General features: G+C 44.2%; 3 protein-coding genes across 4 annotated transcripts in view; 1 reads left to right on the top strand and 2 right to left on the bottom strand.

Moving 5' to 3' along the window:
- The window catches only part of LOC132764223 (intelectin-1-like), a 14,609-nt gene extending 5,784 nt beyond the window's left edge, over positions 1-8,825 (top strand). For both annotated transcript variants that reach the window (XM_067472380.1, XM_067472381.1), the window contains exons 4-8: positions 1,599-1,846; positions 3,756-3,914; positions 5,572-5,692; positions 5,818-5,921; positions 8,288-8,825. In XM_067472380.1, the coding sequence (XP_067328481.1) occupies positions 1,599-1,846; positions 3,756-3,914; positions 5,572-5,692; positions 5,818-5,921; positions 8,288-8,440 (785 nt within the window). In that variant the 3' untranslated portion in view covers positions 8,441-8,825. The remainder of the gene's footprint in view (positions 1-1,598; positions 1,847-3,755; positions 3,915-5,571; positions 5,693-5,817; positions 5,922-8,287) is intronic.
- Positions 8,826-13,746: 4,921 nt separating this feature from the next.
- On the bottom strand, positions 13,747-24,034 carry LOC132764138 (SLAM family member 8-like). Its single transcript, XM_067472379.1, has 7 exons — positions 23,823-24,034; positions 20,151-20,382; positions 19,075-19,419; positions 18,036-18,335; positions 17,580-17,699; positions 15,720-15,811; positions 13,747-14,534 (listed from the first exon to the last, which is right to left on the bottom strand). The coding sequence occupies exons 2-7, from the start codon at positions 20,212-20,214 to the stop codon at positions 14,388-14,390; spliced, it is 1,068 nt and encodes a 355-aa protein (XP_067328480.1). The 5' UTR covers positions 20,215-20,382; positions 23,823-24,034; the 3' UTR covers positions 13,747-14,387.
- Positions 24,035-27,553: 3,519 nt separating this feature from the next.
- LOC132764465 (hemojuvelin-like) lies at positions 27,554-52,801 on the bottom strand. The gene is made up of 4 exons (XM_060758495.2): positions 52,627-52,801; positions 49,777-49,940; positions 47,074-47,576; positions 27,554-30,139 (listed from the first exon to the last, which is right to left on the bottom strand). The coding sequence occupies exons 2-4, from the start codon at positions 49,868-49,870 to the stop codon at positions 29,522-29,524; spliced, it is 1,215 nt and encodes a 404-aa protein (XP_060614478.2). The 5' UTR covers positions 49,871-49,940; positions 52,627-52,801; the 3' UTR covers positions 27,554-29,521.
- Between the last annotated feature and the right edge of the window lie 18,112 nt (positions 52,802-70,913).

The raw sequence follows: 70,913 nt of genomic DNA, 5'->3' as shown, positions 1-70,913 counted from the left end.
CAAAGTATTGTCGCAAAGTTCAACCAAAGCGGAACACCAATTTCTTTAGCTTGCAAATGCAAGGTTGAACACAAGATGGCACTGACGGAGAGAAAAAGAAGCTGCGCATAGTCAAAACAGTGGCTGTATTATATACAAGTTCCTCCTTGTATATAACATTACTTTCATTGCTACTTCATAACTATAATTTTGCCACTGTTACGAATCATAATGTAAATATGCAGGATGTATTTTCATTCTCTGGACCAAATTTGAATAGTGATTTTGTTGTTTGGGAGTTGTAGTTGCTGGGATTTATAGTTCACCTACAATCAAAGAGCATTCTGAACTCCACCAATCATGGAATAGAACCAGACTTGGCACACAGAACTCCCTTGACTGACAGAAAATACTGGAAGGGTTTGCTGGGCATTGACCTTGAGTTTGGGAGTTGTAGTTCACCTATATCCAGAGAGCACTGTGGACTCAGACAATGATAGATCCGGACCAAACTTTGAATAAATACTCAATATGCCCAAATGTGAACACTGGTGTAATTTGGGGAAAATAGACCTTGACATTTGGGAGTTGTAGTTGCTGGGATGTATAGTTCACCTACAATCAAAGAGAATTCTGAACTCCAGCAATGATGAAATTGAACCAAACTTGGCATATAGAACTCCCGCAACCAACAGAAAACACTAGGAAGGGTTTGGGGGGCATTGACCTTGAGTTTGGGAGTTGTAGTTCATCTACATCCAGAGAGTACTGTGGACTCAAACAATGATGGATCTGGACCAAACTTGGCACGGATACTCAATATACCCAATTGTGAATACTGGTGGAGCTTGGGGAAAATAGATCTTGACATTTGGGAGTTGTAGTTGCTGGGATTTATAGTTCACCTACAATCAAAGAGCACTCTGAACTCCACCAATGATAGAATTGAACCAAACGTGGCACACAGAACTCCCTCCACCAACAGAAAATACTGGAAGGGTTTGGTGGGCATTGACCTTGAGTTTGGGAGTTGTAGTTTATCTACATCCAGAGAGTACTGTGGACTCAAACAATGTTAGATTTGGACCAAACTTTGGCACGAATACTCAAAATACTGAAATGTAATACTGGTAGAGTTTGGGGGAAATAGACCTTGGCATTTGGGAGTTGTTGCTGGGATTTATAGTTCACCTACAATGAAAGCATTCTGAACTCCATCAACTATGAAAGTGAATTAATCTTGGCACACAGATCTCCCATGACCAACAGAAAATACTGGAAGGGTTTGGTGGGCATTGACTTTGAGTTTGGGAGTTGTAGTTCACCTACATCCAGAAAGCACTATGGACTCAAACCATGATGGATCTGGACCAAACTTGGCACGGATACTCAATATACCCAATTGTGAATACTGGTGGAGTTTGGGGAAAATTTGGGAGTTGTAGTTGCTTGCATTTATAGTTCACACACAATCAAGAGCATTCTGAACCCCACCAATGACAGAATTGGGACAAACGTACCACTCAGAAACCAAAATAACCAACAAAAATACTGAAAGTGTTTGATGGGCATTGACCTGTGGGCCAAACTTCTCTATTGACTTTGGCCTCCTCTTATAGATGGGTTGTATTTCCTGGAAACAGAAGAAGGTGAGATCTACCAAACCTTTTGCGACATGACCACCCACGGAGGTGGCTGGACCCTGGTGGCCAGCATCCATGAGAACAACATATATGGGAAATGCACTCTGGGCGACCGCTGGACCAGCCAACAGGGCAACAACGCCAATTACCCAAAAGGGGAAGGGAACTGGGACAAGAACACCACGTTCGGGACTGCGGTGGCTTCTACTAGTGACGACTACAAGGTGGGAAGACAGGAGAATTTTTTTCTTGATATTAAGGTATTACTATACCTTAATCTAACATAGTAAGGTGGTTTTTGAGTTATATTAATTCCACAAACAAACATTACATTTTTATTTACGAGGGTTGAATGAAAAGTAATGCCTCCACCTTCGTAACTCAACAGATGGCAGTACTGGTGTGCAGCAGGTACTGGCTTTTTCAGTAGACTCTCCTCTATAGTTCCATTTTGACGGGAAGCCTTAGCATTGAACAGTTGTGTTGTTAAAGTGAAAAGTAATGCCTCCACCTTTGTAACTCCTCAACAGATGGCAGTACTGGTATGTGACAGGTACTGGCTTGTTTAGTAGACTCTCTTCTACAGTTCCATTTTGGCAGGAAGCCTTAGCATTGAACGGTTGTGTTGTTAAAGTGAAAAGTAATGCCTCCACCTTCGTAACTCCTCGACAGATGGTAGTACTGGTATGCGGCAGGTACTGGCTTGTTCAGTAGACTCTCCTCCTCAGTTCCATTTTGGTAGGAAGCCTTAGCATTGAACGGTTGTGTTGTTAAAGTGAAAAGTAATGCCTCCACCTTCGTAACTCCTCGACAGATGGTAGTACTGGTATGCGGCAGGTACTGGCTTGTTCATTAGACTCTCCTCTACAGTTCCATTTTGGCGGGAAGTCTTGGCATTGAACGGTTGTGTTGTTAAAGTGAAAAGTAATGCCTCCACCTTCGTAACTCCTCAACCGATGGCAGTACTGGTATGTGGCAGGGACTGGCTTGTTCAGTAGACTCCCCTTTACAGTTCCGTTTTGGCGGAAAGCCTTAGCATTGAACGGTTTTGTTGTTAAAGTGAAAAATAATGCCTCCACCTTCGTAACTCCTCAACAGATGGTAGTACTGGTATGTGGCAGGTACTGGCTTGTTCAGTAGACTCTCCTCCTCAGTTCCATTTTGGCGGGAAGCCTTAGCATTGAGCATTGAACGGTTGTGTGTTAGAGTGAAAAGTAATGCCTCCACCTTTGTAGCTCCTCAACAGATGGCAGTACTGGTATGCGGCAGGTACTGGCTTGTTCAGTAGACTCTCCTCTACAGTTCCATTTTGGCGGGAAGCCTTAGCATGGAATGGTTGTGTTGTTAAAGTGAAAAGTAATGCCTCCACCTTCATAACTCCTCAACAGGTGGCAGTAAAAGTATGTGACAGGTACTGGTTTGTTCAGTAGACTCTCCTCTACATTCCATTTTGGCAGGAAGCCTTAGCATTGAACGGTTGTGTTGTTAAATTCCAATGGCCTATATCTGACGGGACAAGGCCTTCCTCTGGTGCCAAAAGAACTGGTTTGAAGGTGCTTGAGACTTCCCAACGTCGTTCAGGTTGATCTGAACATGAAGCATAAGTCTCATGGATAAAAACCTCAGAATTGGTGCTGTGAGGTAACTTAATCAGGGGCTTTTAGAGCTCTTACTCACGTCCATCTGGTAGAAAATCTGATGGTGGAATGAAAAGGGGAAGCACTCCCCTCCTCCAGGAAGAGGTGGAGCCAAACAATTGAGCAGAGAAAGCAATTCAACTAGTGCAAACAACATTGATTGACAGCTATAAATAACCAATCAACCCAACTATACATAGGCAGGGTAAAAAAGAAGGATTAAGCATGATACAACAGTTTAAATCTTGCAACTAACAGTTCTACACATACACTCATGCCGTCACAGTAGCTAAAGAGCACATACTAAGGATTATTTCTGCGCTTGATTTATTAAAATATTCCCTTCCAAACCCAAGTAACGAAGGGGGAGGCATTACTTTTCATTCAACCCTCTCCTAGATTTTTTTTTTTTTTTACGACTGACTCATGTCTTCTTATGCTATAGCCAACAATCTCGTCAGGGGAGAAGTCTCCTTCAATGTCTTTTGCATTCCAGAACCCTGGCTACTACGACCTTGAGGCAAGGGACATGGCCATCTGGCACGTCCCCAACAACAGCCCCATGCGGGAATGGCGGGGGTCCGCTATCTTGAGGTACCACACCGAGACGGGCTTCTTGGCCACGGAAGGAGGCAACCTTCTCCGGCTCTACCAGGTACATCTCCTGTGTTTTTCAAAAATCTCACATTTCATGATTGATGGTAAACATGTGAATAGCCAGAGTTACAAGAAAGCCAAGTTTTAATATAATAATAATAATAATAATAATAATAATAATAACTCCACTAGTTATGTCTGACTCTGATGTCTGCTGTGGACTCATCTTGTTGTGTTCCAAATAATAATAATAATAATAATAATAATAATAATAATAATAATAATAATTATCGGCACACTGGGTGCAGTGCCTCAAGACCTTGGCCTGCACTTAAAAACAATCGCCACTGACAAACTCACCGTCAGCTGCAAAAGGCAACCCTACTTGGATCTGTATGCATTATTTGCCGATAAATTACACAGTCCTAGACACTTGGGAAGTGTCCGATATGTGACTGAATACAAAAGCCAGCATAGTGATCTTGTTTGCTGTGTATGAATCTTGTTGTGTATCTAATAATAATAATAATAATAATAATAATAATAATAATAATAATAATAATAAGGATGATCAGCACACTGGATGCAGCGCCTAAAGACCTTGGCCTGCACTTAAAAACAATTGGTGCTGTGCTGTGTATCGGTGATCAGCACACTGGGTGCTGCGCCTAAAGACCTTGGCCTGCACTTAAAAACAATTGGTGCCGTGTTGTGTATCTAATAATAATAATAATAATAATAATAATAATAATAATGGTGATCAGCACACTGGATGCAGCACCTAAAGACCTTGGCCTGCACTTAAAAACAATCGGTGCTGTGCTGTGTATCTAATAATAATAATAATAATAATAATAATAATAATAATAATAATAATGGTGACCAGCACACTGGGTGCAACACCTAAAGACCTTGGCCTGCACTTAAAAACAATCGGTGCTGTGCTGTGTATCTAATAATAATAATAATAATAATAATAATAATAATAATAATGATCAGCACACTGGATGCAGCGCCTAAAGACCTTGGCCTGCACTTAATAACAATCAGTGCTGTGCTGTGTATCTAATAATAATAATAATAATAATAATAATAATAATAATGGTGATCAGCACACTGGATGCAGCACCTAAAGACCTTGGCCTGCACTTAAAAACAATCGGTGCTGTGCTGTGTATCTAATAATAATAATAATAATAATAATAATAATAATAATAATAATAAGGGTGATCAGCACACTGGATGCAGCGCCTAAAGACCCTGGCCTGCACTTAAAAACAATTGGTGCCGTGTTGTGTATCTAATAATAATAATAATAATAATAATAATGGTGATCAGCACACTGGATGCAGCGCCTAAAGACCCTGGCCTGCACTTAAAAACAATAGGTGCTGTGCTGTGTATCTAATAATAATAATAATAATAATAATAATAATAATAATAATGGTGATCAGCATACTGGGTGCAGCGCCTAAAGGCCTTGGCCTGCACTTAAAAACAATCGATATTTTCTGTGCATATAATAATAATAATAATAATAATAATAATAATAATAATAGATGCTGCGCTACTCCAAGATACCTTGCTTTTATTAAGAAGGCCTGCTGCGGTCTTGCAAATGCAGATCTTTCTCAAGCCTTTGTTCGTCTGCTATTTACAGCTTGCCTGCTTCTCTTTCTGCAAACAATTTCTGCAATTTGCATTTTCTCCCCCAGCAATACCCAGTGACGTACGGCATCGGCAGCTGCCCGGCAAACAATGGCCCAGTTGTGCCTGTTGTCTATGACACTGGAAACGAGAAGCAGACGGCCTTCTACTACTCTCCAAATTCGAGAAGTAAGTCGTTTTCTGCATTTGAGACGTCTGTTTGCCGTAGTACGTGCTTTTCCTCGCTGCGCATCTTGCGTTTTCTTTAGCACACCATTTTTAGAAAGGAGATTTCTTACATCTTGTCTCCCCAGATGAGTTTGTGGCTGGATATATACAGTTCCGGGTGTTTAATAATGAGAAGGCCGCCATGGCTCTTTGCGCAGGAATCAAAGCCACCGGTTGCAATACGGAGATGGTGAGTAGCGTACGATCCCATCCACACTGTCATATACTCCTGTTTGAGTCTGCATTGTATCCTCAGTGTAGACTCACATACCACAGTTTAACAATACTACACTGTTGGGGGATGTTGTTCGTGCAGTGTCGAAGGCTTTACTCACCAGAATCACTGGGTTACTGTGAGTTTTCCCGGCTGTCTGGCCATTTTCCAGAAGCATTCTCTCCTGACGTTTTGCCCACATCTATAGCAGGCATACTCAGAGGTTATGACAGTGTTTCTCAACTTTCCTAATGCCGCGACCCCTTAATACAGTTCCTCATGTTGGGGTGACCCCCAACCGTACCATTATTTTATTAACAATCTAGAGTTTGGGAGTTGTAGTTCACCTACATCCAGAGAGCACTGTGGACTCAAAAAACGATGGATCTGGACCAAAATTGGCACGGGTAATCAATACGTCCAAATGTGAAAACTGATGGAGTTTGGGGAAAATAGACCTGGACATTTGGGAGTTGTAGTTGCTGGGAGTTATAGTTCACCTACAATCAAAGAGCATTCTGAATCTCTTGGAGTTGTAGTTCACCTACATTCAGAGAGTACTGTGGACTCAAACAATGATGGATCTGGACCAAATTTGGCACAAATACTCAATATGCCCAAATGTGGAGTTTGGGGAAAGTAGACCTTGACATTTGGGAGTTGTAGTTGCTGGGATTTATAGTTCACCTACAATCAAAGAGCACTCTGATCCTCCACCAACAATGGAATTGAACCAAACTTAACACACAGAACTCCCATGACCAACAGAAAATGCTAGGTTTGGTGGGCATTGACCTTGAGTTTGGGAGTTGTAGTTCACCTACATTCAGAGAGAACTATGGACTCAAACAATGATGGATCTGGACCAAACTTGGCACAAATATTCAATATGCCCAAATGGGAATACTGGTGGAGTTTGGGGAAAATAGACCTTGGCATTTCGGAGTTGTAGTTGCTGGGATTTATAGTTCACCTACAATCCAAGAGCATTCTAAACTCCACCAGTGATGGAACTGAACCAAACTAGGTTTGGTAGGCATTGACCTTGAGTTTGGGAGTTGTAGTTCACCTACATCCAAAGAGCACTGTAGACTCAAACAGTGATGGATCTGGACCAAACTTGGCACAAATACTCAATATGCCCAAGTGTGAATACTGGTGGAGTTCGGGGAAAATAGACCTGGACATTTGGGAGTTGTAGTTGCTGGGAGTTATAGTTCACCTACAATCAAAGAACAATCTGAATCTCCACCAACGATGGAATAGAACCCAACTTGGCACACAGAACTCCCATGCCAACAGAAAACACTGGAAGGGTTTGGTGGGCATTGACCTTGAGTTTGGGAGTTGTAGTTCACCTATATTCAGAGATCACTGTGGACTCAAACAATGATGGATCTGGACCAAAATTGGCACAGGTACTCAATATGTCCAAATGTGAAAACTGGTGGAGTTTGGGGAAAATAAACCTTGACAATTGGATGTTGTAGTTGCTGGGATTTATAGTTCGCCTATAATCAAAAAGCATTTTGAACACCAGCAGTGATGGAATTGAATCAAATTGGGCACACAGCACTCCCATGACCAACAGAAAACACTGGAAGGGTTTGGTGGGCATTGACCTTGAGTTTGGGAGTTGTAGTTCACCTACATTTGGAGAGCACTGTGGACTCAAACAATGATGGATCTGGACCAAACTTGGTACAGGTACTCAATATGTCCAAATGTGAAAACTGGTGGAGTTTGGGGGAAATAGACCTGGACATTTGGCAGTTGTAGTTGCTGGGAGTTATAGTTTACCTATAATCAAAGAGCAATCTGAATCTCCACCAACGATTGAATAGAACTATACTTGGCACACAGCACTCTCATAACCAAAGAAAATACGGGAAGGGTTTGATGGGCACTGACCTTGAGTTTGGGAGTTGTAGTTTCTCTCACTCCAGAAGCGACTACTAAAATAATGTATAAACATTAAAATAAATATAGTGTATAAATATTAAGACATAAATATTAAAATTAATATAGTGTCCTCAGCGGCACAGCGGGTTAAAACGCCGAGCTGCTGAACTTACTGACCGAAAGATTGCAGGTTTGAAACCGGGGAGTGGCATGAGCTCCCGCTGTTAGCCCCAGCTTCTGCCAACCTAGCAGTTTGAAAACATGCAAATGTGAGTAGCGCTCTATGCAGTCATGCAGGCCACTTGGAGGTGTCTACGGACAACGCTGGCTCTTTGGCTTAGAAATGGAGATGAGCACCAACCTCCAGAGTCGGACACGACTGGACTTGCTGTGTTTCAGTCCGCCATGATGCAAATTTCCAATTTCTCCTCTTTTCCCAGTTTTGTGTCGGTGGCGGAGGGTATTTCCCGGAATCCAGTCCGCGGCAGTGCGGAGACTATACCGCTTTCGAATGGGACGGCTACGGTTCCCATTCAGGCTGGAGCGTCTCCAAAGAGTTGCTGGAGTCTGCGATGCTCATCTTCTACCGATGAGTCTCTCATGGAAGGTGGAGACCCTTCGAAAGCTGTCTATGGAAACAAAGGCTTCCTCTATGTTGAAAAAGAAATGCAGTTTGGCCCCCTGGCTCAATACTTTGGAATCTTGGGAATTGTAGTTTGGAAAGGCACTCTCCAGAGTCCAGAGCTCTTCTCTGCACTCCTGGGCAGAGAAGAGCTCAGGAAACGACAACTCCCAGATCCTCAAAGAACTTGGAAAACTACAACTCCCAGGTTCCCAAAAGACCCTGGGAAACTACAGCTCTCGGGAATCCATAGCCTTGAGCCATGGCCAATTGAAGTAGGGTCAAACTGCATTCATTTCCCTTCCTGTTTGGTTTCTTCGTCTATATAAATAAAAATGTAATGTTCGTTTGTGGAATTAACAGAACTCAAAAACCACTGGACGAATTGACACCAAATTTGGACACTCTACCCATATCATGCCAACGAGTGACCACCACCCCTAAAAACACTCAAAAAGACAGCAGAACACGGACTTTTAAAAAAACCCAAAATATACCATATGTACATGTACACATACATTCATATACATATATACATGCACACATACATACAGACACACACACACATATATACGCAAGCACACATAAATATACACATATACACACCTACACACATACATATACACATACACACATATAAACACACATATATTCATATACACAAGCACACACATATACACAATATACATATACACATACAATCACAGAAATATACATATACACATGCACACATACACACACATATATACGCAGGCACACACAAATATACACACATACACACACATAGATGTACACCTACACGCATATACATATACACATGCATATACACACATATACAGAGATATATGCATATACATATACATATGTATACACACATATATACACAGATATATGCATATACCCACCACACATATATACACAATATACATATATACATATAAACACAAATACACAAATATATTCACACGGATACACACATAAACACACACACACACAATATATATACACACAAACACACATATATATACATATACTCAAATATATACACAGACATAAAAGCATATATATACACACATATACACAGTCTGGGCCACAGCAACGTGTGGCAGGGGACAGCTAGTCTATATAAATAAAAATGTAATGTTCGTTTGTAGGATTAACAGAACTCAAAAACCACTGAATGAATTGACACCAAATTTGGACACAAGACACCTAACAACCCAATGTATGGCCTTCACTAAAAAAAAAATGATTTTGTCATTTGGGAGTTGTAGTTGCTGGGATTTATAGTTCACCTACAATCAAAGAGCATTCTGAACCCCACCAAAGATGGAATTGAACCAAACTTGGCACACAGTTCTCCCATGACCAACAGAAAATACTTGAAGGGTTTGGTGGGCAGTGTCCTTTGGTTTTGGAGTTGTAGTTCACCTACATCCAGAGATCACTGTGGACTCAAACAATGATGGATCTGGACCAAACTCTACACCAATACTCAATATGCCCAAATGTGAACACTGGTGGAGTCTGGGGAAAATAGACCTTAATATTTGGGAGTTGTAGTTGCTGGGATTTATAGTACACCTACAATCAAAGATCATTCTGAACCCCACCGACGATGGAATTGAACCAATCTTGGTACACAGAACTCCCACGACCAACAGAAAATACTGGAAGGATTTGGCAGGCACTGGCTTTCAGTTTGGGAGTTGTAGTTCACCTACATCCAGAGAGCACTGTGGACACAAACAATGATGGATTTGGACCAAACTCTACACAAAAAGGAAGCTGTGCTGGTATTTCCAGACAGACAAACTATTTTCGCTTCCTTTCCTTTTCGGAGTGACTTTGAAGAGTCCATTGGTTCACTTTTCTCATGAGAAGTCTGACCGAATGTATTCAACGGAAATTGTGGTCAAGTGTGAGCTCTGTGAAGACACCCACCAGAACTCTCAAGATGACTCTTTCCCAACAGAACGCTCAAGAAAGAGGCTCTGCCGTGGCTGAACCCAAAGCCTCCAGGACAAATTGCTCAGGGCAAGCTAAAGTGAGAGTTCTCGTGCATTTTGGTGTACTTGCCTTCTAGTCACTGTCTAAGCTGGAAGCCAAAACCAAAGTCACAACAACATCTGTTACAGAATTCCAATATGCCAATGATAACAGTCTGTGCACCTCTCCACAAAAGTCAACATTGACACCGAAATACAACACTTGTCTGAGCTCTGTGAGTGCAGCATTTTTCTGAATAAAGCAGAGAGTGTTTGAGGACCGGAACATCCATAGGAATATCAAGGTACTTGTTTATAAAGCTATTGTCCTCCCAACCCTGCCATACACATGCAAAACATGGACTGTCTACAGACATCAACATTGACACTGAAATCCAACACTGCCTGAGCTCTGCGAGTGCAGCATTTTTCTGAATGAAGCAGAGAGCGTTTGAGGAACGGAACATCCATAGGAATATCAAGGTACTTGTTTATAAAGCCATTCTCCTCCCAACCCTGCTATACGTCTGTGAAACGTGGACTGTCTACAGATGTCAACAATGACACTGAAATACAACACTGCCTGAGCTCTGCGAGTCCAGCATTCTTTCAAATGAGTTAGTGTTTGAGAACCGGGACATCCATAGGGAGACCAATGTATTTGCTTATAAAGCCATTGTTCTCCCAACCATGCTATACACCTGTGAAACATGGACTGTCTACAGACATCATGAAGAAGCATATGAGAAGATTGATCTGTCATCGAACATGGAGAAAACCAAAGTGCTCTTCCAGCCGTCCCCAGCCAATCCCTCTCCAAGGCCAGAAATACAACTTAATGGTGTAACATTAGAAAATGTTGCCCATTTCCGCTCCCTTGGCAGCCATCTCTCCACCAAAGTCAACATTGACACTGAAATACAACACTGCCTGAGCTCTGCGAGTGCAGCATTTTTCCGAATGAAGCAGAGAGTGTTTGAGGACCGGGACATCCGTAGGGAGACCAAGGTGCTTGTTTATAAATCTATTGTCCTCCCAACCCTGCTATATGCCTGTGAAACGTGGACTGTCTACAGATATCAACATTGACACTGAAATACAACACCGCCTGAGCTCTGCGAGTGCAGCATTCTTCCAAATGAGTTAGAGAGTGTTTGAGGACCAGGACATCTGTAGGGATACCAGGGTACTTGTTTATAAAGCCATTGTCCTCCCAACCCTGCTATACGCCTGTGAGACGTGGACTGTCTACAGACGTCACATGCAACTCCTGGATCAATTCCATCAGCGCTGCCTCTGAAAAATCCTGCAAATCTCTTGGGAAGACAAGTGGACAAATGTCAGCATGCTGGAAGAAGTAAAGACCACCAGCATTGAAGTGATGGTCCTCTGCCATCAACTCCACTGGATCGGCCACGTTGTCCTGATGCCCAACCACCGACTCCCAAAGCAGTTGCTCTACTCCGAACTCAAGAACAGAAAATGTAATGTGGGTGGGCAGGAAAAGAGATTTAAAGATGGGCTTAAAGCTGTTCTTAAAAACTGTGGCATAGATACCGAGAATTGGGAAGCTCTAACTGGAAATCAGCTGTGACCAGCAGTGCTGCAGAATTCAAAGAGGCATGAATGGAGGGTAAAAGGGAGAAATGTGCCAAGGGGAAGGCGCATGACTGGGACCCCCTTCCACTTGGAAACCGATGTCTTCACTGCGGGAGAAGATACAGATCACAAATAGGGCTCCACAGCCACCTACAGACCCACCGCTAAGACACTGCACTTGGAGGACCATCATCCTCGAGCTACGAGGGATCACCTAAATAAGTAACCAAGGTCTACCAAGACTCCTAAATCCCTTTCACGTGATTCGCAGGTGCCTGCTGGAAGAGCACTATGGTTTTCTCGATGTTCAATGAATAGCCAAGATTCTGCAAAAGTGTTTAGAGTGGCTTGTAAGTCTTCTGAATGAGCACAGACGACATTGTCATCAGTATATTGGAATTCTATAACAGATGTTGTTGTGACCTTGGTTTTGACTTTCAGTCTGCTGAGGTTAAATAGCTTGCCATCTGTCTGATAGATTTCTTATTCTGAATGAGCACAGACTACGTTATCATCGGCATATTGGAGTTCTATAACAGATGTTGTTGTGACCTTGGTGTTGACTTTCAGCCTCCATCCGCCTCTGCTATATTGCTTACGTATTGAAGACTGAAGCGCAGGTCTGCTTTCCTCTATGGCTTCTTTGAAGAGTTAGCCCACGAAGAATAGTAAGCGAGATCTCCACCAGTTGTCCTCATGAAACCGCTTGTGGTTTTGCTTTGCTGCAAGGCGACCGGGAGGCCTACATCTCCTTCTAACCTTTTGTCCGCACTTCTCCGCTACAGTTCATTGCATATTGCACACCTCTTGGGTTACAATGGTGAGCAGAACCTTTTGCAGTGAGATGGTGGAGTTTGGGGAAAATAGACCTTGACATTTGGGAGTTGTAGTTCCTGGGATTCATAATTCACCTACAATCAAAGAGCGCACTGAACTCCACCAATGATGGAATTGAACCAAACTTGGCACACAGAACTCCCACGACCAACAGAAAATACTGGAAGGGTTTGGTGGGCACTGACCTTGAGTTTAGGAGTTGTAGTTCACCTACATCCAAAGAGTACTGTGAACTCAAACAATGAGGGATATGGACCAAACTTGGCACAAATACTCAATATCCCCAAATGTGTACACTGGTGTAATTTGGGGAAAATAGACCTTGACATTTAGGAGTTGTAGTTGCTGGGATTTATAGTTCACCTACAATCAAAGAGCATTCTGAACTCCACCAATGATGGAATTGAACCAAACTTGACACACAGTTCTCCCATGACCACCAGAAAATACTGGAAAATACTAGCCCGAAAAAACCTACAACAACCCAATACTGGAAGGGTTTGGTGGGCATTGATCTTGAGTTTGGGAGTTGTAGTTCACCTACAACCAAAGAGCGCTGTGGACTTTAACAATGATAGATCTGGACCAAACTTTGAATGAATACTCAATATGCCCAACACTGGTGTAATTTGGGGAGAATAGACCTTGACATTTGGGAGTTGTAGTTACTGGGATTTATAGTTCACCTACAATCATAGAGTATTCTGAACCCCATCAACGATGGAATTGAACCAAACTTGGCACACAGAACTCCCGCGACCAACAGAAAATACTGGAAGGGTTTGGTGGGCATTGATCTTGAGTTTGGGAGTTGTAGTTCACCTACCCCCAAAGACCACTGTGGACTTTTAACAATGATGGATGTGGACCAAACTTGGCACAAATACTCAGTATCCCCAAATGTGTGCACTGGTTGTGTTTGGGGAAAATAAACCTTGAGATTTGGGAGTTGTAGTTGCTGAGAATTATAGTTCACCTACAAACGAGATCTATATGCTGGATTTTGTATTATTATTGTTATTATTATTATTATTATTATTTTACTGACACAAAAGCACAGTATGTCACAGCAAACGAGATCTATATGCTGGATTTCGTATCACAAAATCACAAGTCAAACACTTCCCAAGCATCTAGGACTGAGTAATGTATTTCCGAATGATGCGCGCAGATGCAAGTCAGGTGGCCTTTTGCAGTTGACACATCGTGATTTTGTCGATGTTTATTGTTTCCAAATGCCGGCTGAGATCTTTTGGCACAGCACCCAGTGCGCCAGTGACCACTTGGACCACCTGGACTGGTTGATGCCAAAGCCTTTGCAGTTCGATTTTGAGGTCTTGATAGCGGCTGAGGTTTTCCTGTTGTTTTTCCTCACCCGGTATGGCGACATCCATAATCCAAGCTTTTTTCTTTCCCACAATCGTGATGTCTGGCGTGTTGTGTTCCAAAACTTTGTCAGTCTGGATTCGAAAGTCCCACAGGATTTTTGTGTGTTCATATTCCACAACTTTTGCGGGTTTCTGATCCCACCAATTCTTTGTTGCTTGCAGGAGGTCCTTGTGTCATAAGTTCCAGTGAATCATCTGGGCCACAGAGTTGTGCTTCTGTTTGTAGTCCGTCTGTGCGATTTTCTTGCAACAGCTGAGGAAATTATTATTATTATTATCATCATCATCATTCTGACACAAAAACACAATATGTCACAGCAAACAATATCTATATGCTGGATTTCATATCACAAAATCACAAGTCGGACACTTCCCAAGCATCTAGGACTGTGATATTATTATTATTATTATTATTAGTAGTAGTAGTAGTAGTAGTATTATTACTATTAGAAACACAACAAGATGAGTCCACAGCAGACACTCTGCTGGTTATTGTATTAGATCACACGTCGAACACTTTCCAAGCATGTAGGACTGTGTGGTGTATTATTATTATTATTATTATTAACACAACAATATGAGTCTGCAGTAGACACTCTGCTGGCTGTTGTATTGGATCACACGTCGGACACTTCCCAAGCGTCTAGGACTGTGTGATGTATTATTATTATTATTATTATTATTATTATTATTATTAACACAACAATATGAGTCTGCAGTAGACACTCTGCTGGCTGTTGTATTGGATCACACGTCGGACACTTCCCAAGCGTCTAGGACTGTGTGATGTATTATTATTATTATTATTATTATTATTATTATTATTAACACAACAATATGAGTCTGCAGTAGACACTCTGCTGGCTGTTGTATTGGATCACACGTCGGACACTTCCCAAGCGTCTAGGACTGTGTGATGTATTATTATTATTATTATTATTATTATTATTATTATTATTGCTGTCTTGAAATTTCTACTTTCCCGATTGTAACACAGAAGTTAATAACACTATGTCACAAAATTTGGAAAAAAAATCTGTTCCTGGTGTGAAAGTGTTATTTCCTGTTTCATTGTGCAGGACTTGCTTTGAAAGTAGTTGTTCTACTCCAGAAACTTTGTTTTTGTGGCTGCCACAAACTAGGTTGAATTGGTTGAGAGTCAATGAGAGATTAATTGAATCTCTGGTTTGACCCTATGGTCAACCTTCTCTGATTATTCTGGAGGATCCAGAGATGTCTGGAGAACATTGAGGACTCTTGAGGTCCTTCAATGCAATTTCCTAGAATTCTATGCCCAACTCCATGGGTTCCATAGCCTTTGGCCACAGAAGTTCAAGAGGTATCAAACCGCATCAATTTGACACTGTAGATGCCTTGGAGGAATGACTTGAACATGCCGAACGACCAGATCTCACCCAGTTCTGAGACATCATCTCACCTCGTAAATGTTGATTTCAGGGGAATTCCTCTCGTTTTGGTTCCCATAGGACAGATGTTCAGGAGTGGTCACTCTTGGCCTGGGAGGGTCAGCTGCAGAACGGAACAGGAGGCACATCACCTTCCGTGAAATTCACAAACCCAACCCCAATCCCACCACAACAGGATAGTTGTATACCACCAGTTGTCCCAGTTGGTCAGGGACATCCCCATTTAAGCCTCTCCTGTCCCACTTTTCCAGCTAAGTATAACATATGTTGTTGAAAGTTTTCATGGCCAGAATCACTGGGTTGCTGTGAATTTTTCAGGCTGTCTGGACATGTTCCAGAAGCATTCTCTTCTGACGTTTCGCCCACATCTATGACAGGCATCCTCAGAGGTTGTGAGGTTTCCAGGTCTGAAAATTCATAGCTACCTATTATTATTATTATTATTATTATTATTATTATTATTATTATTGGGTTGCTGTGAATTTTCGGGTCCGTCTGGCCATGTTCCAGAAGCATTCTCTCCTGACGTTTCGCCCACATCTATAGCAGGCATCCTCAGGGGTTGTGATGTTTCCAGCTCTGAAAATTCACAGCAACCGAAGCCATTATTATTATTATTATTAGTATTAGTATTATTATTAGTATTATTATTAGTATTATTATTGGGTTGCTGTGAGTTTTCAGGTCTGTCTGGCCATGTTCAAGAAGCATTCTCTCCTGACGTTTCACCCACATCTATGGCAGGCATCCTCAGAGGTTGTGAGGTCTTTTGGAAACTAGGCAAGTGGGGTTCATATAGATGTGGAATATTATCCAGGATGGAAGAAAGTACACTTGTCTGTGAGGCAAGTGTTAATGTTGTCATTGGCCAGCTTGATTAGCATTGAATAGCCTTGCAGCTTCAAAGCTTGGCTGCTTCCTGCCTGGGGGGAAGGTGTTAGCTGGCAGGCAATCTCTGAGGATGCCTGCCATAAATGCAGGCAAAACGTCAGGAGAGAATGCTTCTGGAACATGGCAATACAGCCCAGAAAATGCACAGCAACCCAGAGACTGAATGGCCATCTGTCGGGAGTGGTTGGATTGTGTCTTCATGCATGTGTAGGGGAGACGAGGATAGTTGATGCATATATCTATGGCTACCTGTATATTTCAATTTTATTTTAAGAGGACTAGATATATGTTGTGTCTGCACTGTCTGTTTTTGGTAAGGTCAGTAAAAATTGTTGTTGTTGTTGTTGTGTCTCCATGCATGGCAGAATGGGCTTGGAGTTGCTCTTGGGATCTCTTCTAACTCTATCATACTATGATTCAGAGGCAGAATGGCCATCTGTCGGGAGGGCTTGGGATTGGACCCAGTAACTTATACCATTCATAGCACAGTAGTGTCAAAATAATATCCAGGGTGGGAGAAAGAATTCTTGTCTGTGAGGGAAGTGTGAATGTTGCCATTGGCCACCTTGATTAGCATTGAATGGCCTTGCAGCTTCAAAGCCTGGCTGCTTCCCACCTGGGGGAATCCTTTGTTGGGAGGTGGGTGGTGGAAAGACCTCCTGTCTGTTTGAGGCAAGTGTGAATGTGGCCATTGGCCACCTTGATTAGCATTGAATGGCCTTGCAGCTTCAAAGCCTGGGTGGTGACTGCCTTGCGGAATACTGGTGGTCCACAGACGAGAGGTTGGGAACGACTGGTGCAGATGGAACCATGTGAGTTCAGCACATACTGAGAAGCTCATGCATGGACTGTATTTCCATGCTCTGGCCATGACACTGAGAAGGAAATCTACACGGCTGACATGAAAATACAAACATAGGACGTTGCTTCCAAGCGGATATTTTTGCCCAGACCTTCTGCTCTAAAGTCCATTTACTTACCTTGTCTGGTGAAACATTTCCTCTTTTTCCGACAATTCCAGATTGTACAAAATCCTACCAGGAATGATAATACGATGAGTCTCACCATCAGCCCCCATTGCTTCCATATTGGTTCGTCACCTGCAAAAAGCAACAAAACATCCAATGTTGGCTGTTGAAAAAACAATGCCTTTCAATGATAAACAAAACAAAACAATTATTTATTCATTCATTCATTTATTTGTTTGTTTACAGTGTTTATATTCTGCCCTTCTTGCACCGAATGGGAATCAGAGGGGATCACAGAACACGTACATGGCAATGCCATTACACATTAGCAAGACAGACAAGTGTACATGGATAGAGGTCTATATATAAGCCTTCTCATCTTCGGCATCTTGGAGGCGAAACTGTGGCAATTTTGCTTTCAATATCTGTGTAATGAAGAATCTGGGATGTGAGACATGAACGACGCACCTTCAAGGGAGCAGATGGAGAGCAAGTCAATGGAGATGTGCTTCTGATCGGCCGGATTGGAGACCAGGCAGGTGAAGTTGGAGTCCGTTGCATTGGACCCCATGGAAACATGGAGACGCCAGCCATCGGAGGAGAGCTGATACCAGCCTGAACTTCCTTCTAAGGTCCTGAGATCATTCCCAATCCTCCAGGAGACGTTGAGTCTGGCCTTTTCAGACAGCCAACACTCCAAGGTCACATTGCACCTAGTTGAAGAGTTGGAGACTGTTTGGTGAAGAATTTGCGGCACCTGAACAGGATCTGTTGAAAGTAGAGAGAAGAATACTCTTTCCAAAGTAGGCAGGCCTTTGTTCCCTTGACAATGTATTGAGAAACACCAGAATCAAAACAGTAACCACCCAGACACAGGAACCCCCCTGGCAGCAAGCAATCAAGGGCCAGGGAACGCCACCCAGACAAAGGATGTCTCCGGGAACAAAGGCCTGGCTGCTTCCAGGCAGATGCCCTCACTATTGACTATGCAATCTTCTCAGTTAGGGAAAGGTTGTCCCCTGACATGAAGTCCAGTCGTGTCCAACTCTGGGGGTTGGTGCTCATCTCAATTTCTAAGCTGAAGAGCCGGTGTTGTCCGTAGACACCTCCAAGGTCATGCAGCCAGCATGACTGCATTAATTATTAATAAATTATTAAAAATAATTATTAGTAATAATAATACTTTATTAATAACCTACCCTCTCTCCCTGAAGGGATTCAGATCTTCCTAATGTTCTCCTTTCCTGTCATTTGAACCCATGGCTCCATTGCGTCCTAGTCTCCAATATTTAAACATGGCTCTCCTGTCTCCTCTCACCCTTCTCTTCTGAAGGCTAAACAGGCCCAGCTCTTTAAGCCGCTCCTCAGAGGGATTCATGATCTCCAGACCTTTTGGTCTCCCCTCTGGACACCTTCCAGCTTGGCAATATCTCTCGTAATAGGTCACATAAAAACCCATCATTTCGGCCCAAGACTTCTCCATGAGGCCGACTTATCTGGTACTTACCATAGACCTTGAGGTGGTACAAATGCTCTTGAGTCTCACCCAAGATAAACGTCACCTGGGCCGTATACAACCCGCTGTCCTTTTTCTCCAGGTTTCGGATCCTCAGGCTGGTCTCATCCGCCAGTTCCAAGCGTGATCCAAACCGGTCATTGGGATTCAGACGCTTCAGTGTCCCATCTTGGAATTCGGCTATGAAAAACCTTATACCATTTTGGGGCTGGAAATCCCATCCGATTCTATATATTATCTTTGATGTAGAAATGTTCCTGATGGGCAGCAAAACAGTTCCATTCAGCATCCCATTGACCTTGCAGATGGGCATCAGTACCGCATCATTTACGACACCTGAAAAAACAATATTGTTGTTGTTGTCATCATCGTCGTCGTCACTATACTGCTTTCCTTTCTTAAACAAAACTCAGGCCCCTTCATATAATCCAGATGGGCAAAGCAGAAAATCCAAATTATCTGCTTTGAACTGGATTATATGAGTCTACACTGCCATAAATCCAGTTCAAATCAAATAATTTGCATTTTATATGGAAGTGTAGGAGGGGCCTCAAAGTGATGGGAAAAGGGAGAAGAAAGATAAGCAAAAATGGTCAAACGGAGCAATAGACGCGTCTGCTTCCTCCAAAAACAGAGTTCCCGTTCTTTTCTGTTTTTTCTTGGAGATCTGAACACATTTTGTTTATTCCAGAATATTTTCAGCCTGTGACTTTGTACAAAAAAAGTCTTTTATACTAGGTTTGTTGACATTGGGAAGAATAGAGGGGAAGGGGAACCTTGATTAGCCAGCTTGATTAGCATTTAATAGCCTTGCAGCTTCAAAGCCTGGCTGCTTCCTGTTTGATTGTTTGTTTTTTGAGTGTTGCTCATTATTTACTCTCCTGATTTTAGAATTTTTAAATAAGGGTAGCCAGATAATAATAATAGTAATAATTAATTAATTAATTAATTAAGCCCCATTGTTGGGAAGTTGGAGACCCATCTGGATCAGTTCTTTGCTCTTCATCCTTCCAAACTGGTGGCTTTGTTTGGAGTCTTTGAAGGACGAAGGCCATCCTTGGACTTACCAAGAAAGGAGCAGATGAAGGTGATGGAGAAGAGGGCAGTCCGTGGAGAGCTCCATGGTGGCATTGGCTTGCCAGTCCCTCCGGCCAAGGGAGAAGAAGACCCTTCTCCTTTTCAAAGAGACCCACTTTGGGGAGTCTTGCCCCCCATTTTTGCAGTCAAGGAGGAGGACTTTGGAGCCATGCTCTGCCTTCTATGGGCCTCTCTGAACAAAGCTGCCAGGAAGTAGGCGGACTGAATAAGGGGAGGACAAACCCAGCCCTAATGTTATTGAGCCATAGTAAACCCTCCTCCCCCCCAAAGATTTATAGTTCACCAAGGGCTCAGAAATAAATATATGACATTCCCCTTTTGGAAAAGACCCTTTGCAGGTTCAAAGCATCAGAAGATGAAGACCAAAGCGGCAACCAGCAACAGCGATCATATCGAACCCTTTAATAAACTATATCTCTTCTCCATGGCTTTCTATGTACCGTATATACTCGAGTATAAGCTGACCCAAATATAAACTGAGGCACCCAATTTTACCAGAAAAAATAGGAAAACGTATTGACGCGAGTCTAAGCCGAGGGTGGGAAATGCAGCTGCTACGGGTCAATTTCAAAATAAAAACAGAGGCTCCGCTCCATATCTTTGAAATAGAGAAATTTAGACCAGCCGCAGATGGTGGCAGATGGGAAATGCTATCATTTTCCCCAACTCATCCAACATTATTATTATTATTACTATTATTATTATTATTATTATTATTATTATCACAAGATGAGTCCACAGCAAAAAATGTCACTCTGCTGGATGTTGTATTGGATCACACGTCGGACACTTCCCAAGTGTCCAGGACTGTGTGATGTATCGGCGAATAATGCGTGCAGATCCCAGTAAAGTGACCTTTTGCAGCTGGCAGATGGTAATTTTGTCAGTGCCTGTGCCGATTGTTTTTAAGTGCAGGCCAAGGTCTTTAGGCACTGCGCCCAGTGTGCCGATCACCACTGGGACCACCTTGCCTGGCTTGTGCAAGAGTCTTTGCAGTTCGATCCTTAAATCCTTTAAATGTTTATATCGTGTCAGCTTTTCCAGTTGTTTCATCATCATCATCATTTGAAATACAATAAGGTTAGTTTGCAGCAAACAAGGTCACTCTGCTGGTAGTTGTATTGGTTCACACGTCAGACCCTTCCCAAGTGCCTAGGACTGTGTGATGTATTAGCGAATAATGCATGCAGATCTGAGTAGGGTGGCCTTTTGTAGCTGAAAGATGGTAATTTTGTCAGTGCCAAACAACGCGCAGTACTCATATGAACACAACTATAACAGCTTGCATTCTCTGATGTATCTCCTTTGGGGTGACACTTTCTGCTGTCAAGAACTCAATGACTACACGTTGGTTAAGTTGCATTGACCTACCCTCTGCGCAGGGTTCCATACTTCGCACTTTCACAACACAACCGTTCAATGCTAAGGCTTCCCACCCAAATGGAACTGTAGAGGAGAGTCTACTGAACAAGCCAGTACCTGCCGCATACCAGTACCGTCATCTGTTGGGGAGTTACGAAGGCGGAGGCATTAGTTTTCATTCAAACACACCATACAAACTATCGACAGACCCACCAAGAAAATCCAACCAATGCTACGTTCAGCAAAGGACAAGAGGGATCCTCTCACTTCTGAAGGAGTCTACTGTGTACCATGCAGCTGTGGACAAGACTACAGAGGGACCACTAAACGCAGCATTGCCCAAACACGGATCAAGGCACTGGCTTGTTCAGTAGACTCTCCTCTACAGTTCCATATTGTAGGCACTGCAGACTACTTCAACCAGAGAAGTCAGCCATAGCAGAGCACCTGATGAACCAACCTAGACACAGGATATTATTTAAGAACACAGAAATGCTGGACCACCCTCACAACCACCGTGTCAGACTACACAGAGAAACCATTGAAATCCATAAGCATGTGGACAATTTCAACAAAAAGGAGGAAACCATGGAAATGAACAAAATCTGGCTACCGGTATTTTAAAAAACTCTAAAATTACAGCAGCAAAACAACAGAGAGGAAACAATCAGGGACAGCTAATCACCTCTCAACAAAAGATTGCCCCAGGCACTGCCAGAGCATCCAATGCTAATCAAGGTGGTCAGTTGAAACATTCACACCACGCTCCAACAGACAAGAGTTCTTTGTCCCACCCTGCTCATTCCACAGATATATAAACCCATTTTCCTAGTTCCAACAGACCTCACAGCCTCTGAGGATGCCTGCTATAGATGCAGGCAAAACGTCAGGAGAGAATGCCTCTAAAATATGGCCATATTGCCTGAAAAAACCCACAATTGTATGCACAGCTTCTTTTTCTCTCCGTCAGTGCCATCTTGTGTTCAGCCTTGCATTTGCAAGCTAAAGAAATTGGTGTTCAGCTTTGGTTGAACTTCGTGACAATACTTTGGCATCTAAACAAACTCATTGAATCAAATAAGTGGGGAGACCCTCTTCCAAAGTCAGCATTTCCCATTTTTATGTATACCTTGAGAAAGCTGGACAAGTGGTCCCCAGTCAAAGTGGTCTCTGGTCATGTGGTCCCTGGTCAAAGTGGTCCCTGATCAAGTGGTTGCTGATCAAGGTGGTTCCTGGTCAACTGGTCCTTGGTCAAAGTGGTCCCTATCCAGTAGTCTCTGTTCAAAGTTGTCCGTGGTCAAATTGGTCCCTAATCAAGTGGTCCCTGGTCAAATTGTTCCCAGATCAAGTTGTCTGTGGACAAGTGGTCTCTGGTAAAGTGGTCCCTGATCAAGTGGTCCTTGGTCAAATTGATCCCTGATCAAGTGGTCTCTGGTAAAGTGACCCCTTATCAAGTGGTCCCCGGACAAAGTAGTCCCCGGTCAAAGTGGTCCTTGATCAAGTGGTCTGTGGTCAAATTGGTCCCTAATCAAGTGGTCCCTGGTCAAATTGTTCCCAGATCAAGTTGTCTGTGGACAAGTGGTCTCTGGTAAAGTGGTCCCTGATCAAGTGGTCCTTAGTCAAATTGGTCCCTGATCAAGTGGTCTCTGGTAAAGTGATCCCTTATCAAGTGGTCCCCGGACAAAGTAGTCCCCAGTCAAAGTGGTCCCTGATCAAGTGGTACCTGGTCAAATTGGTCCCTGATCTAGTGGTCCCTGGACAAGTGGTCTCTGGTCAAAGTGGTCCCTGGACAAATGGTCCCTTGTCAAAATAGTCCCTGGTCAAAGTGGTCTCTGGTAAAGTGGTCCCTGATTAAGTGGTCCCTGGACAAGTGGTCTCTGGTAAAGTGGTCCCTGATCAAATAGTCCCTGGTCAAAAATGTTTGGGAACCACTGGTGTAGATGCACTCATTGTTTACACCACTAAAGCCATCAAATCCTATTTAATCTTGGGAGCTAAGCATGGCCAGCCCTGGTGAGGATTTGGATAGGTGACCAAAGGCAAATCCCAGGTTCATCGGGCTCTATGTCCAAAGAAATGAGTGTCAAAAGCACCTCTGAGTCTTCCTTGCCCAAGGAAACCCTATAAAATTGTTAAGTCAACAGAGAACTTGAAGGCACACACGGAGAGACCGTCCCATCTTTATTCTAATGTGCAACATGTCAAGAAGGAAGGAAGGAAGGAAGGAAGGAAGGAAGGAAGGAAGGAAGGAAGGAAGGAGGAATTTTGCACCTGCTCACCTATTTGGAGGAGCTCAACTTCGTCTCGGTTTCCAAAGTGAAATGCCCACAGCTGCCATGTCAATGGAAAGACGAACCCGATCTCTGGCCTGCGTGGGATCCCTCCTCTTGTTTATTTAGCAACCAAAACCGACCTTGGTGCCGGGATCAAAGGGCAGGTGATGAAATTGGGGAAAATATTCTGTTCCTGGCTTGAAAGTATTATTTCCTGTTTAATGGTGTGGTCCTTACTTTGGACATAGTTGTTATACTCTGGAAACATTGTTTTTGTGGCTGCCACAAACTATGTTGCATTGATTGAGACTCACTGCAAAACTGTAGCAAAACGTGCTGCGGGATGTCCCCCAAAAAGCAAAGTTTGTGCAGTTTAATAAATATTTTCCATATTGTTATGATAGAACCAATTAGGAAATGAAATGTATAACCCAGCAACGAAAATCGTATTCCATAGTGTTACAGAGGGCCGGGCTTAGCACAGCGGGTTAACCGCCAGCTGCAGAAAATCCTACCCGATCAAACAGTTGGCATTTCAAGCTTGGATCGGGGTGAGAACCCGCCGTCAGCCCCAGCTTCTGCTCACCTGGCAGATCAAAAACGGAGGTATTACATAGGGGCCAGGCTTAGCACAGCAGGTTAACCACTAGCTATAGAAAACCCTACCCGATCGAACAGTTGGCATTTCAAGCTTGGATCGGGGTGAGCAGCCACCGTCAGCCTCAGTTTCTGCTCACTTAGCAGATCGGAAACAGAGGTATTACAGAGGGGCCAGGTTTAGCACAGCGGATTAACTGCTAGCTGCAGAAAATCCTACTCAATCAAACAGTTGGCATTTCTAGCATGGATTGTGGTGAGTGCCCGCCGTCAGACCCAGCTTCTGCTCACCTAGCAGATCGAAAACAAAGGTATTACAGAGGGGCCGGGCTTAGCACAGCGGGTTAACTGCTAGCTGCAGAAAATCCTACCCGATCGAAAGGTTGGCATTTCAAGCGTGGATCGGGGTGAGCACCCGCTGTCAGCCCCAGCTTCTGCTCACCTAGCAGATCGAAAACAGGGGGGCCAGGCTTAGCACAGTGGGTTAACCGCTAGCTGCAGAAAATCCTACCCAATCGAATGGTTGGCATTTCAAGCTTGGATTGGGGTGAGCGCCTGCCGACAGCCCCAGCTTCTGCTCACCTAGCAGATCAAAAACAGAGGTATTACATAGGGGCCAGGCTTAGCACAGCGGGTTAACTGCTAGCTGCAGAAAATCCTACCCGATTCAAGCGTTTCAAGCTTGGATTGGGGTAAGCGCCCACTGTCAGCCCCAGCTTCTGCTCAACTAGCAGATCAAAAACAGAGGTATTACAGAGGGGCCAGGCTTAGCACAGCGGGTTAACCGCTAGCTGCAGAAAATCCTACCCAATCAAACGGTTGGCATTTCAAGTTTGGATCGGGGTGAGCGCCCACCGTCAGCCTCAGCTTCTGCTCACCTAGCAGATTGAAAACAGAGGTATTATAGAGGGGCCGGGCTTATCACAGCTGGGTAACCGCCAGCTACAGAAAATCCTGCTGATCGAAAGGTTGGCAGTTTAAGCCTGGATTGGGGTGAGCACCCTCCGTCAGCTCCAGCTTCTGTTCACCTAGCAGATCGAAAACAGAGGTGGGCCAAGCTTAGCACAACGGGTTAAACGCTAGCGGCAGAAAATCCTACCCGATCGAACAGTTGGCATTTCAAGCTTGGATCGGGGTGAGCGCCCGCCGTCAGCTCCAGCTTCTGCTCACCTAGCAGAAATGTGGGTAGATAAATAGGTACTGCTTTAAGGGGGAGGTAATAGAAGGTGCCCATAAGGACATGCCGGTGATTCGTTCGGGAGGATGTCTACTGACAACAAAGCAACAGCACCCTCTTGTGGCCAGACTTGAGCACAGCCTCCAGATACCAGAAATGACAAAAGACGGGAAAGCCTATATACCTTTGTTTATGTATTGTCGGGACCCCTTCCCCTTTCTTCCCAGCCATTGTACATATGTATATATGTGTATGTATGTGTTTGGACTGAAAGAGGAGAGATCACAGATATTTTTAGCTTCACCTGTTGCAAGCCGGCCCGCTTCAGTGAGAAACAGATGACAGGAAACGAGGGCTTCAAAAATAGATGCCGTTTCTCATGCCAAGCGTTTGTGGATTAACAAGGTCAACATCCATCCCCATCAAGGATGCATCTCGAGCAAACTTGCCCAACATAGTACTGGTGGAGTTTCTCAGGGTTAGCCTGGCATGATGGGAGTTGTAGTTCACCCACAAACTTATGCATTTTGTGCAATTAAAAATTGACTTTTCCGAACGTCGGGAACCCAAGCTAGTAATAATAATAACAATAACTGTATCAAACTGGGACAAATGCAAGATACTCCACTTAGGCATTAAAAATGAAATGCAAAGATACAGAATGGGGGGTGATGCGTGGCTTGAGAGCAGTACGCGTGAAAAAGATCTTGGAGTCTTTGCAGACGACAAGTTAAACATGAACCAACAATGTGATGCAGCAGCAAAAAACAACCAACGGGATTTAAGCCTCTATAGTGTCTAGAATCCCGGGAAGTCATGTTCCCCATGCTCTATTCCGCCGTTGTTAGACCACACCTAGAATACTGTCTCCAATTCTGGGCACCACAATTGAAGAGATAACGTGTCCAGAGGAGGGCGACTGAAATGATCAAGGGTCTGGAGAACAAGCCCTATGAGGAGCGGCTTAAAGAGCTGGGCATGTTTAGCCTGAAGACGAGAAGTCTGAGAGGAGACAGGATAGCCATGTATAAATATGTGAGAGTTGACAAGCTGGAATGTATCAGAGGAGGGCGACTCAAATGACCAAGGGTCTGGAGAACAAGCCCTATGAGGAGCGACTTAAAGAGCTTGGCATGTTTCGCCTGAAGAAGAGAAGGCTGAGAGGAGACATGGTAGCCATGTCTAAATACATGAGAGTTGACAAGCTGGAATGTGTCCAGAGGAGGACGACTCAAATGATCAAGGGTCTGGAGAACAAGCCCTATGAGGAGCGGCTTAAAGAGCTGGGCATGTTTAGCCTGAAGAAGAGAAAGCTGAGAGGAGACATGATAGCCATGTCTAAATACGTGAGAGTTGACAAGCTGGAATGTGTCCAGAGGAGGGTGACTCAAATGATCAAGGGTCTGGAGAACAAGCCCTATGAGGAGCGGCTGAAAGAGCTGGGCATGTTTAGCCTGAAGATGAGAAAGCTGAGAGGAGACATGATAGCCATGTATAAATATGTGAGAGGAAGCCACAGGGAGGAGGGAGCAAGCTTGTTTTCTGCTTCCCTGGAGACTAGGATGTGGAGCAATGGCTTCAAACTACAAGAGAGGAGATTCCATCTGAACATGAGGAAGAACTTCCTGACTGTGAGAGCCGTTCAGCAGTGGAACTCTCTGCCTCGGAGTGTGGTGGAGGCTCCTTCTTTGGAAGCTTTTAAACAGAGGCTGGATGGCCCTCTGTCAGGGGTGATTTGAATGCAATATTCCTGCTTCTTGGCAGAATGGGGTTGGACTGGATGGCCCATGAGGTCTCTTCCAACTCTAAGATTCTATGATTCTCCGTCGTGGATGCGTGAGATTGTGGAAGGATAAATCACCCTCATATTTTTGCAATTTTCTCTTATTATTGTTCTGACTTTCAACCTGTTTTCTATTTTGGATCAAAAATACTCAGTAGCTAAGAAATGACATGACACCTCTTTCCGATCTTAAAACTCTTCAGCTTTAATATATTAATTTTTTCTCTTTTGTCATATACATTCTTGAATACTTTTCCCAGTCCTTGATGTGGACGTGGGGAATTCTTCCAATGACTTCCAGACTGGCAATTCCAAGGCCTTTCAGCCTTTCGTAAATTGCCCAATGTTGGCATCCTTTAGAGCAGTGTTTCTCAACCTTCCTAATGCCGCAACCCCTTAATACAGTTCCTCATATTGTGGTGACCCCCAACCATAACATGATTTTCGTTGCTACTCCATAACTATAATTTTGCTCCTGTTATGAATCGTCATGTAAATATCTGATCTTCAGGATGTATTTTCATTCACTGGACCAAATTGGGCACAAATACCTGAAAGGCCCAAATTTGAATACTGGTGGGGTTGGGGGAAGATTGATTTTGTCATTTGGAAGTTGTAGTTGCTGGGATGTATAATTCACCTACAATCAGAGAGTATTCTGAATTCCACCAATGATGGAATTGAACCAATCTTGGCACACAGAACTCCTATAACGAACAGAAAACACTGGAAGGGTTTGGTGGGCATTGACCTTGAGTTTTAGAGTTGTAGCTCACCTACATCCAGAGACTCAAACAATGATGGATCTGGACCAAACTTGGCACAAATACTCAATATGCCCAAATGGGAACACTGGTGGAGTTTGGGGAAAACAGACCTTGACATTTGGGAGTTGTCGTAGCTGGGATTTATAGTTCACCTACAATCAGAGAGCATTCTGAATTCCACTAACGATGGAACTGAACCAAACTTGGCACACAGAACTCCCATGACCAACAGAAACACTGGAAGGGTTTGGTAGGCATTGGCTTTGAGTTTGGGAGTTGTAGTTCACCTACACCCAGAGAACACTGTGGACTCAAACAATGCTGGTTCTGGACCAAACTTGGCACGGATTCTCCATATGCCCAAATGTGAACACTGGTGGAGTTTGGGGAAAATAGACCTTGACATTTGGGAGTTGTCGTTGCTGGGATTTATAGTTCACCTACAATCAGAGAGCATTCTGAATTCCACCAATGATGGAATTGAACCAATCTTGGCACACAGAACTCCCATAACCAACAGAAAACACTGGAAGGGTTTGGTAGGCATTGATCTTGAGTTTGGGAGTTGTAGTTCACCTACACCCAGAAAGCACTGTGGACTCAAACAATGATGAACTTGGCATGAAAACTCAATATGCCCAAATGTGAATACTGGTGGAGTTTGGGGAAAATAGACCTTGACATTTGCGAGTTGTAGTTTCTGGGACTTATAGTTTACCCACAATCAAAGAGCATTCAGAACTTCACCAATGGTGGAATTGACCCAAACTTGGCACACAGAACCCCCATGACCAACAGAAAATACTGTGTTTTCTGATGGTCTGTGGAGACCCCTCCAGGAGTCCGACCCCTAGATTGAGAAACACTGTCCTGGAAAGAAGGGGAAAAGGTTGGAAAACTGTTCCCCATTCCCTTGGACATTCCTCACAATGCCATATATCATTCTGCAGTTTGATGTGTTTCTATTTGGGTTGGAAAAGGCTAGTTGGGCAATTACAAAGGGACCATCAGACAATTGCAACGAAGGATGGGGCACCTTCCAAGAAGCCTTGGATTTTCACAATAGATTAACAACAGTATGCAGTCCTTTGGAAGTCAGTTTCCTTGGATGGCTGCGGAGTACTTTTTCCATCCAAAATGAGTTTAGAAAGACCCTGATGGTGAGAAAAATAGAATTTGTCTGCCTTTTTCAACATCTCCAGATGATCCGAGAAGGTCCCAAACCAGTTGCAATTCTACCAGAAGGTCCTCACTCGAATAAAGTTCACTTTTGGTATCTCAGTCCATGCTTAAAACTCTCCTGCTCATGGCTAACCTCTTCTTCCAAGAGGTTGTGCTCTCTCCACATCGATGTGGCTTTTTGGTGCAACGAATCCCCAATTCATTGAGAAAGCAAAATCACCAATGCAATGAGGACCGAGAAAGATGGGCCCATGGGATGGCCAGCTGAGTCGTTTTGGAAAAGGTGGAGCTTCCTGGCATCCGGGTGGAAGACTTTGGCATCCTCCAATGCGCCGTGTGCCGCCAGGGTGAAGTTGGCATCTCCCGAAGTGACGACGTCGAAGACGCATGACTGGAAGTAGAGGTCCTCCACCGGCAACTTCTCCTTGCACAGCTGGTGGGCCTTCTCGGCAGGGATGGCGGCCTGACCATCGCAACAGCACTCGTTCCGGGAGATGCGCTGGCTAAGGGGGCAGCCCCCGACACACAACTGGAGGTCCTGCTCTTCTGTGAAGGACCGGGCCACCTCCTCGGCCGCTCGGATGGAGAAAGAGAGCTGCCTCCCCGCCTGGCGCACAGCGATGGTGGTGCCGATGTAGGCCGCACGGATCTCCACGTGGCGCCCGGGGATGCGTTCGCGGATGCTCAAGCTGGTCCCACTAGGTCTCTCCCCGCCGTTGACCGAACCGTCCTCGAAAGCCGCCGGAAGATTGTCCACCTCTGCTTTGTAGACCTTCTGATCGATGCACTCCTTCATGTTCTTGAATATGATGGTCAGCTGCAGAGAAAGAAAGGAGAAAACCATCCATGTGAAAGGGATCTAGGCATCTTAGAAGAGCACAAGCAGAACATGAACCAAGGGTGTCATGCAACAGCTAGAAAAGCCAAGATGTTTCTAAATTGTTCAGATCAGCAGTTCTCAAAGTGTCCTCCTGGGAGACCTTGAGGCTCCGCAAAGCTCTGCAATGGCCCCTTGCATTTCTGCTATTATTATTATTATTATTATTATTATTATTATTATTGTCGAAGGCTTTCATGGCCGGAATCACTCAGTTCTTGTGGGTTTTTTCGGGCTATATGGCCATGTTCTAGAGGCATTTCTCCTGACGTTTCGCCTGCATCTATGGCAAGCATCCTCAGAGGTGACCTCACCTCCAGCAGACCTCACCTCTGAGGATGCTTGCCATAGATGCAGGTGAAACGTCAGGAGAAATGCCTCTAGAACATGGCCATATAGCCCAAAAAACCCCACAAGAACTGAGGGATTATTATTATTATTATTTCATAGAATCATAGAATCATAGAATCAAAGAGTTGGAAGAGACCTCATGGGCCATCCAGTCCAACCCCCTGCCAAGAAGCAGGAATATTGCATTCAAATCACCCCTGACAGATGGCCATCCAGCCTCTGTTTAAAAGCTTCCAAAGAAGGAGCCTCCACCACACTCCGGGGCAGAGAGTTCCACTGCTGAACGGCTCTCACAGTCAGGAAGTTCTTCCTCATGTTCAGATGGAATCTCCTCTCTTGTAGTTTGAAGCCATTGTTCCGCGTCCTAGTCTCCAAGGAAGCAGAAAACAAGCTTGCTCCCTCCTCCCTGTGGCTTCCTCTCACATATTTATACATGGCTATCATATCTCCTCTCAGCCTTCTCTTCTTCAGGCTAAACATGCCCAGTTCCCTAAGCCGCTCCTCATAGGGCTTGTTCTCCAGACCCTTGATCATTTTAGTCGCCCTCCTCTGGACACATTCCAGCTTGTCAATATCTCTCTTGAATTGTGGCGCCCAGAATTGGACACAATATTCCAGGTGTGGTCTAACCAAAGCAGAATAGAGGGGTAGCATTACTTCCTTAGATCTAGACACTATGCTCCTCTTGATGCAGGCCAAAATCCCATTGGCTTTTTTTGCCGCCACGTCACATTGTTGGCTCATGTTTAACTTGTTGTCCACGAGGACTCCAAGATCTTTTTCACACGTACTGCTCTCGAGCCAGGCGTCCCCCATTCTGTATCTTTGCATTTCGTTTTTTCTGCCAAAGTGGAGTATCTTGCATTTGTCACTGTTGAACTTCATTTTGTTAGTTTTGGCCCATCTCTCTAATCTGTCAAGATCGTTTTGAATTCTGCTCCTGTCCTCTGGACTGTTGGCTATCCCTCCCACTTTGGTGTCGTCTGCAAACTTGATGATCATGCCTTCTAGCCCTTCATCTAAGTCATTAATAAAGATGTTGAACAGGACCGGGCCCAGGACGGAACCCTGCGGCACTCCACTTGTCACTTCTTTCCAAGATGAAGAGGAAGCATTAGTGAGCACTCTCTGTGTTCGTCCACTTAACCAATTCCAGATCCACCTCACCGTAGTGTTGCCTAGCCCACATTGGACTAGTTTCCTTGCCAGAAGGTCATGGGGGACCTTGTCGAAGGCCTTACTGAAATCCAGGTACGCTACATCCACGGCATTCCCTGCATCTACCCAGCTTGTAGCTCTATCGAAGAAAGAGATCAGATTAGTCTGACATGACTTGTTTTTGATAAATCCATGTTGACTATTAGCGATGACTGCATTTGTTTCTAAGTGTTTGCAGACCACTTCCTTAACAATCTTTTCCAGAATCTTGCCCGGTATCGACGTGAGGCTGACCGGACGGTAGTTGTTTGGGTCATCCTTTTTTCCCTTCTTGAAGATTGGGACCACATTGGCCCTCCTCCAATCTGCTGGAACTTCTCCCGTTCTCCAAGAACTCTCAAAGATGGTTGCCAATGGTTCCGAAATGACTTCCGCTAGTTCCTTCAATACTCTGGGGTGTAGTTGATCTGGCCCTGGGGACTTGAACTCATTAAGAGCGGCCAGGTATTCCTGAACGACTTCTTTCCCAATTTGGGGTTGGATGTCCTCCAAACCCTCATCCACTCCATCTTGCTGAGGTTGAAGACTCTCTTTTTGTGAGAAGACCGAGGCAAAGAAGGCATTAAGTAGTTCTGCCTTTTCCCTATCCCCTGTCAGCATTGCCCCATCTTCTCCTCGAAGAGGTCCTATCGCCTCCTTGTTTTTCCTTTTTCTACTGACATAAGAATAGAAGCCCTTTTTATTGTTTTTAATGTCCCTGGCAAGTCTGAGCTCGTTTTTTGCTTTAGCCTTGCGGACCTTTTCCCTACAGGTGTTGGCTATTTGTTTGAATTCTTCTTTGGTGATTTCTCCCTTTTTCCACTTCTTGTGCATGTCTCTTTTGTGTCTTAGCACAGTTAGAAGTTCTTTGGACATCCATTCTGGCTTCTTTGCACTTGTCCTATTTTTTCTCTTTGTTGGCACAGTTTGCAATTGCGCCTTGAGTATTTCACTCTTGAGAAATTCCCATCCATCCGTAACTCCCTTGTCTTTTAGTATCTGTGTCCACGGAATGCTGCTCAGCGTTTCCTTCATTTTTTGGAAATCAGCTCTCCTAAAGTCCAAAATGCGGGTTTGACTTGTCTTAGTTTCGGCCTTCCTTTGTACCTCAAATTGCAGGAGCACATGGTCACTTGCCCCTAAGGATCCTACCACTTCGACCGCATCGATCAGGTCCTCCGCATTTGTTAAGATGAGATCAAGAGTAGTCAATCCCCTTGTTGCTTCTTCTACCTTCTGGACCATGAAATTGTCTGCAAGGCAAGCGAGGAAGTTGTTGGACCTTGTACTCTTGGCCGAGTTTGTTTTCCAGCAAATATCGGGATAGTTGAAATCGCCCATGACTACTACATCTCTTCTCTGTGCCTGTTTGGTCAACTGTTGGCAGAAGACTTCATCAAGTTCTTCCTCCTGGCTTGGGGGTCTGTAGTAGACGCCTACAACGACATCTTTTTGAGTCCCAGTTCCCTTGATTCTTATCCAGATGATTTCAAGCTGGTTTCCCAGATTGCTGTCTTGAATCTCTTCTGTAGCATAAGAGTTTTTGACATATAAGGCTACTCCGCCTCCTCTCCCCTTTGTTCGGTTTCTGTGAAAGAGGTTATACCCCTCGATATCTACATTCCAGCGATAGGAGTCATCCCACCAGGTTTCAGTGATCCCTATGATATCATATTTGTGGTGTTGTGCTAAAAGTTGGAGTTCGTCTTGTTTATTTCCCATGCTCTGTGCATTAGTGTAAAGACATGTGAGCCCCTGAGATCTTCCCCTGAGCTGTTTAATTGGGATTATTGTGCTTTGGGTACTTGGTCCTTGTTGTGTTTGTGCAGCCCTCCGTTTAGCCTTCTGGCGATTCCCAGATATTGTGGGTAAAGTAGTGTTCGCAAGGCTGTTGTCCCCCTCCCCCGGTGGACCTAGTTTAAAGTGCGTCTAATGAGGTTTGCGAGTCTGTGAGCAAAAAGGTGTTTTCCTACTTGTGTGAGATGCACCCCATCCCTTGCCAGTAGGCCATCCTCCTGGAAAAGCAGGCCATGGTCGAGGAAGCCAAAGCGTTCCTCCTGACACCATTTTCTAAGCCAGTCATTGACCTGTACTATTTTTCTGGCTCTTGTGGGTGCGTGTCTTACAACAGGGAGGAGGGATGAAAAGACCACCTGTACATTACATTCTTTTAGCTTTGCTCCTAGAGCTCGAAAATCATTTGTGATCTTTTGAAACGTATGCCTTGCAGTATCATTGGTTCCTACATGAATCAACATGAGGGGAGGACGGTGATAGGGCTTGAGGAGCCTGGTGAGCCTCTGAGTGATATGGTGTATTTTTGCCCCCGGTAGGCAGCATATTTCTCGAGCCATCCCATCTGGTCTGGAAATGACAGCTTCCGTTCCTCTAAGGAGGGAGTCGCCTACTACCAAGACCTGTTTACTTTTGGGAATGACAGGGCCCCTTTTGTGCATTGTAGTGTGTAGGTCTCCAGAAAAGTGATCCTGTTGGTGTGAATTGTGTAGGTGAAAAGTGTTGTCCTCCTCCTCGACATCCCCGGTGCATTCGTCAAGGACAATCCATTGAGATTCGTCCAAGAGCCTATGGTTCTCCTGTATGTGTTCCTGTTGCACCTGGTCTACGGTTGGGGATGGTACACCTGCACGATTGCTCAAGTGTGAATGTTGTGAAGTGTTGTCCCAGTCAGGGCTATCCCCTGCACACTGATCAAGGATGAGCCACTGATCAGTATCTAAGCCATTCTGGTCTTCCCCAATATGTTGTGTTTCTTGGTCAGGTGATAGTTGTGTGAGAATTTGGAATCTGTTGTGTAACTGCAGCTGAGCGGAAGTATTCTGAGGAGGCTTCCGGGTCCTATGTGTCCTTCTAAGGGTGACATTTCTCCAAGCCTGAGGGTTGTCCACAACTGAGGTGCTGTTCTGTTGAGCCTCCCCGTAATGTTGGTGTGATATGGGCTGCGTGTCTAGGACAGTGTGGTGTGTGGTGTCTAAGAACAGCTCAAGTTCCTGAATGTCCTTAAGGGTGTTAATACGGTCCTCGAGTTGTCGGATCCTGTGTTCCATGCGAGTGATTTGTTTACACTTGGGGCAGATGTAATTGAGTAATTGTAGTGTGAAAAAGCTGAACATGCCACAGCTCGTGCATGAGACGGGAAGTTTTCGTGTTTGTTCCATCTAGAGGTTGCTAATGACCCCCTCTTGGTGTGTGTTTGATGTTGTTGTCTGTATGCAGGGGTGAAAGTATAGGTTACTGAGTGTACGACACTGGTTTATATAGGATAACCAGGAAGCCCCGCCTCTCAAACAAAGCAGTCAATTTTTAAACTCAGGAAGCCCCTCCTTCAAACAAAGGAGTCAGTTTTTAAACACAGGAAGCCCCTCCTTCAAACAAAGGAGTCAGTTTTTAAACACAGGAAGCCCCTCCTCTCAAACAAAGGAGTCAGTTTTTAAACACAGGAAGCCCCTCCTTCAAACAAAGGAGTCAGTTTTTAAACACAGGAAGCCCCTCCTTCAAACAAAGGAGTCAGTTTTTAAACACAGGAAGCCCCTCCTCTCAAACAAAGGAGTCAGTTTTTAAACTCAGGAAGCCCCTCCTTCAAACAAAGGAGTCAGTTTTTAAACACAGGAAGCCCCTCCTCTCAAACAAAGGAGTCAGTTTTTAAACTCAGGAAGCCCCTCCTTCAAACAAAGGAGTCAGTTTTTAAACACAGGAAGCCCCTCCTTCAAACAAAGGAGTCAGTTTTTAAACTCAGGAAGCCCCTCCTTCAAACAAAGGAGTCAGTTTTTAAACTCAGGAAGCCCCTCCTTCAAACAAAGGAGTCAGTTTTTAAACTCAGGAAGCCCCTCCTTCAAACAAAGGAGTCAGTTTTTAAACACAGGAAGCCCCTCCTTCAAACAAAGGAGTCAGTTTTTAAACTCAGGAAGCCCCTCCTTCAAACAAAGGAGTCAGTTTTTAAACTCAGGAAGCCCCTCCTTCAAACAAAGGAGTCAGTTTTTAAACACAGGAAGCCCCTCCTTCAAACAAAGGAGTCAGTTTTTAAACTCAGGAAGCCCCTCCTTCAAACAAAGGAGTCAGTTTTTAAACACAGGAAGCCCCTCCTTCAAACAAAGGAGTCAGTTTTTAAACTCAGGAAGCCCCTCCTTCAAACAAAGGAGTCAGTTTTTAAACTCAGGAAGCCCCTCCTTCAAACAAAGGAGTCAGTTTTTAAACACAGGAAGCCCCTCCTTCAAACAAAGGAGTCAGTTTTTAAACTCAGGAAGCCCCTCCTTCAAACAAAGGAGTCAGTTTTTAAACTCAGGAAGCCCCTCCTTCAAACAAAGGAGTCAGTTTTTAAACACAGGAAGCCCCTCCTTCAAACAAAGGAGTCAGTTTTTAAACTCAGGAAGCCCCTCCTTCAAACAAAGGAGTCAGTTTTTAAACTCAGGAAGCCCCTCCTTCAAACAAAGGAGTCAGTTTTTAAACTCAGGAAGCCCCTCCTTCAAACAAAGGAGTCAGTTTTTAAACACAGGAAGCCCCTCCTTCAAACAAAGGAGTCAGTTTTTAAACACAGGAAGCCCCTCCTTCAAACAAAGGAGTCAGTTTTTAAACACAGGAAGCCCCTCCTTCAAACAAAGGAGTCAGTTTTTAAACACAGGAAGCCCCTCCTTCAAACAAAGGAGTCAGTTTTTAAACACAGGAAGCCCCTCCTCTCAAACAAAGGAGTCAGTTTTTAAACTCAGGAAGCCCCTCCTTCAAACAAAGGAGTCAGTTTTTAAACACAGGAAGCCCCTCCTCTCAAACAAAGGAGTCAGTTTTTAAACACAGGAAGCCCCTCCTTCAAACAAAGGAGTCAGTTTTTAAACACAGGAAGCCCCTCCTCTCAAACAAAGGAGTCAGTTTTTAAACTCAGGAAGCCCCTCCTTCAAACAAAGGAGTCAGTTTTTAAACACAGGAAGCCCCTCCTCTCAAACAAAGGAGTCAGTTTTTAAACTCAGGAAGCCCCTCCTTCAAACAAAGGAGTCAGTTTTTAAACACAGGAAGCCCCTCCTCTCAAACAAAGGAGTCAGTTTTTAAACTCAGGAAGCCCCTCCTTCAAACAAAGGAGTCAGTTTTTAAACACAGGAAGCCCCTCCTCTCAAACAAAGGAGTCAGTTTTTAAACTCAGGAAGCCCCTCCTTCAAACAAAGGAGTCAGTTTTTAAACACAGGAAGCCCCTCCTTCAAACAAAGGAGTCAGTTTTTAAACTCAGGAAGCCCCTCCTTCAAACAAAGGAGTCAGTTTTTAAACTCAGGAAGCCCCTCCTTCAAACAAAGGAGTCAGTTTTTAAACTCAGGAAGCCCCTCCTTCAAACAAAGGAGTCAGTTTTTAAACTCAGGAAGCCCCTCCTTCAAACAAAGGAGTCAGTTTTTAAACACAGGAAGCCCCTCCTTCAAGCAAAGGAGTCAGTTTTTAAACACAGGAAGCCCCTCCTCTCAAACAAAGGAGTCAGTTTTTAAACTCAGGAAGCCCCTCCTTCAAACAAAGGAGTCAGTTTTTAAACACAGGAAGCCCCTCCTCTCAAACAAAGGAGTCAGTTTTTAAACTCAGGAAGCCCCTCCTTCAAACAAAGGAGTCAGTTTTTAAACACAGGAAGCCCCTCCTCTCAAACAAAGGAGTCAGTTTTTAAACTCAGGAAGCCCCTCCTTCAAACAAAGGAGTCAGTTTTTAAACACAGGAAGCCCCTCCTCTCAAACAAAGGAGTCAGTTTTTAAACTCAGGAAGCCCCTCCTTCAAACAAAGGAGTCAGTTTTTAAACACAGGAAGCCCCTCCTTCAAACAAAGGAGTCAGTTTTTAAACTCAGGAAGCCCCTCCTTCAAACAAAGGAGTCAGTTTTTAAACACAGGAAGCCCCTCCTCTCAAACAAAGGAGTCAGTTTTTAAACACAGGAAGCCCCTCTTTCAAACAAAGGAGTCAGTTTTTAAACACAGGAAGCCCCTCCTCTCAAACAAAGGAGTCAGTTTTTAAACACAGGAAGCCCCTCCTTCAAACAAAGGAGTCAGTTTTTAAACACAGGAAGCCCCTCCTCTCAAACAAAGGAGTCAGTTTTTAAACACAGGAAGCCCCTCCTTCAAACAAAGGAGTCAGTTTTTAAACACAGGAAGCCCCTCCTCTCAAACAAAGGAGTCAGTTTTTAAACACAGGAAGCCCCTCCTCTCAAACAAAGGAGTCAGTTTTTAAACTCAGGAAGCCCCTCCTTCAAACAAAGGAGTCAGTTTTTAAACACAGGAAGCCCCTCCTTCAAACAAAGGAGTCAGTTTTTAAACTCAGGAAGCCCCTCCTTCAAACAAAGGAGTCAGTTTTTAAACACAGGAAGCCCCTCCTCTCAAACAAAGGAGTCAGTTTTTAAACACAGGAAGCCCCTCCTTCAAACAAAGGAGTCAGTTTTTAAACTCAGGAAGCCCCTCCTCTCAAACAAAGGAGTCAGTTTTTAAACACAGGAAGCCCCTCCTCTCAAACAAAGGAGTCAGTTTTTAAACACAGGAAGCCCCTCCTTCAAACAAAGGAGTCAGTTTTTAAACTCAGGAAGCCCCTCCTTCAAACAAAGGAGTCAGTTTTTAAACACAGGAAGCCCCTCCTCTCAAACAAAGGAGTCAGTTTTTAAACACAGGAAGCCCCTCCTTCAAACAAAGGAGTCAGTTTTTAAACACAGGAAGCCCCTCCTCTCAAACAAAGGAGTCAGTTTTTAAACACAGGAAGCCCCTCCTTCAAACAAAGGAGTCAGTTTTTAAACACAGGAAGCCCCTCCTCTCAAACAAAGGAGTCAGTTTTTAAACACAGGAAGCCCCTCCTCTCAAACAAAGGAGTCAGTTTTTAAACACAGGAAGCCCCTCCTTCAAACAAAGGAGTCAGTTTTTAAACTCAGGAAGCCCCTCCTCTCAAACAAAGGAGTCAGTTTTTAAACTCAGGAAGCCCCTCCTTCAAACAAAGGAGTCAGTTTTTAAACACAGGAAGCCCCTCCTCTCAAACAAAGGAGTCAGTTTTTAAACACAGGAAGCCCCTCCTTCAAACAAAGGAGTCAGTTTTTAAACACAGGAAGCCCCTCCTTCAAACAAAGGAGTCAGTTTTTAAACTCAGGAAGCCCCTCCTCTCAAACAAAGGAGTCAGTTTTTAAACTCAGGAAGCCCCTCCTTCAAACAAAGGAGTCAGTTTTTAAACTCAGGAAGCCCCTCCTCTCAAACAAAGGAGTCAGTTTTTAAACACAGGAAGCCCCTCCTTCAAACAAAGGAGTCAGTTTTTAAACTCAGGAAGCCCCTCCTCTCAAACAAAGGAGTCAGTTTTTAAACTCAGGAAGCCCCTCCTTCAAACAAAGGAGTCAGTTTTTAAACACAGGAAGCCCCTCCTCTCAAACAAAGGAGTCAGTTTTTAAACACAGGAAGCCCCTCCTTCAAACAAAGGAGTCAGTTTTTAAACACAGGAAGCCCCTCCTCTCAAACAAAGGAGTCAGTTTTTAAACACAGGAAGCCCCTCCTTCAAACAAAGGAGTCAGTTTTTAAACACAGGAAGCCCCTCCTTCAAACAAAGGAGTCAGTTTTTAAACTCAGGAAGCCCCTCCTCTCAAACAAAGGAGTCAGTTTTTAAACTCAGGAAGCCCCTCCTTCAAACAAAGGAGTCAGTTTTTAAACTCAGGAAGCCCCTCCTCTCAAACAAAGGAGTCAGTTTTTAAACACAGGAAGCCCCTCCTTCAAACAAAGGAGTCAGTTTTTAAACTCAGGAAGCCCCTCCTCTCAAACAAAGGAGTCAGTTTTTAAACTCAGGAAGCCCCTCCTTCAAACAAAGGAGTCAGTTTTTAAACACAGGAAGCCCCTCCTTCAAACAAAGGAGTCAGTTTTTAAACACAGGAAGCCCCTCCTCTCAAACAAAGGAGTCAGTTTTTAAACACAGGAAGCCCCTCCTTCAAACAAAGGAGTCAGTTTTTAAACACAGGAAGCCCCTCCTTCAAACAAAGGAGTCAGTTTTTAAACTCAGGAAGCCCCTCCTTCAAACAAAGGAGTCAGTTTTTAAACACAGGAAGCCCCTCCTCTCAAACAAAGGAGTCAGTTTTTAAACACAGGAAGCCCCTCCTCTCAAACAAAGGAGTCAGTTTTTAAACACAGGAAGCCCCTCCTTCAAACAAAGGAGTCAGTTTTTAAACACAGGAAGCCCCTCCTCTCAAACAAAGGAGTCAGTTTTTAAACACAGGAAGCCCCTCCTTCAAACAAAGGAGTCAGTTTTTAAACACAGGAAGCCCCTCCTTCAAACAAAGGAGTCAGTTTTTAAACTCAGGAAGCCCCTCCTCTCAAACAAAGGAGTCAGTTTTTAAACTCAGGAAGCCCCTCCTTCAAACAAAGGAGTCAGTTTTTAAACTCAGGAAGCCCCTCCTTCAAACAAAGGAGTCAGTTTTTAAACTCAGGAAGCCCCTCCTCTCAAACAAAGGAGTCAGTTTTTAAACACAGGAAGCCCCTCCTTCAAACAAAGGAGTCAGTTTTTAAACTCAGGAAGCCCCTCCTCTCAAACAAAGGAGTCAGTTTTTAAACTCAGGAAGCCCCTCCTTCAAACAAAGGAGTCAGTTTTTAAACACAGGAAGCCCCTCCTCTCAAACAAAGGAGTCAGTTTTTAAACACAGGAAGCCCCTCCTTCAAACAAAGGAGTCAGTTTTTAAACACAGGAAGCCCCTCCTTCAAACAAAGGAGTCAGTTTTTAAACTCAGGAAGCCCCTCCTCTCAAACAAAGGAGTCAGTTTTTAAACACAGGAAGCCCCTCCTTCAAACAAAGGAGTCAGTTTTTAAACTCAGGAAGCCCCTCCTCTCAAACAAAGGAGTCAGTTTTTAAACTCAGGAAGCCCCTCCTTCAAACAAAGGAGTCAGTTTTTAAACTCAGGAAGCCCCTCCTTCAAACAAAGGAGTCAGTTTTTAAACTCAGGAAGCCCCTCCTTCAAACAAAGGAGTCAGTTTTTAAACACAGGAAGCCCCTCCTCTCAAACAAAGGAGTCAGTTTTTAAACACAGGAAGCCCCTCCTTCAAACAAAGGAGTCAGTTTTTAAACTCAGGAAGCCCCTCCTCTCAAACAAAGGAGTCAGTTTTTAAACTCAGGAAGCCCCTCCTTCAAACAAAGGAGTCAGTTTTTAAACACAGGAAGCCCCTCCTCTCAAACAAAGGAGTCAGTTTTTAAACACAGGAAGCCCCTCCTTCAAACAAAGGAGTCAGTTTTTAAACACAGGAAGCCCCTCCTTCAAACAAAGGAGTCAGTTTTTAAACTCAGGAAGCCCCTCCTCTCAAACAAAGGAGTCAGTTTTTAAACTCAGGAAGCCCCTCCTTCAAACAAAGGAGTCAGTTTTTAAACACAGGAAGCCCCTCCTCTCAAACAAAGGAGTCAGTTTTTAAACACAGGAAGCCCCTCCTCTCAAACAAAGGAGTCAGTTTTTAAACACAGGAAGCCCCTCCTTCAAACAAAGGAGTCAGTTTTTAAACTCAGGAAGCCCCTCCTTCAAACAAAGGAGTCAGTTTTTAAACACAGGAAGCCCCTCCTTCAAACAAAGGAGTCAGTTTTTAAACACAGGAAGCCCCTCCTCTCAAACAAAGGAGTCAGTTTTTAAACACAGGAAGCCCCTCCTTCAAACAAAGGAGTTAGTTTTTAAACTCAGGAAGCCCCTCCTTCAAACAAAGGAGTCAGTTTTTAAACTCAGGAAGCCCCTCCTTCAAACAAAGGAGTCAGTTTTTAAACACAGGAAGCCCCTCCTCTCAAACAAAGGAGTCAGTTTTTAAACACAGGAAGCCCCTCCTTCAAACAAAGGAGTCAGTTTTTAAACTCAGGAAGCCCCTCCTCTCAAACAAAGGAGTCAGTTTTTAAACTCAGGAAGCCCCTCCTTCAAACAAAGGAGTCAGTTTTTAAACTCAGGAAGCCCCTCCTTCAAACAAAGGAGTCAGTTTTTAAACACAGGAAGCCCCTCCTCTCAAACAAAGGAGTCAGTTTTTAAACACAGGAAGCCCCTCCTTCAAACAAAGGAGTCAGTTTTTAAACTCAGGAAGCCCCTCCTTCAAACAAAGGAGTCAGTTTTTAAACACAGGAAGCCCCTCCTCTCAAACAAAGGAGTCAGTTTTTAAACACAGGAAGCCCCTCCTCTCAAACAAAGGAGTCAGTTTTTAAACACAGGAAGCCCCTCCTCTCAAACAAAGGAGTCAGTTTTTAAACACAGGAAGCCCCTCCTTCAAACAAAGGAGTCAGTTTTTAAACTCAGGAAGCCCCTCCTCTCAAACAAAGGAGTCAGTTTTTAAACTCAGGAAGCCCCTCCTCTCAAACAAAGGAGTCAGTTTTTAAACTCAGGAAGCCCCTCCTTCAAACAAAGGAGTCAGTTTTTAAACACAGGAAGCCCCTCCTCTCAAACAAAGGAGTCAGTTTTTAAACACAGGAAGCCCCTCCTTCAAACAAAGGAGTCAGTTTTTAAACTCAGGAAGCCCCTCCTTCAAACAAAGGAGTCAGTTTTTAAACACAGGAAGCCCCTCCTCTCAAACAAAGGAGTCAGTTTTTAAACACAGGAAGCCCCTCCTCTCAAACAAAGGAGTCAGTTTTTAAACACAGGAAGCCCCTCCTCTCAAACAAAGGAGTCAGTTTTTAAACACAGGAAGCCCCTCCTCTCAAACAAAGGAGTCAGTTTTTAAACACAGGAAGCCCCTCCTCTCAAACAAAGGAGTCAGTTTTTAAACACAGGAAGCCCCTCCTTCAAACAAAGGAGTCAGTTTTTAAACTCAGGAAGCCCCTCCTTCAAACAAAGGAGTCAGTTTTTAAACACAGGAAGCCCCTCCTCTCAAACAAAGGAGTCAGTTTTTAAACACAGGAAGCCCCTCCTTCAAACAAAGGAGTCAGTTTTTAAACTCAGGAAGCCCCTCCTTCAAACAAAGGAGTCAGTTTTTAAACACAGGAAGCCCCTCCTCTCAAACAAAGGAGTCAGTTTTTAAACACAGGAAGCCCCTCCTCTCAAACAAAGGAGTCAGTTTTTAAACACAGGAAGCCCCTCCTCTCAAACAAAGGAGTCAGTTTTTAAACACAGGAAGCCCCTCCTCTCAAACAAAGGAGTCAGTTTTTAAACACAGGAAGCCCCTCCTCTCAAACAAAGGAGTCAGTTTTTAAACACAGGAAGCCCCTCCTCTCAAACAAAGGAGTCAGTTTTTAAACTCAGGAAGCCCCTCCTCTCAAACAAAGGAGTCAGTTTTTAAACACAGGAAGCCCCTCCTCTCAAACAAAGGAGTCAGTTTTTAAACTCAGGAAGCCCCTCCTTCAAACAAAGGAGTCAGTTTTTAAACACAGGAAGCCCCTCCTCTCAAACAAAGGAGTCAGTTTTTAAACACAGGAAGCCCCTCCTTCAAACAAAGGAGTCAGTTTTTAAACTCAGGAAGCCCCTCCTTCAAACAAAGGAGTCAGTTTTTAAACACAGGAAGCCCCTCCTCTCAAACAAAGGAGTCAGTTTTTAAACACAGGAAGCCCCTCCTTCAAACAAAGGAGTCAGTTTTTAAACTCAGGAAGCCCCTCCTTCAAACAAAGGAGTCAGTTTTTAAACACAGGAAGCCCCTCCTCTCAAACAAAGGAGTCAGTTTTTAAACACAGGAAGCCCCTCCTCTCAAACAAAGGAGTCAGTTTTTAAACACAGGAAGCCCCTCCTTCAAACAAAGGAGTCAGTTTTTAAACTCAGGAAGCCCCTCCTTCAAACAAAGGAGTCAGTTTTTAAACACAGGAAGCCCCTCCTCTCAAACAAAGGAGTCAGTTTTTAAACACAGGAAGCCCCTCCTTCAAACAAAGGAGTCAGTTTTTAAACTCAGGAAGCCCCTCCTTCAAACAAAGGAGTCAGTTTTTAAACACAGGAAGCCCCTCCTCTCAAACAAAGGAGTCAGTTTTTAAACACAGGAAGCCCCTCCTCTCAAACAAAGGAGTCAGTTTTTAAACTCAGGAAGCCCCTCCTTCAAACAAAGGAGTCAGTTTTTAAACACAGGAAGCCCCTCCTCTCAAACAAAGGAGTCAGTTTTTAAACTCAGGAAGCCCCTCCTTCAAACAAAGGAGTCAGTTTTTAAACACAGGAAGCCCCTCCTTCAAACAAAGGAGTCAGTTTTTAAACTCAGGAAGCCCCTCCTTCAAACAAAGGAGTCAGTTTTTAAACACAGGAAGCCCCTCCTTCAAACAAAGGAGTCAGTTTTTAAACACAGGAAGCCCCTCCTCTCAAACAAAGGAGTCAGTTTTTAAACACAGGAAGCCCCTCCTCTCAAACAAAGGAGTCAGTTTTTAAACACAGGAAGCCCCTCCTCTCAAACAAAGGAGTCAGTTTTTAAACACAGGAAGCCCCTCCTCTCAAACAAAGGAGTCAGTTTTTAAACTCAGGAAGCCCCTCCTCTCAAACAAAGGAGTCAGTTTTTAAACACAGGAAGCCCCTCCTTCAAACAAAGGAGTCAGTTTTTAAACACAGGAAGCCCCTCCTCTCAAACAAAGGAGTCAGTTTTTAAACACAGGAAGCCCCTCCTCTCAAACAAAGGAGTCAGTTTTTAAACTCAGGAAGCCCCTCCTCTCAAACAAAGGAGTCAGTTTTTAAACACAGGAAGCCCCTCCTTCAAACAAAGGAGTCAGTTTTTAAACTCAGGAAGCCCCTCCTTCAAACAAAGGAGTCAGTTTTTAAACTCAGGAAGCCCCTCCTTCAAACAAATTTGATACACAACAAGATTAGTACACAGCAAACAAGATCACTATGTTGGCTTTTGTATTCAGTACTCGTCGGACACTTCCCCAAGTGTCTATTATTATTATTATTATTATTATTATTATTATTATTATATTGTCAAAGGCTTTCATGGCCGGAATCACTGGGTTGTTTAGGTTTTTTCGGGCTATATGGCCATGTTCTAGAGCAGTGGTTCTCAACCTGGGGTCCCCAGATGTTTTTGGCCTACAACTCCCAGAAATCCCAGCCAGTTTACCAGCTGTTAGGGTTTCTGGGAGTTGAAGGCCAAAAACATCTGGGGACCCCAGGTTGAGAACCACTGTTCTAGAGGCATTCTCTCCTGACGTTTCGCCTGCATCTATGGCAAGCATCCTCAGAGGTAGTGAGGTCTGTTGGAACTAGGACAATTGGGTTTATATATCTGTAGAATGACCAGGGAGGGACAAAGAACTCTTGTCTGCTGGAGCTAGGTGTGAATGTTTCAACTGACCACCTTGATTAGCATTTAATGGCATGGCAGTTTTTTTGGTGTGGCTTGTTAGTGCCTGTTGAGAGGTGATTAGCTGTCTCTGATTGTTTCCTCTCTGTTGTTTTGCTGTTGTAATTTTAGATAGCTTGGTAGCCAGATTTTGTTCACTTTCATGGTTTCCTCCTTTCTGTTGAAATTGTCCACATGCATCTTGTGGATTTCAATGGCTTCTCTGTGTAGTCTGACATGGTGGTTGTTGGTGTGGTCCAGCATTTCTGTGTTCTCAAATAATATGCTGTGTCCAGGTTGGTTCCTCAGGTGCTCTAGAACATGGCCATATAGCCCAAAGAAACCTACAACAACCCATTATTATTATTATTAGTAGTAGTAGTAGTAGTAGTAGTATTTATTTATTTATTTATTTATTTGCTGCATTTATTAACCGCCGCTCTCAGCCCTGAGGCGACTTTTAGTAATAAAAGGCTGGGTGGCCATCTCTTGGGGATCTCTTGGCCATCTAGTCCAACCCCCTTCTGCCATGCAGGAAAAGCACAATTCAAAGCATCTCCAACAGATAGCCACCCAGCCTTTCTAATAACACTGTTCAACGGCGAAAAAGTTGCGGGCCTGAAAATAGTTGTTCTTTTATGATTTTGGGGTGCTGAAAACGAAAATGATATTTTAAATGTATATTGGCTCTAGTTTTTATGATATAAGCAATCATGTGATCACGTATGGTTGAAAAAATGCATTTTGCGACTTACACTATGGAAGATTCTAGAATACTCTAAAAAGTTTGATGACGCAGTATTAGTGTTGTGTGCAAAAGCCAGAAAGCCCTATATAAGGCCAGACTTTTGAACGGTGAGGGTCTATCAGTTGAAGACTGAGACAGTATTGTTAAACATCGTTTGACATTGTTCTTTTGACTGTAGTGATGCCTCCTCGCACGTGTGTAAATAAAGCACTATGGAAAAAAGATATCAAGGCCAATGGACTCCGTCAATGCTGTCAGACTACTGCTGGAGCATTGTAAGAGACAATCCTTTCCTTGAATACAAAAGAAAAGTCAAGAGAAGCAAACAGGATAAAAACTAAAGTCACGATTAAAGCGACATTTAAACTTTCAGACTTTTCAACTGCATTAGGTCTACTAATATAGTTTCTTGCTGCACAAACATAGACTAATTAAGTAAATATTTCTCATGTATAAACTATTGGCAATATAATTTAACTAAAATTTAGTAAATATTCACGGTTTATATACATGCAGTAAGGTTAGGCGCATTATCATAATATTAACGAATTACCTATTGTGGAGAAAATTGAAATAGCTGTTGCATAAAAACCAGAGCCAATTAACACATTTAATTATTATATTTGAATTCAGCATGTTAAATTTATTAAGAAACGGCACATTTCACTTCCGTAACTGAGAAAAACTGAAAATTTGTAGAACAGTGTAATAATGGTAATAATAGGAGCAACCTCCTATTGCTTCTGTTGCTGCAAACTGAGTGCAAAAATCAAAAGGCGTTTGCACTCAATTAACTCAGCAGGGAGGAAGCAATCTTGACACTTCAATCTTGCTCTTCCCAACTGGCTTAGGCAAAAGCAAACAACTGCAGCCTCTCCTAGCTTGAGGCCTCCTGCATGAATAGTTTATCTCATCTTGACCCTACTCAGGCCTCATATGTGTCCCATTTTTCATTAGGGGAATGTTGGAGGATAATAATAATAATTTAATAATAATAATAATAATAATAATAATAATAATAATAATCATAGAACCATAAAATCAAAGAGTTGGAAGAGACCTCATGGGCCATCCAGTCCAACCCCCTGCCAAGAAGCAGGTATATTGCATTCAAATCACCCCTGACAGATGGCCATCCAGCCTCTGTTTAAAAGCTTCCAAAGAAGGAGCCTCCACCACACTCCGGGGCAGAGAGTTCCACTGCTGAACGGCTCTCACAGTCAGGAAGTTCTTCCTCATGTTCAGATGGAATCTCCTTGTAGTTTGAAGCCATTGTTCCGCTTTATTTATACTCCTCCACCATCTCCCCAACGGGGACTCAGGGCAGCTTACATGAGGCCAAGCCCAAACAAGGACTCCAAAACCCATCAGCCCCATGGTGGACACTGAATTTCATATTTACCTTGCCGGTAGCAGTGGCATTGGATCCTTTTGCTACCGGGTAACTGGTGGCTTGAGCAAACAAGTAATTGTTGTCCAGAAGCGGCCATGAGCCCTCTATTCGGCAGGTGTGGAACTCATCCCCGAATGTCCGAACATGGGGGTCCCCAAACATGGCACAGTGCTGGTAGTTGGGGAGGTGGCCATGCTTTTGGGCAAAGCTCTTCTCGTAGTCGCAGAGGTCCAGGGAAGCCGTGCCCTGGTGGTTGGGGGTCGGGGTCTGGGGCCGGGTTGGGGAGGTGGGCCCTTCCTTGGAGCACCGGTTCTGGGTCATGAGGTCCTCGATGCCGTGGACGGCGGAATGGTAGGCCAGGTCTCCGCGGCAGGCGTGGGCCGTCCGGCGGGTGCAGCGGGCGTAAGAGCGCAGGGCGTTGCAGTAAGCAATGCTCTTGTTGGGGCCACGCAGGTTGAGGGTGGAGGCCACGTACTCGGAGTTGCAACGCAAAATCTTGCAGCGGGAATAAACTGGGAGAGATACAGAAAGAAACCCGTGACTCATTTGAGCTTGTGAAACTATTATTTCACACAAGTCCTAATAGAACACTGGATACACATGGGCCAATGGTGTGATGTGGCAGCAAAAAAAGCCAATGCAATTCTGGGCAGCCTTACCATGTTGGCAGAACAAGGAAAAGAAGAAACTAACCCTGCATAACATTACTCTTCCTATAGAGCAAGATAAAGAGAGAAACAACTATGTCTATAGAAGAGAAGAAGAAGGAACAAGAACAACAACAAGAAACAAAAATAAACCAACCTGCAGAGCTTTACCATTTCTATAGAACAGAATGAGGAACCCAATCATGCACACTCATACCATGTATATAGAGCAAGATAAAGAAGAAATCAACCTTGTACAGCCTTAACATCTTCTATAGAATAAGATAAAGAAAGAACCAACCCTACGCAGCTTTACTATCTTCTACAGAACAAGATAAAGAAAGAACCAACCCTGCGCAGCTTTACTATCTTCTATAGAACAAGACAAAGAAGAAACCAACCCCATGCAGCTTTACTAGCTTCTATAGGACAAGAGAAAGAAGGAACCAATTCCTGCGCAGTTTTACCATCTTCTATAGAACAAGATAAAGAAAGAACCAACCCTGCAAAGCTTTACTATCTTCTATAGAACAAGAGAAAGAAGGAACCAAATCCTACGTGGCTTTACCATCTTCTATAATGCAAGAAAAAGAAGGACCAAAGTCCTGTGTAGCCTTACCATCTTCTATAGAACAAGATAAGGAAGGAACCAACCCTACACAGCTTTACCATCTTCTATAGAGCAAGAGAAAGATGGAACCAAAACGTACGCAGCTTTACCATCTTCTATAGAGCATGACAGAGAAGAAACTAACCCTACACAGCTTTACTATCTTCTATAGGGCAAGAGAAAGAAGGAACCAACTCCTGCGCAGCTTTCACATGTCTACAGAGGAAGATAAAGAAGGAACCAACACTGCGCAGCTTTACCATCTTCTACAGAACAAAAGAAAGAAGGAACCAAATCTTATGCACCTTCTGTAGAGCAGGATAAAAAAGAAACTAAATCCAGTGTAGCTTTAACATGTCTATAGAGCAAGATAAAGAAGAAACCAACCCTGTGCAACCTTACCATCTTCTATAGCACAAAATAAAGGAATGAAATCCTGCACAGCTTTACTATTGTCTATTGAGAAAGATAAAGAAGGAACCAAATCCTACGTGGCTTTACTATCTTCTATATTGCAAGATAAGGAAGCAAGTCCTACGCAGCTTTACCATCTTCTATAGAGAAAGATAAAGAAGGAACAGAATCCTGCACAGCTTTACCATCTTCTATAGTGCAAGATAAAGAAGGAACCAAATCCTGCGCAGCTTTACCATCTTATATAGAGAATGATAAAGGAACAAAATCCTGCGCAGCTTTACCATCTTATATAGAGAAAGATAAAGAAGGAAGCAAATCTTGCACAGCTTTACCATCTTCTTTAGTGCAAAATAAAGAAGAAGCCATCCCTATGCAGCCTTACCAACTTCTGTAGAACAAGATAAAGAAGAAAGCAAATCCTGGGCAGCTTTACCATCTTCTATAGTGCAAGATAAAGAAGGAAGCAAATCCTGTGCAGCTTTATCATCTTATATAGTGCAAGATAAAGAAGGAACTGAATTCTGCGCAGCTTTACCATCTTCTATAGGGAAAGATAAAGGAACCAAATCCTGTGCAGCTTTACCATCTTATATATAGAAAGATAAAGAAGGAAGCAAATCCTGCACAGCTTTACCATCTTATACAGAGAAAGAAAAAGATGGAACCAAATCTTGCGCAGCTTTACCATCTTATATAGAGAAAGATAAAGAAGGAAGCAAATCCTGCGCAGCTTTACCATCTTGTATAGAGAAAGGTAAAGAAGGAAGCAAATCTTGCACAGCTTTACCATCTTCTTTAGTGCAAAATAAAGAAGAAACCATCCCTGTGCAGCCTTACCATCTTCTATAGAGCAAGATAAAGGAGGAACCTAATCTTGCGCAGCTTTAGAATGTATATAGAGCAAAATAAAAAAGGAACAAATATTATGCAGCTTTATCATCTTCTATAGAGCAAGATAAAGAAGGAACAAAATCCTGAGCAGCTGTACCACCTCTCTAGAACAAGATAAAGAAAAAAAACCAGCTCGCGCAGCCTTACCATGTCTACAGAACAAAAGAAGGAAGAGCGTCTTAATGATGATTCCAGCGTTCATGGAGCGGCATGACCTCGAAGAACATGTGGCTTTCCCCATTCCAATCCATTCAGAGTTTCTAAATGTCACTCACTCCCATTTCCCCTCTCCTTTCCTTTTGGTTTTCACTCTGGAAGAGAAGATGTGAAAAATGTGTTATGAGGAAACAGGCGAAATATTATTATATCCCAGAAACTATTATTATTACTATTTCTATTTATTATAAGCTTGATTGCATGCCCAGCAAACTCAGCAACATTTGCACCATGACTCCGGTCATGCTTTATTTAATTTTTTGCTTTGGCTTTGAAAACGAGTGCGCAGCTTTCCAGCGCAAGCTCCGGAATGGTACTATTTTGAGGAGGCCTCCTGTAGATTCAGATAGTTGCTTCCTAACAGACTACGGTCACTAGCCACCATTGCTCCCAACTTGTCGTTCAAGCAGCATGCTGCAAGTCGCTTCTGGTGTGAGAGAACTGGCCGTCTACAGAGACATTGCCCAGGAGATTCCCATTCTGCTGGGAGGCTTCTCTTGTGTACCTGCAAGCTAGAGCTGACGGATGGGAGCTCACCGTGTCTTGCGGATTTGAACCGGCAACCTTTAGGTCAGCAACCCAAACTCCAGGTCAGCAGTCCAACCGGCACAAGGGTTTAACCCATTGCGCCTATGAGATGCCCGGATATGTTACCATCCTGCTGGGAGACTTCTCTCATGTCGCTGCAAGCTAGAGATGACAGACGGGAGCTTACCCATATCTCGGATTCTAACCGGCAACCTTCAGGTCAGCAAACCAACCTTCAGGTCAGCAGCCCAGTCGACACAAGGGTTTAATCCTTTACACCTAGGAGATGCCCGGATGTGTTATCCTGCGGGGAGACTTCTCTCATGTTGCCACAAGCTGGAGCTGACGGACAGGAGCTCACCCCATCTCGCGAATTCGAACCGCAACCTTCAGCTCAGCAACCCAACCTTCAGGAGATACCCGGATGTGTTACCATCCTGCTGGGAGACTTCTCTCATGTTGCCGCAAGCTAGAGCTGACGGACGGGAGCACACCTGTCTCGTGAATTCGAACCGGCAACCTTCAGCTCAGCAACCCGTTTCGGGAGATGCCCGGATGTGTTACCATCCTGCTGGGAGACTTCTCTCATGTCGCCGCAAGCTAGAGCTGTTGGACGGGAGCTCACCTGTCTCGCGGATTCGAACTGGCAGCCTTCAGCTCAGCAACCCAACCTTCATGTCAGCAGCCCAGCTAGCACAAGGGTTTAACCGGTTGCGCCTAGGAGATGCCCAGATGTGTTACCATCCTGCTGGGAGACTTCTCTCATGTCGCCGCAAGCTATAGCTGACGGACGGGAGCTCACCTGTATTGCTGATTCGAACCAGCAACCTTCAGCTCAGCAACCCAACCTTCATGTCAGCAGCCCAGCTGGCACAAGGGTTTAACCGGTTGCGCCTAGGAGATGCCCAAATGTGTTACCATCCTGCTGGGAGACTTCTCTCATGTCGCCGCAAGCTAAAGCTGACGGACGGGAGCTCACCTGTCTCGCGGATTCGAACCGGCAGCCTTCAGCTCCGGGGGAGGCTCTGGAGCAAAAGTAACTTTGCACTGGAGTCAGAAAGCCACCGCTCTCGTTGTCATTTTGGGATGACGACTGGTCTAAACCTTCTCCTTTTTGAGAAGAGATTGATAATCTGGTTTGAGGGTGACTCAACGGAGCTCCAAGGCCAAGAAGACAATGGCCGAGTCCCATTGGGCAACACTGGCCTGGCTCGCCTTTCCCCATACCTTTTATCTTCTTGATAGGATTGGCCAGCCCTAATCCTATGGGGCAAGAGATATCATAGGGCAGTGGTCCTCAACCTCACTCTACATGCTGCTGCAGTTTTGGAGGAGGGTTGACCATGGATGATGTGACTTCCAGTACCTTCACTCACATTCTGAGACCTCTGCAAACCTCATCCAATGACTGATCAAGACCAAACTTGGCACATAGACCTCTCATGACCTGCTTTACGTCCTGGTGTCGTTTGGAAAAAAATTGGAGATGAATTATGGGACTTGTAGTACCTTCACTCACTTTCTGAGACCACTGAGACCCTCGCCAATGACTAATCAAGACCAAACTTGGCACACAGAGCCCCAGTGATCCACTCTACATCTTGGTGCAGTTTGGAGGACAGACCATGGATGATGGGACTTCAAGTACCTCCACTCCCTTCCCAAGATTGCTGCAACCCTCATCTAATGACCAATCAAGGCCAAACTTGGCACACAGAGCCCCCATGACCCATTCTACATCCTGCTGCAGTTTTGGAGGAGGGTTGACCATGGATAATGGGACTTCCAGTACCTTTAGTCACTTACTGAAACCAATGACTGATCAAGACCAAACTTAGCACACAGAACCCCCATGACCCACTCTACATCCTGCTGCAGTTTTGGAGGAGGGTTGACCATGGATGATGGGACTTGCAGTACCTTTACTCACTTACTGAAACCAATGACTGATCAAGACCAAACTTGGCACACAGAGCCCCCATGACCCACTCTATATCCTGCTGCCGTTTGAAGAAGGATGGATTTTGGATGATGGGACTTGCAGTACCTTCACTCACTTACTGAAACCACTGCCACCCTCATCCAATGACGGATAAAGACCAAACTTGGCACACAGAACCCCCATGACCCACTCTACATCCTGCTGCAGTTTGGAGGAGGGTAGACCATGGTTGATGGGACTTCAAGTACCTTCACTCACTTCCTGAAAACAATGTAACACACACACACATATATATGGATGGCTAGGTTTACCTCTTTGATGTGCACTCGATGTCTCCTTTGGTGGGTGTCTGCCAGCTTTGGTATCCACTTCCCAAGCGACTGCAATGTCTCTTCTGGATCCAAGAAGGAGGGAAGGAAGGAAGGGAAAGAAGAAAAGGATAGAAAGAGAGAGAGAGAGCAGGGCCCGTTTGCCAGGCTCCTCCAACAGCTGAGCCCTGTTTGCAACCCGATCTGTCCCCCAAAAGGAAAGGGTCCCAGGGCGGGAGGGCTTTTTTAAAAATAGGCTGTAGTATATTTTGGATCCCGAAAGTCGTATTTCGGGCCGGGCGGAATGGCACATCCCAGAGGCGGCTTGGATTTTATTTTAGCAGCTGGCACCCGACACACATCCATGCATGCACTTTCCTACGGTTGCATCTGCACTGTGCATCTGCACTGTAGAAATAATACGGTTCGACCACCATTTCAATTGCCACGGCTCAGTGCTATGTAATCCTGGGATCTGTAGTTTGGTGAAGCACCAGCTGAAGAACTTATCAAGCTACGACTCCCATGATTCCATAGTTTTGATCAGTGACAGTTCAAGTGGTGTCAAACTGCATTAGTTTGACAGCGTAGATGCAACTTATAACTTTTTTGGAAGGTGTCTCCCTTTCTCGTTGTCATTAAACACAAACTAGAGGACCATTCCCCATTTTTTTTGCTCCCATTGGTGGCTTTGGATCTTATTCTTTTTTTGAAAATATTAAAAATAGAGGAGTGTTGTAGTCCCATATTTCTGCATAGACTAGATGACCTTTGGGGGTCCTTTGAATGTCTACAAGTCTTTACTCTTCGCCTAAAAGATGTCAGAATGGAATCAGATAAATAACCATTGTCATATCCCTTCCTTCTGTATCCTTACCTGAATGGGGTTGGACTAGATGACCTTTAAGGATACCTTCCATCTATAGAATTCCCTTGTCCTCTCATAAAAGATGGCAGAATGAGGTTGGACTAGATAACCTCTAGGGATCCCTTCCATCTATAGACTTCTCTGGTCCTCTCCTAAAAGATAACAGAATGGGGTTGGACTAGATGACCTCTAGGTATCCCTTCCATCTATAGACTTCTCTGGTCCTCTCATAAAAGATGGCCAAATGGGGTTGGACTAGGTGACCTCTAGGGATCCCTTCCATCTATAGACTTCTCTGGACCTTTCCTAAAAGATGACAGAATGAGGTTGGACTGGATGACCTCTAGGTATCCCTTCCATCTATAGACTTCTCTGGTCCTCTCATAAAAGATTGTAAAATGGGGTTGGACTAGGTGACCTCTAGGGATCCCTTCCATGTATATACTTCTCTGGCCTGATGGGATTGGGCTAGATGACCTCTAGGGACCTTTCTTAAAAGATGATAGAATGGGGTTGGACTAGATTACCTCTAAAGACCTCTTCCATCTATTGACTTCTCTGGCCCTCTCCTAAAAGACGGCAGAATGGGGTTGGATTAGATGACCTCTAAGAACTTCTTCCATCTATTGACTTATCTGGTCCTCTCCTAAAAGATGGCAAAATGGGGTTGGATTTGATGACCTTTAGGGACCCCATCCACCTATAGGCTTATTTGGCCCTCGCCTAAAAGATGGCAGAATGGGGTTGGTCTACATGACCTTTGGGAGGCCTCTTCCATCTCTGGGATCCTTTGCTCCTCTCCTAAATGATGTCCTGCATCCACGGAAACATGCCCAGATGATGGCACGTACCCACCCGTCTGCGTGAACTTTTCAGAATTTCACATCCGTATCATCTTACACAGCTGTTGGAAATTTCCTTACCAGTGCCACAAGCGTGGTTGTGGTTGTCACAATTGCGGTTGTGGCCACTGCCCATTTTTCCTGAGGACTTATGTATGTTGATATATAGCTCTCAGGGTTGGCAACAACATGAAAAAGCGTGCCCTTGCCAACTTTTCCGCCATCTCGGCCGAAGTGACTGGGCCTGGGATTGTCGGAATCGGAACTCATCGCCCAGCCAAAGAGGCGAATAACGGCCCAGAGATAAATCAGGCAGGAGAGGCACCTGTTCCACGGATGACATCCACGGATGACATCCCCAAATTGGCTGGGATGCAAGGCAAGGAAGGCGGGAATGCTGCGTCTAAAATAAGACCGGAGCAGATGGAAAGAGGGGCGAGATTCCATCGCATATAGAAACACGGAACGGCACGCTTGTATCTGGGGAGAAGATGCAACGAACCCCTTTTGGTGTTGCAATGAATGCACTTTGGTAACACTTTGATTGCCACGGTTCCAGGCAATCGGATATTGGGAGTTGTAGTTTGGCAAGGGACGAACGGTTGCGGGCACAGAAGGGAAAAGAGTTTGCAAACCTGGAAAAGAGTTTCCAGGTGGAAGGTGGTCCCAATCAGGGTTGGCTTGACACACCTTCCTCTTGGCACATTTCTCTTTTTCGCCCTCCATTCGTGCCTCTTCAAATTCTACAGCACTGCTGGTCACAGCTGACCTCCAGCTACAGTGCTCAAGGGTTCCCAGTTCTCAGTGTCTCTGCCAGAGTTTTTAAGGTTGGCTTTGACCCCATCTTTCAATCTCCTTTCCTGTCCATCAACATTCCACTTTCCGTTCTTGAGTTTGGAGTAGAGCAACTTCTTTGGGAGACGGTGGTCGAGCATCCGGACAACGTGGCCGGTCCAGTGGAGTTGATGGTGGAGGACCATCACTTCAGTGCTTCTTCCAGCATGCTGACATTTGTCTGCTTGTCTTCCCAAGAGATTTGCAGGATTTTTCGGAGGCAGCACTGATGGAATCGTTCTAGGAGTTGCATGTGACGTCTGTAGACAGTCCACGTTTCACAGGCATCTAGCAGGGTTGGGACGACAATAGCTTTATAAACAAGCACCTTAGTATCCCTACGGATGTCCCAGTCCTCAAACACTCTCTGCTTCATTCGGAAAAATGCTGCACTCGCAGAGCTCAGGTAGTGCTGTATTTCAGTGTCAATGTTTACATCTGTGGACAGTCCATGTTTCACAGGTGTATGACAGGGTTGGGAGGACAATATCTTTATAAACAAGCATCTTGGTCTCCCTACGGATGTCCTGGTCCTCAAACACTCTCTGCTTCATTCGGAGGAATGCTGCACTCGCAGAGCGCTGTTGGTGTTGTACAGTATTTCAGTGTCAATGTTGACGTCTGTAGACAGTCCACATTTTGCAGGTGCATTGCAGGGTTGGAAAGACAATAGCTTTATAGACAAGCACCTTGGTATCCCTACGGATGTCCCAGTCCTCAAACACTCTGCTTCATTCGGGAAAATGCTGCACTCGCAGAACTCAGGTGGTGCTGTATTTCACTGTCCATGTTGACATCTGTAGACAGTCCACGTTTTGCAGGTGTATGACAGGGTTGGGAGAACAATAGCTTTATAAACAAGCACCTTGGTCTCCCTACGGATGTCCCTGTCCGCAAACACACTCTGCTTCATTCGGAAGAATGCTGCACTTGCAGAGCTCAGGCGATGTATTTCAGTGTCAATTTTAATGTCTGTAGACCGTCCACATTTTGCAGGTGTATGGCGGGGTTGGGAGGATAATAGCTTTATAAACAAGCATCTTGGTATTCCTATGGTTGTCCCGGTCCTCAAACACTCTCTGCTTCATTCGGAAAAATGCTGCACTTGCAGAGCTCAGGCGGTGTTGTATTTCAGTGTCAATGTTGACATCTGTAGACAGTCCAAGTCTCACAGGCGTAAAGCAGGGTTGGGAGGACAATAGCTTTATAAACAAGCACCTTGGTCTCCCTACGGATGTCCCAGTCCTCAAACACTCTCTGCTTCATTCGGAAGAATGCTGCACTTGCAGAGCGCTGTCGGTGTTGTATTTCAGTGTCAATGTTGACGTCTGTAGACAGTCCATGTTTTGCAGGTGCATTGCAGGGTTGGAAAGACAATAGCTTTATAGACAAGCACCTTAGTCTCCCTACAGATGTCCCGGTCCTCAAACACTCCCTGCTTCATTCGGAAGAATGCTGCACTCGCAGAGCTCTGTCGGTGTTGTACAGTATTTCAGTGTCAATGTTGACGTCTGTAGACAGTCCACGTTTTGCAGATGTATGGCAGGCTTGGGAGGACAATAGCTTTATAGACAAGCACCTTGGTCTCCCTACGGATGTCCCAGTCCTCAAACACTCTCTGCTTCATTCGCAAAAATGCTGCACTCGCAGAGCTCAGGCGGTGTTATATTTCAGTGTTGATGTTGACTTTTGTGGAGAGGTGGCTGCCAAGGGAGTGGAAATGACGTGTCAGGAGAGACCTGAGAAACTACAAGTCTCTTCTGGTATGAGTCAATGGGTCAATGCTATGGAATTATAAAAGCAGCCATTAATAATAATATTACAATTATTATTATTAGTAATAGTCGTAGTAGTAAAAGGAGCCCCCAGTGGAGCTGCGGGTTAAACCACTGAGCTGCTGAACTTGCAAACCGAAAGGTCTCAGGTCTGAATCCAGGGAGTGGGGTGAGCTCCCAGTGTTAGCCCCAGCTCCTGCCAACCTAGCAGTTCAAAATTATACAAATGTGAGTAGATCAATAGGTACTGCTCCGGCACGTGCCCAAAGTTCATATTATTATTATTAGTAGTAGTAGTAATAGTAATAGTAAAAGGAGCCCCGGTGCGCAGTGGGATAAACCGCTGATCTGCTGAACCTACTGACTGAAAAGCCAGCAGTTCAAATTTGGGGGATGGGGTGAGCTCCCACTGTCAGCCCCAGCTTCAACAAACCAGCAGTTCAAAAACATGCAAATGTGAGTAGATCAATAGGTACAGCTCCGGCGGGAAGGTAACGACGCTCCATGCAGTCATGCCGGCCACATGACCTTTGAGGCGTCTATGGACAACGCCGGCTCTTCGACCTAGAAATGGAGATGAGCACCACATCACAAAATCAGAAGTCGAACACTTATTTATTGATTATTATTATTATTATTATTATTATTATTATTATTATTATTATTGTGTTGTCAAAGCCAGAATCACTGGGTTGCTGTGAGTTTTCAGGGCTGTCTGGCCATGTTCCAGAAGCATTTTCTCCTGATGTTTCGCCCACATCTAGGGCAGGCATCCTCAGAGGACTGTTTCTCAAGTAGCTCCTGACATGAAAAAAAGAACATAATTAAATATAAACAGTATTAAAAAAAATTCCTAGACTACAAGATTACTAGTCAGTGTTGACACGCTCAGTGCAAAGGTGAAAACGAAGAAATCCATTGTGCAGTGTGGGTTGCAAACCAGTAGGCGTCACCAACGCTTAAGTTGAGAACGTGTATACATTGCAAAGATTAGAAGACTTGCAAGATAGTCTAGGGCAATGTTTCTCAACCTTCCTAATGCTGTGACCCCTTAATACAGGGCCTCATGTGGTGGTGACCCCCAAACATCACATTATTTTCGTTGCTACTTCAGAACTGTAAATTTGCTACTGTTAGGAATCGTCATGTAAATATCTGATATGCAGGATGGATTATCATTCAATGGACCAAATTTGGCACAAATACACACAAATTGGTGAGGTGGCGGGGGATTGATTTTGTCATTTGGGAGTTGTAGTTGCTGGGATTTATAGTTCACCTACAATCAAAGAGCATCCTGAACCCCACCAGTGATGGAATTAAACCAAACTTGGCACACAGAACTCCCATGACCAACAGAAAATACTGGAAGAGTTTGGTGGGCACTGACCTTGAGTTTGGGAGTTGTAGTTCACCTACATCCAGAGAGTCAAGCTAGGATGGATCTGGACCAAACTTGGCACAAATACTCAATATACCCAAATGTGGACACTGGTGGAGTTTGGGGAAAATAGACCTTGACATTTGGGAGTTGTATTTGCTGGGATTTATAGTTCACCTACAATCAAAGAGCATTCTGAACTCCACCAATGATGGAATTTAACCAAACTTGGCACACAGAACTCCCATGACTAACAGAAATTACTGGAAAGATTTGATGGGCATTCATCTTGAGTTTTGGACTTGTAGTTCACCCATGACTAACAGAAAATACTGGAAGGGCCTAGTGGGCATTGGCCTTGGGTTTTGGATTTGTAGTTCACCTACACCCAGAGAGCACTGTGGACTCACACAATGATGGATGTGGACCAAACTTGGCACAGATACTCAATATGCCCAAATGTGAGCACTGGTGTAATTTGGGAGTTGTAGTTGCTGTGATTTATAGTTCACTTACACTCAAACAGCATTCTGGGCATTGACCTTGAGTTTTGGATTTGTAGTTCACCTACACCCAGAGAGCACTGTGGACTCACACCATGATGGATGTGGACCAAACTTGACATGAATATTCAAAATGCCCAAATGTGAACATGGGTGAAGTTTGGGGAAAAGAGACCTTGACATTTGGGAGTTGTAGTTGCTGGGATTTATAGTTCACCTACTAATCAAAGAGCATTCTGAACTCCACCAACGATGCAATTGAACAAAACCTAGCACACAGAACTCCCATGACCAACAGAAAATACTGGAAGGGTCTAGTAGGCATTGACCTTGAGTTTTGGAGTTATAGTTCGCCTACACCCAGAGAGCACTGTGGACTCACACCATGATGGATGTGGACCAAACTTGACAAGAATACTCAAAATGCCCAAATGTGAACACGGGTGAAGTTTGGGGAAAATAGCCCTTGACATTTGGGAGTTGTAGTTGCTGGGATTTATAGTTCACTTACAATCAAAGAGCATTCTGAACTCCACCAATGATAGAGTTGAACCAAACTTGCTTTTCAACTCCTTGAACTTTCAGCTTCCTCTCTTCATCTCCGTTTGGTGATTGTTTGGAAGCGAGATGCCCAGAAAAGGACAAAAAAGAGTTAGATTTGGGGGAGGAAAAAAATCCCAAACCCACCTCCTCACAACCCAGTGAAATATTTCGGTTCACAGAGCCGGTCCAGGATGTGGGATATGACCCCTCTGGGGAACCCAAAAAGTCCTAAATCACCCGCAGCTCGGAGACCGGAGACCGTAAATTGGTTCCCATTGTGTTTTCACAGGGATGCTGCTTTTTGCGGTGACATGTTTTTCTTGCCCAGGAGGAGAGCCGAGGGAGGACGGCCACCCCAGGAAATGGGGCTGGGAAGACAAACGGGCCTTGGGGTCTTCACCTGGTTAACCAAACAAAGCCAAGACACTCTGACGAACCCCCTTTGCCTTCTTCGAGAGCATTGGAACATGCCTTTTTTTAAATACAAAAAGGTTTGCCTCTGGTGTCATAAAAACATTGTCATTTGGGAGTTGTAGTTGCTGGGATTTATAGTTCACCTACAATCAAAGAGCATTCCGAACTCCACCAATGATGGAATTGAACCAAACTTGAACTCCCATGACCAATAGAAAATACTGGAAGGGTTTGTTGGGCATTGACCTTGACTTTGGGAGTTGTAGTTCACCTACATCCAGAAAACACTGTGGACTCAAACAATGATAGATTTGGACCAAACTTTGGCATAAATACTCAATATGCCCAAATAGGAACACTGGTGGAGTTTGGGGGAAATAGACCTTCACATTTGGGAGTTGTAGTTGCTGGGATTTATAGTTCACCTACAATCAGAGAGCATTCTGAACTCTGCCAATGATGGAACTGAACCAGACTTGAACTCTCATGACCAATAGAAAATACTGGAAGGGTTTGTTGGGCATTGACCTTGACTTTGGGAGTTGTAGTTCACCTACATCCAGAGAACACTGTGGACTTAAACAATGATGGATGTGGACCAAACTTGGCACCGATGATGGATCTGGATCAAACTTTGAATGAATACTCAATATGCCCAAATGGGAACCCTGGTGGAGTTTGGGGGAAATAGACCTTCACATTTGGGTGTTGTAGTTGCTGTGATTTATAGTTCACCTACAATCAAAGAGCATTCTGAACTCCACCGATGATGGAACTGAACCAAACTTGGCACAGAAAACTCCCATGACCAAGAGAATATACTGGAATGGTTTGGTGGGCATTGACCTTGAGTTTGGGAGTTGTAGTTCACCTACACCCAGAGAGCACTGTGCACTCACACAATGATGAATCTGGACCAAACTTTGGCATAAATACTCAATATGCTGAAATGTGAATACTGGTGGAGTTTGGAAGAAATAGACCTTCACATTTGGGAGTTGTAGTTGCTGGGATTTATAGCTCCCCTACAATGAAAGCGCATTCTGAACTCCATCAATAATGGAACTGAACCAAACTTGGCACCCACAACTTCCATGACCAATAGAAAATACTGGAAGGCTTTGGTAGGTGTTGACCTTGAGTTTGGGAGTTGTAGTTTACCTACATCCAGAGAGCCCTGTTGACTCAAACCATGATGGATCTGGACCAAAGTTTGAATGAATACTCAATATGCTGAAATGTGAACACTGGTGGAGTTTGGGGGAAATAGACCTTGATGTTTGGGAGTTGTAATTGCTAGGATTTATAGTTCACCTACAATCAGAGAGCATTCTGAAATCCACCAATGATGGAATTGAACCAAACTTGAACTCCCATGACCAATAGAAAATACTGGAAGGGTTTGGTGGGCATTGACCTTGAGTTTGGGAGTTGTAGTTCACCTACATCCAGAGAGCACTGTGGACTAAAACAATGATGGATCTGGACCAAACTTTGGCATAAATACTCAATATGCTGAAATGTGAATACTGGTGGAGTTTGGGGGGAATAGACCTTGATATTTGGGAGTTATAGTTGCTGGGATTTATAGTTCCCCTACAATCAAAAAGCATTCCGAAGTCCACCAATTGAACCAAACTTATAAATTATTTTATATAAATAATCCAACCACCTTCTGTCATGCAGGAAGACACAATCAAAGCCCTCCCAACAGATGGCCATCCAGCCTCTGAATCTGAGAATCCTAGTGTTGGAGGAGACCCCAAGGGCCATTCAGTCCAACTACCTTCTGTCATGCAGGAAGACACAATCAAAACCCTCTCGAGAGATGGCCATCCAGCCTCTGAATCAGAGAATCCTAGTGTTGGAGGAGACCCCAAGGGCCATTCAGTCCAACTACCTTCTGTCATGCAGGAAGACACAATCAAAACCCTCTCGAGAGATGGCCATCCAGCCTCTGAATCAGAGAATCCTAGTGTTGGAGGAGACCCCAAGGGCCATTCAGTCCAACTACCTTCTGTCATGCAGGAAGACACAATCAAAGCCCTCCCAACAGATGGCCATCCAGCCTCTGAATCAGAGAATCCTAGTGTTGGAGGAGACCCCAAGGGCCATTCAGTCCAACTACCTTCTGTCATGCAGGAAGACACAATCAAAACCCTCTCGAGAGATGGCCATCCAGCCTCTGAATCAGAGAATCCTAGTGTTGGAGGAGACCCCAAGGGCCATTCAGTCCAACTACCTTCTGTCATGCAGGAAGACACAATCAAAACCCTCTCGAGAGATGGCCATCCAGCCTCTGAATCAGAGAATCCTAGTGTTGGAGGAGACCCCAAGGGCCATTCAGTCCAACTACCTTCTGTCATGCAGGAAGACACAATCAAAACCCTCTCGAGAGATGGCCATCCAGCCTCTGAATCAGAGAATCCTAGTGTTGGAGGAGACCCCAAGGGCCATTCAGTCCAACTACCTTCTGTCATGCAGGAAGACACAATCAAAACCCTCCTGAAAGATGTCCATCCAGCTTTGGCTTCGAAAGCCCCAGAGAAGGAGACTCCACCAGACTCTTCCGTTGCTAAACTGATCTTTCATTTGGTGTCTTGGAAATAAGAGCTTTTGCAAACTTCACACTTATAGGCGTCATACGTACCCCAAAAAAGGGCATTAAAGTTCTCAATGGATGGTGTGAAATCTTCGAAGTTTGAACAGAGAGCGAAGCTGTGATTTTATCACATCTTTCTGTGAAATTGACTGGATAATTTGTAGAAAAACCATCGGTTAAATGACTGCAGAAGCCACCGAATAGGATGTCTTGGTTTCTTTTGCTCTCAAAGCGAACTCCAACAAAGACAGGCACCACGTCATCCTCTTTTCCTACAATTCCAACTTTCCCAGTAATATCTCTGAGCAAACTTTTAAACTCAGGAAGCCCCTCCTTCAAACAAAGGAGTCAGTTTTTAAACACAGGAAGCCCCTCCTCTCAAACAAAGGAGTCAGTTTTTAAACTCAGGAAGCCCCTCCTTCAAACAAAGGAGTCAGTTTTTAAACACAGGAAGCCCCTCCTCTCAAACAAAGGAGTCAGTTTTTAAACTCAGGAAGCCCCTCCTTCAAACAAAGGAGTCAGTTTTTAAACACAGGAAGCCCCTCCTTCAAACAAAGGAGTCAGTTTTTAAACACAGGAAGCCCCTCCTCTCAAACAAAGGAGTCAGTTTTTAAACTCAGGAAGCCCCTCCTTCAAACAAAGGAGTCAGTTTTTAAACACAGGAAGCCCCTCCTTCAAACAAAGGAGTCAGTTTTTAAACTCAGGAAGCCCCTCCTCTCAAACAAAGGAGTCAGTTTTTAAACTCAGGAAGCCCCTCCTTCAAACAAAGGAGTCAGTTTTTAAACACAGGAAGCCCCTCCTCTCAAACAAAGGAGTCAGTTTTTAAACTCAGGAAGCCCCTCCTTCAAACAAAGGAGTCAGTTTTTAAACACAGGAAGCCCCTCCTCTCAAACAAAGGAGTCAGTTTTTAAACACAGGAAGCCCCTCCTTCAAACAAAGGAGTCAGTTTTTAAACACAGGAAGCCCCTCCTCTCAAACAAAGGAGTCAGTTTTTAAACTCAGGAAGCCCCTCCTTCAAACAAAGGAGTCAGTTTTTAAACACAGGAAGCCCCTCCTCTCAAACAAAGGAGTCAGTTTTTAAACACAGGAAGCCCCTCCTTCAAACAAAGGAGTCAGTTTTTAAACACAGGAAGCCCCTCCTCTCAAACAAAGGAGTCAGTTTTTAAACTCAGGAAGCCCCTCCTTCAAACAAAGGAGTCAGTTTTTAAACACAGGAAGCCCCTCCTCTCAAACAAAGGAGTCAGTTTTTAAACACAGGAAGCCCCTCCTTCAAACAAAGGAGTCAGTTTTTAAACACAGGAAGCCCCTCCTCTCAAACAAAGGAGTCAGTTTTTAAACTCAGGAAGCCCCTCCTTCAAACAAAGGAGTCAGTTTTTAAACACAGGAAGCCCCTCCTCTCAAACAAAGGAGTCAGTTTTTAAACTCAGGAAGCCCCTCCTTCAAACAAAGGAGTCAGTTTTTAAACACAGGAAGCCCCTCCTCTCAAACAAAGGAGTCAGTTTTTAAACTCAGGAAGCCCCTCCTTCAAACAAAGGAGTCAGTTTTTAAACACAGGAAGCCCCTCCTCTCAAACAAAGGAGTCAGTTTTTAAACACAGGAAGCCCCTCCTTCAAACAAAGGAGTCAGTTTTTAAACACAGGAAGCCCCTCCTCTCAAACAAAGGAGTCAGTTTTTAAACACAGGAAGCCCCTCCTTCAAACAAAGGAGTCAGTTTTTAAACACAGGAAGCCCCTCCTTCAAACAAAGGAGTCAGTTTTTAAACACAGGAAGCCCCTCCTCTCAAACAAAGGAGTCAGTTTTTAAACACAGGAAGCCCCTCCTTCAAACAAAGGAGTCAGTTTTTAAACACAGGAAGCCCCTCCTCTCAAACAAAGGAGTCAGTTTTTAAACACAGGAAGCCCCTCCTCTCAAACAAAGGAGTCAGTTTTTAAACACAGGAAGCCCCTCCTCTCAAACAAAGGAGTCAGTTTTTAAACACAGGAAGCCCCTCCTTCAAACAAAGGAGTCAGTTTTTAAACACAGGAAGCCCCTCCTCTCAAACAAAGGAGTCAGTTTTTAAACACAGGAAGCCCCTCCTCTCAAACAAAGGAGTCAGTTTTTAAACACAGGAAGCCCCTCCTTCAAACAAAGGAGTCAGTTTTTAAACACAGGAAGCCCCTCCTCTCAAACAAAGGAGTCAGTTTTTAAACACAGGAAGCCCCTCCTTCAAACAAAGGAGTCAGTTTTTAAACACAGGAAGCCCCTCCTCTCAAACAAAGGAGTCAGTTTTTAAACTCAGGAAGCCCCTCCTTCAAACAAAGGAGTCAGTTTTTAAACACAGGAAGCCCCTCCTCTCAAACAAAGGAGTCAGTTTTTAAACACAGGAAGCCCCTCCTTCAAACAAAGGAGTCAGTTTTTAAACACAGGAAGCCCCTCCTCTCAAACAAAGGAGTCAGTTTTTAAACTCAGGAAGCCCCTCCTTCAAACAAAGGAGTCAGTTTTTAAACACAGGAAGCCCCTCCTCTCAAACAAAGGAGTCAGTTTTTAAACACAGGAAGCCCCTCCTTCAAACAAAGGAGTCAGTTTTTAAACACAGGAAGCCCCTCCTCTCAAACAAAGGAGTCAGTTTTTAAACTCAGGAAGCCCCTCCTTCAAACAAAGGAGTCAGTTTTTAAACACAGGAAGCCCCTCCTCTCAAACAAAGGAGTCAGTTTTTAAACTCAGGAAGCCCCTCCTTCAAACAAAGGAGTCAGTTTTTAAACACAGGAAGCCCCTCCTCTCAAACAAAGGAGTCAGTTTTTAAACTCAGGAAGCCCCTCCTTCAAACAAAGGAGTCAGTTTTTAAACACAGGAAGCCCCTCCTCTCAAACAAAGGAGTCAGTTTTTAAACACAGGAAGCCCCTCCTTCAAACAAAGGAGTCAGTTTTTAAACACAGGAAGCCCCTCCTCTCAAACAAAGGAGTCAGTTTTTAAACACAGGAAGCCCCTCCTTCAAACAAAGGAGTCAGTTTTTAAACACAGGAAGCCCCTCCTTCAAACAAAGGAGTCAGTTTTTAAACACAGGAAGCCCCTCCTCTCAAACAAAGGAGTCAGTTTTTAAACACAGGAAGCCCCTCCTTCAAACAAAGGAGTCAGTTTTTAAACACAGGAAGCCCCTCCTCTCAAACAAAGGAGTCAGTTTTTAAACACAGGAAGCCCCTCCTCTCAAACAAAGGAGTCAGTTTTTAAACACAGGAAGCCCCTCCTTCAAACAAAGGAGTCAGTTTTTAAACACAGGAAGCCCCTCCTCTCAAACAAAGGAGTCAGTTTTTAAACACAGGAAGCCCCTCCTTCAAACAAAGGAGTCAGTTTTTAAACACAGGAAGCCCCTCCTTCAAACAAAGGAGTCAGTTTTTAAACACAGGAAGCCCCTCCTCTCAAACAAAGGAGTCAGTTTTTAAACACAGGAAGCCCCTCCTTCAAACAAAGGAGTCAGTTTTTAAACACAGGAAGCCCCTCCTCTCAAACAAAGGAGTCAGTTTTTAAACACAGGAAGCCCCTCCTCTCAAACAAAGGAGTCAGTTTTTAAACACAGGAAGCCCCTCCTTCAAACAAAGGAGTCAGTTTTTAAACACAGGAAGCCCCTCCTCTCAAACAAAGGAGTCAGTTTTTAAACACAGGAAGCCCCTCCTTCAAACAAAGGAGTCAGTTTTTAAACACAGGAAGCCCCTCCTTCAAACAAAGGAGTCAGTTTTTAAACACAGGAAGCCCCTCCTCTCAAACAAAGGAGTCAGTTTTTAAACACAGGAAGCCCCTCCTTCAAACAAAGGAGTCAGTTTTTAAACACAGGAAGCCCCTCCTCTCAAACAAAGGAGTCAGTTTTTAAACACAGGAAGCCCCTCCTCTCAAACAAAGGAGTCAGTTTTTAAACACAGGAAGCCCCTCCTTCAAACAAAGGAGTCAGTTTTTAAACACAGGAAGCCCCTCCTTCAAACAAAGGAGTCAGTTTTTAAACACAGGAAGCCCCTCCTTCAAACAAAGGAGTCAGTTTTTAAACACAGGAAGCCCCTCCTTCAAACAAAGGAGTCAGTTTTTAAACACAGGAAGCCCCTCCTCTCAAACAAAGGAGTCAGTTTTTAAACACAGGAAGCCCCTCCTTCAAACAAAGGAGTCAGTTTTTAAACACAGGAAGCCCCTCCTCTCAAACAAAGGAGTCAGTTTTTAAACACAGGAAGCCCCTCCTTCAAACAAAGGAGTCAGTTTTTAAACTCAGGAAGCCCCTCCTCTCAAACAAAGGAGTCAGTTTTTAAACACAGGAAGCCCCTCCTCTCAAACAAAGGAGTCAGTTTTTAAACACAGGAAGCCCCTCCTCTCAAACAAAGGAGTCAGTTTTTAAACACAGGAAGCCCCTCCTCTCAAACAAAGGAGTCAGTTTTTAAACACAGGAAGCCCCTCCTCTCAAACAAAGGAGTCAGTTTTTAAACACAGGAAGCCCCTCCTCTCAAACAAAGGAGTCAGTTTTTAAACACAGGAAGCCCCTCCTTCAAACAAAGGAGTCAGTTTTTAAACACAGGAAGCCCCTCCTTCAAACAAAGGAGTCAGTTTTTAAACACAGGAAGCCCCTCCTTCAAACAAAGGAGTCAGTTTTTAAACACAGGAAGCCCCTCCTTCAAACAAAGGAGTCAGTTTTTAAACACAGGAAGCCCCTCCTCTCAAACAAAGGAGTCAGTTTTTAAACACAGGAAGCCCCTCCTTCAAACAAAGGAGTCAGTTTTTAAACACAGGAAGCCCCTCCTCTCAAACAAAGGAGTCAGTTTTTAAACACAGGAAGCCCCTCCTTCAAACAAAGGAGTCAGTTTTTAAACACAGGAAGCCCCTCCTCTCAAACAAAGGAGTCAGTTTTTAAACACAGGAAGCCCCTCCTCTCAAACAAAGGAGTCAGTTTTTAAACACAGGAAGCCCCTCCTCTCAAACAAAGGAGTCAGTTTTTAAACACAGGAAGCCCCTCCTTCAAACAAAGGAGTCAGTTTTTAAACTCAGGAAGCCCCTCCTTCAAACAAAGGAGTCAGTTTTTAAACACAGGAAGCCCCTCCTTCAAACAAAGGAGTCAGTTTTTAAACTCAGGAAGCCCCTCCTTCAAACAAAGGAGTCAGTTTTTAAACACAGGAAGCCCCTCCTCTCAAACAAAGGAGTCAGTTTTTAAACACAGGAAGCCCCTCCTTCAAACAAAGGAGTCAGTTTTTAAACACAGGAAGCCCCTCCTCTCAAACAAAGGAGTCAGTTTTTAAACACAGGAAGCCCCTCCTTCAAACAAAGGAGTCAGTTTTTAAACACAGGAAGCCCCTCCTTCAAACAAAGGAGTCAGTTTTTAAACACAGGAAGCCCCTCCTCTCAAACAAAGGAGTCAGTTTTTAAACACAGGAAGCCCCTCCTTCAAACAAAGGAGTCAGTTTTTAAACACAGGAAGCCCCTCCTCTCAAACAAAGGAGTCAGTTTTTAAACACAGGAAGCCCCTCCTCTCAAACAAAGGAGTCAGTTTTTAAACACAGGAAGCCCCTCCTTCAAACAAAGGAGTCAGTTTTTAAACACAGGAAGCCCCTCCTCTCAAACAAAGGAGTCAGTTTTTAAACACAGGAAGCCCCTCCTTCAAACAAAGGAGTCAGTTTTTAAACACAGGAAGCCCCTCCTCTCAAACAAAGGAGTCAGTTTTTAAACACAGGAAGCCCCTCCTCTCAAACAAAGGAGTCAGTTTTTAAACACAGGAAGCCCCTCCTCTCAAACAAAGGAGTCAGTTTTTAAACACAGGAAGCCCCTCCTTCAAACAAAGGAGTCAGTTTTTAAACACAGGAAGCCCCTCCTCTCAAACAAAGGAGTCAGTTTTTAAACACAGGAAGCCCCTCCTTCAAACAAAGGAGTCAGTTTTTAAACACAGGAAGCCCCTCCTCTCAAACAAAGGAGTCAGTTTTTAAACTCAGGAAGCCCCTCCTTCAAACAAAGGAGTCAGTTTTTAAACACAGGAAGCCCCTCCTCTCAAACAAAGGAGTCAGTTTTTAAACACAGGAAGCCCCTCCTTCAAACAAAGGAGTCAGTTTTTAAACACAGGAAGCCCCTCCTCTCAAACAAAGGAGTCAGTTTTTAAACACAGGAAGCCCCTCCTTCAAACAAAGGAGTCAGTTTTTAAACACAGGAAGCCCCTCCTCTCAAACAAAGGAGTCAGTTTTTAAACACAGGAAGCCCCTCCTCTCAAACAAAGGAGTCAGTTTTTAAACACAGGAAGCCCCTCCTTCAAACAAAGGAGTCAGTTTTTAAACTCAGGAAGCCCCTCCTTCAAACAAAGGAGTCAGTTTTTAAACACAGGAAGCCCCTCCTCTCAAACAAAGGAGTCAGTTTTTAAACACAGGAAGCCCCTCCTTCAAACAAAGGAGTCAGTTTTTAAACACAGGAAGCCCCTCCTCTCAAACAAAGGAGTCAGTTTTTAAACACAGGAAGCCCCTCCTTCAAACAAAGGAGTCAGTTTTTAAACACAGGAAGCCCCTCCTTCAAACAAAGGAGTCAGTTTTTAAACACAGGAAGCCCCTCCTCTCAAACAAAGGAGTCAGTTTTTAAACACAGGAAGCCCCTCCTCTCAAACAAAGGAGTCAGTTTTTAAACTCAGGAAGCCCCTCCTTCAAACAAAGGAGTCAGTTTTTAAACACAGGAAGCCCCTCCTCTCAAACAAAGGAGTCAGTTTTTAAACACAGGAAGCCCCTCCTCTCAAACAAAGGAGTCAGTTTTTAAACACAGGAAGCCCCTCCTCTCAAACAAAGGAGTCAGTTTTTAAACACAGGAAGCCCCTCCTTCAAACAAAGGAGTCAGTTTTTAAACACAGGAAGCCCCTCCTTCAAACAAAGGAGTCAGTTTTTAAACACAGGAAGCCCCTCCTCTCAAACAAAGGAGTCAGTTTTTAAACACAGGAAGCCCCTCCTCTCAAACAAAGGAGTCAGTTTTTAAACTCAGGAAGCCCCTCCTTCAAACAAAGGAGTCAGTTTTTAAACACAGGAAGCCCCTCCTCTCAAACAAAGGAGTCAGTTTTTAAACACAGGAAGCCCCTCCTTCAAACAAAGGAGTCAGTTTTTAAACACAGGAAGCCCCTCCTCTCAAACAAAGGAGTCAGTTTTTAAACACAGGAAGCCCCTCCTTCAAACAAAGGAGTCAGTTTTTAAACACAGGAAGCCCCTCCTTCAAACAAAGGAGTCAGTTTTTAAACACAGGAAGCCCCTCCTCTCAAACAAAGGAGTCAGTTTTTAAACACAGGAAGCCCCTCCTCTCAAACAAAGGAGTCAGTTTTTAAACACAGGAAGCCCCTCCTCTCAAACAAAGGAGTCAGTTTTTAAACACAGGAAGCCCCTCCTTCAAACAAAGGAGTCAGTTTTTAAACTCAGGAAGCCCCTCCTCTCAAACAAAGGAGTCAGTTTTTAAACTCAGGAAGCCCCTCCTTCAAACAAAGGAGTCAGTTTTTAAACACAGGAAGCCCCTCCTCTCAAACAAAGGAGTCAGTTTTTAAACACAGGAAGCCCCTCCTTCAAACAAAGGAGTCAGTTTTTAAACACAGGAAGCCCCTCCTCTCAAACAAAGGAGTCAGTTTTTAAACACAGGAAGCCCCTCCTTCAAACAAAGGAGTCAGTTTTTAAACACAGGAAGCCCCTCCTTCAAACAAAGGAGTCAGTTTTTAAACTCAGGAAGCCCCTCCTCTTTTGAGACCCTTTCTTTCTTTCTTTCTTTCTTTCTTTCTTTCTTTCTTCCTTTCTTCCATTCTTTCTTCCTTTACTTCCTTCTTTTCTTCCTTTCCTCCTTTCTTCTTTCCTTCTTTCTTACCATTCTTTCCTTCCCTCCCTTTTTTCCATCCTTCTATTCTTCCTTCTTTCTTTCCTACATTTCTTTCCTCCTTTCTTTTCTTTCTTTCTTTCTTCCCTTCATTCTTTCTTACTTTTCTTTCCTTCCCTCCTCCCTCCCTCCCTCCCTTCCTTGCTTCCTTCTATTCTTCCTTCCCTTCCTTCCTCCTTTCCTTCCTTCCTTCCTTCCTTCCTTCCTTCCTTCCTTCCTTCCTCCCTCCCTCCCTCCCTCCCTCCCTTCCTTCATTCCTTTCCTTCCTACTTTCCTTCCTTCCTCCCTTCCTTTCCTTCTTTCCTTCTTTCCTCATTTCCTTCCTTCTTTCCTACTTTCCTTCTTTCCTCCTTTCCTTTGTTCTTTTCTACCTCCCTTCCTTCCTTATTTCCTTCCTTTCTTCCTCCCTCCCTTCCTTCCTTCTTTCCTACATTCCTTCCTTCATTCCTTTCCTTCCTTCTTTCCTTCTTTCCTTCCTTCCTTTCTTCCCTCTTTCTTTCCTTCCTTCCTTCCTTCCTCCCTCCCTCCCTTCCTTTCCTTCCTTCTTTCCTTCTTTCCTCCTTTCCTTTGTTCTTTCCTTCTTCCCTTCCTTCTTTCCTCCCTCCCTCCCTTCCTCCCTCCCTCCCTTCCTTCCTTCTATTCTTCCTCCCTCCATTTCTTCCTTCTTTCCTACATTCCTTCCTTATTTCCTTCCTTCTTTCCTATTT

Source organism: Anolis sagrei, chromosome 12 (genome assembly GCF_037176765.1).
Source record: "Anolis sagrei isolate rAnoSag1 chromosome 12, rAnoSag1.mat, whole genome shotgun sequence".
NCBI classification, from domain to species: Eukaryota; Metazoa; Chordata; class Lepidosauria; order Squamata; family Dactyloidae; genus Anolis; species Anolis sagrei.
Note: the sequence above shows the minus strand (reverse complement) of the source record. Positions and strands in the feature narration are given on the sequence as shown.

Coding starts and splice junctions, on each gene's coding strand:
- LOC132764465 (XM_060758495.2), bottom strand. CDS start 49,870: ATGGGGAAAGCCACATGTTCTTCGAGGTCATGCCGCTCCATGAACGCT. Junction 47,577..49,776: donor TCTTTTGTTCTGTAGACATG/GTAAGGCTGCGC, acceptor TATCTCTCCCAG/TTTATTCCCGCTGCAAGATT. Junction 30,140..47,073: donor ATGCCACTGCTACCGGCAAG/GTAAATATGAAA, acceptor CTTTCTCTGCAG/CTGACCATCATATTCAAGAA.
- LOC132764138 (XM_067472379.1), bottom strand. CDS start 20,214: ATGCCACCATGGAGCTCTCCACGGACTGCCCTCTTCTCCATCACCTTC. Junction 19,420..20,150: donor CTTCATCTGCTCCTTTCTTG/GTAAGTCCAAGG, acceptor TTGTTTTTTCAG/GTGTCGTAAATGATGCGGTA. Junction 14,535..15,719: donor CTGAAATCAACATTTACGAG/GTGAGATGATGT, acceptor TAATTTCCTCAG/CTGTTGCAAGAAAATCGCAC.